This window comes from Solea solea, chromosome 12 (genome assembly GCF_958295425.1).
Source record: "Solea solea chromosome 12, fSolSol10.1, whole genome shotgun sequence".
Lineage (NCBI taxonomy): Eukaryota > Metazoa > Chordata > Actinopteri > Pleuronectiformes > Soleidae > Solea > Solea solea.
The window spans coordinates 24313360-24374476 of record NC_081145.1 but is presented as its reverse complement, the minus strand read 5'-3'; the positions used below and the strand labels follow the sequence as shown (position 1 = coordinate 24374476).

Here is a 61117-nt window from a genome sequence, read left to right as displayed (position 1 = left end):
AAGTGCAACAACAATAAATGCAAAAGAAATAAAGAAATAACACTACAATGAAAGTCAAATGACTTGAAACAGCACCGCCTTCAGTCACAAATAAGTGCAAAATGCACAAAAGAATGCTCTAGGTTGCCCCCTGGTGGTTAGTTTACTTATGCCTTGGGCTGGCTCCGCACACAAGCTCACAAAACACACATTTCTCCCACTTCTCCTGCTCGGTTCAGGACAAGGTTCTATATGCACATGCTTCTCATAAAAATGTACATACAAAGATGTGTAAACAGAGGGGGCAGCTAAGGTAGTGGCGCCCCCTGGTGCCCCCTCGTGGTGGCGGTCCTGTTTACTTTTTGCAGCCACAAGGAAATTGACTCCCCATACCTTGCTGTGTCCACACACACACACACACTTACATGTACTTTTCTATTAGCATTAGTTGCAAACTTACCATCAGCATTAAACACGTTGGTCGTTTCTTTAGCAGCAGTGACGCCTTTCGGGCTCATTTTGCCCTGGAGCAACGAGAGGGGGGGGTGAATGACAACTACAAAGTACTGCCCCATTCACCACTACATTTCCCACACACACACGAACCGCGAATCAGCTCTCGCGAGACCTTTGCGTGAGGAACAGCTGACTGTACAGTGGGTGGTGCAACGGACTGACTGCTCTCTGTTTGGAACAGCCACCTTGCCTGCTAGCAAAACAATCTCATCGCCGTTAAAGGCACCGATAACCATTCGCACCACAACATGGCCGAGACGGATCCCAAGTCGGTGCAGGACCTCACCAACGTGGTGAGTCACGATCGCGGTGTTAGCAAGCCCGCGTTAGCCACAGTAGCTTCAGGGCATCAGATTAGCTATCGTGAGCTAGTTAGCGAGCTAAGTGTTAGCCAAGAGTGTAACGAGCGGTGTAAGTAAAGATATTCCCTTACTCGCTGCATTAAAATGAATTAAACTAAGCGACAGCGCAGCGACTTTTGCTTAGTTTGACTGTGTTACGTAAGTGACGGTCAGCCGGTTCAGAATGACATCACCAACCAATTCACAACTGAGTTAGCAGCGTAGTATTACGTAAAACAGGCTAAGCTGATGTTTGTTTATAATAGATACCACTGCACTAAATGTCACCTCACTATTCTTGGTTTCATTTTTTCTGACTAATGTGCAGTTTTACACATAAATCTCTTAACTTTACATGGACCCGTTGATGTCTTACTGATACTGTTTCTAAGTGTTGTCATGGTGATGGGTTCTAGAGGCATTGATTTCCCTATCTATTTTTATCTACCTATATATCTATCTTTCTACAGTATACATTTTACCATATACATCAGCTGTTTCAGAGCAGTTATCGTTTGTATTTTTTTATATGAGAACTCACTTTGTAAACATCAGAAATCATTGCAGCCCTTATAATAAAATGAATGTAAAGCACAAACTTGTACAGATTAAAGGTTTCTGACTTTTTCTTTCATGACGGTACCACCTCATATTGTACACTTCCAAAATATATTTGATAAAATAATCACAACTTTTTGAATGTGTGCACCTCATATTAAGGAAATTGCTTTAAAAAATGCATTTGCATTAGAGGAATACGTTTGATAACTCTATGTCTACAACTTACATGGACCATTCTGATAAAGCTGCATTACGTAACGGGAAGACATGCAAACATGCTTCTCACTATGAATTAAATATTTATCTGGCATGGTTGCTGAGCTTTGGCATAGTTGTCAAGGAAACAGGAGACTTATGTTATCTTGTACCCGTTTTTCTTTTTAAAAAGAATTCATTATCATTCACAGGCAAAGAGTCAGTATTATTAATACCGTGCAGTGCTACAATGGTCTCACACTTAACCACAACTTTGTCTAAAAAAGTCTTTAACAATAAATATTGGACCCAATAAGTCCCTAAAGGTTTCTACTGCACCCTCACTGTTATTTTTCTTGTATTTGTTTGTGTGAAATTAATAAAATAAATATTTGCTGTTTGTGTTTCAGGTCCAGACGCTGCTGCAGCAGATGCAGGACAAGTTCCAGACCATGTCAGACCAGATCATTGGAAGAAATATCCTGCCATTTAAAATGCCAGCACTCACTTTTACATAAATGCAATGTTTACCGTTTTCTTTTTTCGCTCATTCCATAATCAAGGGTGTTTAATTTTCGTTCACCCAGCATCAGCTTCCTGTGACATTTCTTTCCAGATTACTGACTGACAGATAATTGTAGCTCGTTTAAAAGTGCCTTGTGAGTTTGTCCCTTTTTAATTATGTACCTTAACCTTCCCTGCACTCGACGAAATGAGCACACGCATTGATGATTTGGAGAAGAACATTGCTGACCTGATGACCCAGGCTGGTGTTGAAGAGCTTGAGGCAACACCAGAAAAGCCTAAAGAGGGTCAAGGCTCATAATGAAGGTGAGGGGAAAAAAAAAGTCTCCATCTCTCCTCTCACGCTTTAACGTGAGTTTAGTTTTGTGTGGTTTCCTGTAAATGTGACAAAAATGAATGTTGTTAAATTCCTCTTTGGCGCCTGCTTACCACAGAGTGAATAATTAGTTTCATCTGTCCCGCAGGTAACGAGGTGTGAAGTCGGTCCTAAAATCAGGAGCAGCAGACATTTTTTCGTTCTGAAAATGACTTCTATTGATTTGGCGTGTCGTTCTGTGAAATGCTTTTTTTATATATTGAATATTGTGATAAATGGTAATAGTTGTTTAATGACTTGGAAAGCTGAACAGTGTTTGTGAGCTAGAGTAGTGTGATGCGCCTTCCAGAAGATGCTCGTGTGCTGGAATGCAACTTCATGGATTTACTGTAACACCGGAGGTTTTTTTTGGGGGGGGGGGGGGGGGGGCTGTCATCATAAAGCATAGTTAATTCAGTCCTGTGTGGTGACAGCTTTTACCCAAGCTTGTGCTGAGAAGTACAACCTGCAGCAGGTTAACAAGCCAGTAAGAACCTCCATCCTTACCAACATAAAGGGCACCATGAAGGTTTAACAGTGCGTTTAACAAATAGCACCGTTAACTTGTGACCAATGTGGATGCATACCACCTTTGATTTTCATCTATTAAACTGTTTAATACTATGCTGTCTGTCTTATGTTGCATATTTGGCCAGGTGCTAAGTCAACCTTCTGAAATATAGAATTCATTCTGAGGTGCTTTTTATTTTTCTTTCCATTTATTTTTTCAAGTTATATTTGTATTTTATGATGCAAAGTATCTAGAACATGTTGCATGGTTTCCTTTGTCTACAGTGTTCAGAATGTATTGAAATTACACTTGTAGTGTTACACTTTAAGGTAAGATACTGTAACCTAAGCTGAGTAATAGGGAATTTGTCCTGTAAATTGGTCAAAGCATTCTTAACTCACATTTCATTTACATGAAATTACAACTCTCTCCGCCCAAGTGTTAAATTTAGACCCAATCACACCCACTGCATAATTGGAATCTTTATTCGCAGTAATGAAAACACAAGTGCACAAAGAAAACCCACTCACAATCAGTGATCATCAGAGGGAAGTGTGAACACTAACAAAGAGAAATAAACAGTAAACAAAACATGTCTCAAAGATAAGACATGATGTCACTCTCAGAATACATCAGCAAGTGTAAAAAAAAAAAAAGGAAAACAGTTAAGTGCTAAATGTAATGTAAAGTTAATGAGACATGTTTTGAAGAAGATTGGACAGTTAGAACTCAAAGTCTGCGTCTGTCATGTCGATGGCCCAGGCAAACTTGTCCCTTTGGCTTTTATTGTATATTTTTTCTACAGGTACCTCCGTGTTCTTACACCTACAACAAATGGAAAAAACAAAACAAAGACTGTCAAGTTTACAATATGCACTGTAAAATAAAAAATTAAACAACACATCAGTAACACTTCTTGTGTTTCACGAAATCTTGTCTTCTAACAACATACACAAAGAACTCAAAGAATTTGAATGACAAAAGTCAGGAATTTGTGTCTAATGAGCTGGAAACACATCAGTTTGTTTCTGATTATACTTTAAATTCAATATGGATATCTATTTTGGGTCCTCAGAACGAATGAAACAGTTTTTCTCATATGTAATGAACTAGCACAGGAAAATTCCCCATTTACCCGACAGATTAAGTCATGGTGCTTAACAATACAGGCCACAGGTTATATAGACTGAGTAGCTATAATTGTGACCAAGAGAATGGAGCCTCTTTCATCTCCACTCAACCTGAACCTGTGTCCTTGCACTATCCAAGTTTGGTAAGCCACTATACAGTTGTGGCACGGCTCGATGAGTCGTTTTTCTTTTGCTTTTCCATTCGTGATAATAGCTGCTACTTTCTTAGTACCTGTTCTGGCATTTGTGCCAAGCAAGCGGAGCTGACACTAATAGCGTATTTCCGCCAGCTTGACTCGCCTCGCCTCCCCACAACACGGTTTAGGTTGCATCTCCACTACATAAAAAGTACCTACCCAACTTGGGCGGAGTCATCACTGCACGGCTGCGTGAAGCGGTGACTTCATTTATACGCGACACACACAAACGAGTGACTAGTGACTTGTGAAGCAATTGTTTTCAGTGTAACTGAATCAAATAACTAGAAACAGTTTGTTCAGTACTTCCTCCATGACAGGAGCACAGACTCTGACATAGTCACTGGACTGAAACACAGCGGCAGTTTGATGCCGGTCGCGGGCCAGGCTCCTCTGTTAAATATTGAGATTTTAGACATTTTCCCGGTTATTTGTCGGGGAATAACCCACGTTTTTAGGATTGTTAAGTAGTTTTAACTGATCTACAGTTTGGCGCTGTTCGGCTCGATTTCTATGTCGGACATCTCCGGAGTACAGACTCCTACTCTACAGACTACAGCAGCAGGGTCTGTGATGCTGCTGGCGATTGGCGGTGCTGTCCCTAAATACACCAGACTCCTCTGTTAAATATAGAGATTTCCCTGTTAATTGTTGGAGATTAACCCACGTTTTTAGGATTGTTAAGTAGTTTTAACTGATCCACAGTTCGGCTTGATTGCTTTGTGGGACGGCACTCTGGCCAGTCAGTGGCCGGCAGTCTGACCAATCATCGCATAGTACCTACTCAGCACGTGCTTTGGAAGGAAAGACTCACAAAATGCACTTTTTCTAATACCGTACCTTTAAAAAAATGTGGTTAAAACTTGGCGAGGTGTTTGAATGAAACCCTGCTGTCACTCACCAGGCCACGCTGATGCGTGGGTCTAGGTAGTTGAGCTTTGAGGTACCCAGTGCGATCTGTTTGTTCTCTTCTCTGTCAGTCGCCTGCACCTCCATCTTCAGCAGCTGCTCCTCACAACGCGTCACTGCCGCCTTCTTCCGCATCACCAGCCTGTCAGTAAACATTCACAAAGGCAGGAGTCACACACACACACTCCAGAGTCTTTTCACAATCTGGGTGAGCTAAAAAGAAGCTTCATTCAGATGAAGATGTTTGTAGAGCTGCAATTACTGCTTATTTTTTATTATTAATGAATCGGTCATTGATTTTCTTGATTGGTAGTTTGTCTGAAACAGATTCAAAGCTTAGACATTGTATTAAAAGCATTTCTTGAGAGTTAACACTAACTTAAAACTTCTTCATCAGGACTGCAATTTACGCAAAGACATGGAACATTAAAAACCTGAGACCGAGAGTTAACACAGTAGATTGTGTATTTCCCATAACTAAACTACAACTTATTACCCCCTGACACACTAAAGTTTTTATTAAGATGTCTTTCTCTTAAGGGTATATGTAAATTAAGATTTTATTCTACAAAGAAGTGCTTTTATTTTTAAGACTGTTGTAAATCACTTCAAAAGGGTTTTAATGTTTGTTTGTTTTTGTCTGTGCAACACTCACGCCTGCAGCTTCGGGTCTGGGTTGCCTTTGGTCTTGGCCTCCGTCTTGGCCTGTTTCAGCTCCGTCTTAGCGAGGGCCAGCTTTTCCTTCCTGGCATCGATCTGTGTGGAGCAAAACAGAGTACAGCCATATTTCTAATAGACGAGTTGCTGCCAGCTTTACGGTTTCACGAAATCATTCTATCTACATTTTGCCCGGATCTTTCTTTTGTCACAGTGACACATAACAATTGAAAAATAATTGAATAAAAAAACAAAAAAAAAACAAATGTTACCAACCACTGTGTCCAATAGAATAAGTCAGAGTGGTCTTACCTTGACCTGCAGATTGGCCATTGACTGATCAAAGGTCTTTGGTGGCGCCCGCTGGTGGTTACACAGAATAGCAACTGCTCTGTTCGCCCTGTTGTAGGACAACAGCTTCTCTGCCTCATTGTCGGACTCTTTAGCAAGAGACAGCACAGAAAACTGTGTTTAAGCAGGATGATTCCACAGAGAACATACATCTGAGCAGAATTATGGAAAACCAGACTTTAGATAGGCTAACATTAACCTAACCATGACCACCCCCACTGACCCTAACGCTCAGGTTTTGTCCACACTTTTTTTTTTTTTTAAAGATTTCAATGATTTTTGAGTGACTATTATTGTTACACCTCGAGTTAGGACAGGGCAGTAATTCAATTACAATATATACGATTAAATGTACATCTAAATTAAAAGATGTATATTCTATGTAAAAACATAATTGATATAAATATTTGTTTTTCATAAGGAATTCTAAAATTTTAATTGAAACTGACATTTTCACATGATTATCAATATCAATTATCAATATCGACACATAAATATTTATGTGTCGAGTGCGATTCTCTTACAAGTCTCTACCGCCCCCTAACTTATACTTTTACTTTATACTTTTTTACCTGATTTTCATGTTATTTTTCTTGTATTAATGTATAGATGGATACTTTATTCATCCCCAAGGGAAATAAATATATCATTTCCTGACACACACACAATTACAGGTTACTACTGTCATTTCATCTATGCAGATCTCCTACACAAAGACACACACATGTGCGTGCGTGCACACTCACACACACACACACACACGCACACGCCAAGTCAGTCTGCAGATAGGCTCTCAGTGGCAATCCAGAAATGACAAGTGAGTGTGACACTTCAATCTCTGAATGAGGAACTGTGGCAGAGGAAGACTATTGGAGCCTGATAAGACTGAAGCAGAGACACACCACACTGGCTACAGTGATAACAAACTCCTGCCACGGCTGGAAAAAGCTGACTGACGTCAGGGTATCTTCAATCACAGAAGATTTTTTTTTTTTTTTTTTTTTTTTTTTATTAGAAAAAGTCAAAAAATATGGCAGTGTAATTTATCAGGGAGGACTTACTGTGAAACAAAGATAAATAAAGGGCTACAGCAATTAGCTGGGAATTCCTGTTCAGCAGCTAAATATGAACCGGTGATTGATAAGCCTCAGTGTGTCACTGATTCATTCACTGTATGTAAATTTAAACTGCTTTACAGTAAAGTGAAAGTGAAAATTACTGTTGGTGAGCTTGGTGAGCTGCTCCTGCAGCGTGATGGAGGCGTTGTAGGTCCTGAAGACCTTTGCCGACAGACCCGGCATCAGAGAACTCAGATGCTTGTTCAGAATAGACGTCTGCAATGAAACAGAAACAAGAAGAGAAAACACACGTTCACTGGCGTTCACAGCACAAGCACACTGCTGCCATCACAGAACCGATCAAGGCAGCAAATTCAACACATGTTGTCCACCACTGGGTGGCACTGTGGCCTTGGACAATGGTGGCAGTTAAAGCATCCGCTGCACTGCATGCCCTTAAAACTAAAAAGACATGATATACCATCACAGCCTTCATTATCATCATCCATTAGAGTGGGAAGATTAAAAAAGATCACAGACCTATTTGACCCCTGACATTTCTATGTTTTATAACAAGTCAGAGCTGCCATACCAGATAGTTTTGGCAGTTATTAGCTTCTGTCAAATGTGTGCGGCTTAAGCCGAACACCAAAGAAATGACAGAGGAGTTGAAAGTGGTAAGGGCGCACACACACACACACGGTGGTGAGAAAATACTGCTCACATCCAGAAACACGTGTGGATCCAAGAAGAAGATTTCGGCATACACACGTCATGCAGAAGAAGAAATAATTTGAATGGTGATTACAATAATGATGTGGCTGGTTTTTAATCAGTGCGAGGTCACGATGCGTTCGTCTGGGGCCACAGATTGTTTGAATCGGCGAGTCGTGTGAAGTCGTGTGAGGGTGGACTGCAGGAAGCCATTAGAAACAGGACGGGGGCGGGTTTTCATGTACGTACGTTGGTGTGCACACGTGTTGGCGAGCGCGTAAGTGCGCGCACACCTCATCTTTCGTGTTGTGTCCTTGCTAATGAGCAAACCAACTTTGAAATCCTAATGAGGACGTGAATTCAAGTCAGAGGGGCAGGTGCGATACCTCTCACACACCAACTCCCTGAGCGTGTGTGTGTGTGCACAAATGTTTGTGTATGTTATGTCACCTACTAAGGCTTTATTTCAGTGTCTCATTATTGCACACAACTACAAACTGTACCATTAACAAACCGACCAGCTACCAGTCATTTCATGAAGACGGCAACCGCCGCCACGAGGGGAAAACGTGCCAAAGTAAAGCAGCTCATGCTGGAGTTAGTGATTTAATTATTTGACTAAGACGTGTTTATTTAAATCCCTCTGAGGTTTCTCATAAACCTGTCAGTGTAGAGTGTGTAAACTGTCTGAGGATCTAAGGACTTGGAGTCAGGAGATGAGGTTTCCAGACTGCCTAACGCGATGTGCATTTTCAGCTCAGAACAGACAGCCTCTGTGTGTTCGCGAGCGTAATCACCGCTGCTGAACGTTTTGCATGATTATGCTGTGATTTATTTATGCCTGCAGTGCAAAACTTGTTTGTCGTTTGGTCTTTGTGAACACAAAACGACACAACATGATTTGTTTGCTGCCACCACCTGAAAATGGGCTCTGTCAAGCAAAACTATCAGACCTCAGGGAGTCGGGGAGCATTTGTTGTTATACACCTACAGCACCAGAAGGGGTGTTTCTCTATTTATTCACAACATAGAGAACAAAGTGCATAAAGTCTTGGCTAAATGGTGACTTTCTCCACTATTATCCCGCTGTAAATTCCCTCTTCTTTGTATCGATTATCGTATCGCACGAGGAAAGGCAACGATATATCACCACATCGATATTTTGACCCACCCCTAATTCTGAGAAACAAAGTACGAAACTTACTCATATTTTTTGTGTTTAATGGACATTTGCTCATATTTAAAAGATACGTACTCCTCCATTAATTCCTCGTCATCTAAAACTGAGAGAAGGAGCACACCAACATCAACTGTGTCTTTCACTACAATCTGCATCATCCCTGTTTAATTTGGCCAAAACCACTGTTGAGCAAAATCCAAGTAAATCTTGAATTGATTACATTTCCTTCTTGTCACCAAACCCCATATTCAATAGCAATTAGAGAGCCATCACGTTTTTTTTACTTGTGATTAAAGGTGTCAGTATGCTTAATTTAAGTGCTCGTCGTTTAAGCAATTTGCATCCACTGTCATCTCACACCCCTCTGATGTCAGCGCTGGATCTGAAAATGTGATAATTTGATAACTCATGTGGTTGATGAGACCAGCGACACAGCCCATCCACTTCACCCAGTGATTGGGATGGTGTGTGTGTGTGTGTGTGTTTTCACACAGCAAAGTGAGACACTATGAGGGGTTTGAGGGGCAAGAGCCTTGAGTGCTACCACGTTTTGTATATCATGAAATGTAGCAGTAGCTCTAAAACTAAGATTCTGATATGATACTGTGTTTAATAATGGTAATAATCATGAGCCATGATCTGAAATGCGATTTTTCTTTTGCAGACTAAATGCATCACCTCTTTTCAAAATCAAATAATTGGTTCGAGTGTTTGGGGGACATTGTCATTTGGAAATGACCAATTAATCCACAAATGAATCCATAATGAAATTAAACATTAAATGGGATGTTTGAAATGCACTGTGGAGAAAGACTCAAACCAAGCCGTCGACTCAGACCATTTAAAATGCAACACTGCATTAAAAGACAATGGCAGATCATATTAATTTCAAAAACGAGCATCAGTGTTAAATCCCACACTGTGCTCAGCTCTAAACAGCACCAAATACACTGTTACCACCTCGGTTATCTCTTCATCTTTACTGCTTTCCTCTGTGGTCTGTATTTTTTATGCCACTGATCTAATGGTGTCAATCAACAGCTGTTTATATTTAATGAGACATGTGAGAAACAGTTCATTTAATAGGCTTAGGAGTCACTTCCCTTCCTTCTCTCATGTTTTCTTTTACCTTTTCTTTTTTTCTCCCTTCTACGCCCTTCAGTCTCGCTCTGAAATGCCAGACCCCACCACTCATTCTCCATTATTCTCCATATTTCCACATCTTTCGACTCTATCGCAGAACTCGTCTGGTTGTCACTCCTGGCCATTTGCAGTCTCCCTCCCACCCTCGGTCTTTCCACCACCCACCATTTCCCCATGATTGTCCACCTTCTCCCTCCTAGCGTCCCCTCACCTGGACCAGCTGTCATTTTCATACCACTACGTCTACTCTTCCACACACACACACACCCCTCCGCTCACTCTCTGTGGCCTGGCCTTTCCGGATGTCAATCAGGCCTGCCCACAGCAGCCATTACCATTCCACCTCCAACAACACCCTGACATTTCCTGACACACTGGAGGGCAGAGAGCAGAGGCATCGCTCCACTCCCTCCTTCAATTGCGCCTTCTCTTCATCTCACCCTCTCACTTCTGTCCTGTCGCTACTCTTCACTTTCCTCCATGTCAGTATTTATAAACTGTCTCTCAGGCCCTTCCTTCCTCCGTCACTTGTTTCCATCAATACGTCTTTTCTCCCTCCATTTCTTTGAACCCCTCTGTTCAGACGTGACCATTAATCTGCTGCATATGTCCCCACCTTCGACCCACTCTCTGTATGGAGTGCTTCGCGAGACAATAACAAAAAATAAAATTGGAGGTCACAAGCTCCTGTAGCCTGGTTTCCACAAAAACAAACCTGCACAGTAATCCGGCACATCATTTATTTATTTACTTATTTATTTATTTAAAGAGACAAAAAAAGTGCGGTGGCTGTAGTTTTATAATGAAAAACAGTCTAAGCGGGAGCCCCAAGTCTCCTGCACACAATATTCTGCATTCTGTGCGGCCCTGTTGCCTTCAGCTACAGGAAGAGGTTGAAAGAACTGCAGATTTCCTTTGTGTGTGGAAACTCATCTGCACTGCATGTTCGCTCTCAATTTTCACTCGAGCTGTTTCATTTTTATCTGCCAGAGTCCATCCCTCCTCTCTTTTGAAACTCCTTTACTGCTTTCAGTCTCCTTGCCGGCAATACTCTTCTTCTACTACTCATTTCCCCTTCCCTTACTTTATGCCTTTCATCTCTCCACACCAATGGTTCATCCTCATGCAATCTATACCTATAATTTAGCACCTGCTCATCCATACCATAGCCTTCTGTCCACAGAAAACACATATTTTGCTTTTAGTCGTCACCTTGACATATGACACAGTTCACGTTCTTGCACTTTTTACACAAACCCAAACAAAATAAAAAATAAATAATAAATAAAAAAACTCTTCTGCTTACCTTTTTAACAGTCATCATGAGTTTTGTTTTATCACCCCCTCGTTTTAATCCAAAATATTCAGCATCAGGTGGAAAAGTCTTGGTTCAACACATGCCGTGTCTAGAGATCATGTTATATACTTAAAAAGGCAGTTACTCACATTGAGGCGGTCGAAGAGCTCGTCCCCAGGATCTTTGTTTTGCATAAACATTTTAAGATTCTTAAAAACCTGAAAACATACAGACAGATGTAATCAAATGACTTTTTCAGTTAACCATAAAAAAAAACTTTAATTTGTCTCAAGTCAACCTGAGGGTACAGACGTCATTAAAAAAATTGGAAACCAAGTTCTAACAAAGTTACAGGTGAACTTATCAATACATTTAACAGTAAAGGCAGAATGTAGCAGCAACACTTGACTAACTTACAATTCAAATATAAAATATAATTAACGGTAACATTACCATGTGCAGACACATAATTCAAATTACACATAATTAATGAAGTGTGAATGTGTGTTTTGGGAGCGCGGAGCAAAACTGGCACAATTACATCTGGCATTTCCAGCAACTCCTGTCCACAGATCCACCGCTCACCAGATAAACTAGTCAAATATTCAAGACACCAATTAATAGCAACAGATGTGTCACTTATAAATACAAGACGTATTTCACAGACTGGTTTGTGTGGTACTTTGCTCCCCGCTTGGCAAATAAACTTATGAAAAGATAAAGTGCAAGTGCTTTGGATAAAAATAATCAACATGTGTCACAAACGCCACAGGAGATACCACAAGTGATCCTGCCCCATTGGTTGGAGTGTGCTTGTTGTTTGTTGCGAGTAGAAATAATTCAGGGTATAAAAACATAAACGTAAATTCAGCAGCACAATATGTCTCTGCAGCTGCAGGTGTCCACACTCAGGGACCATTTGATGAAGTTGTGTAGTTTCAAGTAATAACAGATTCACTGAAATTATGAGAAATGTAGAGAAAGGAACATATGGATGTACGGCTTATTATTACATGCCAAATGCCGTACATAAACCCAAGTATGGGATTTTTCTCTTTCCATCTTTGTTCACGTATGCCAACCAAATGACATTTAGCAGCAATCTTCACTGATTCCCTGGGAATTTATGATGCTAAAATATGCAAGTGGCTAATTAATACTAACTAATGTGTTGCTTTCGAAAAGCATGCATTTGAATAATTGTGTGTTCTGCCAAGAAACAAAACACCTCAGGTGTCAGGTGCTAACGTGTCTTTGCAACCAAAGATAGCATGAGCTGACACGCCAGAAGAGGGGCTGGAAATTTATATTGGCGCACACGTGTGCTCACACAAACGCACTCCTGTAGGTCACTTTGGAGGACATTACATACGTACTTCCACGTGACCAAGTCTGAACATAACTGCCGCAACTTAAAAAAAATATTCCTCATTTGCACAACAATGCCCACACATACGACGGAAAATTATTTTGATCATGGTGTATGTAATGACAGAGAAATCTCCTATAGTGCCAGTAAATGTCAGCCAGCTTAAAGGGTAAAAAAAAAATCCTCTAGTATTAGAAAGAACTGATGGTGAAGTAGAAGCTTGACCAGTTTATTTTTTATCCTGCAATAACCAGCTCCAGGTTATCTCACTAAGAAATCAGGATGTACTGAGCAGCTTTGAGTATCTGAATCTGATAACACAGCTTATAATGTGCTTTATTTATTTATTTATTTTTTCAATAAAACCACCTTCACAAAAGGCAGCTCACTCACATGACACCCACCTGAAACCAGTCTCACACAAGCAGCGTGGCTGCTGTCATCAGTTCTGTGTGGATCTGCTTGTTGTGGGGCTACAGGGGCAGAGAGAGAGGGAGCGGGGCTGCGGAGGTGTCGCCAGGTGCTAAACCAGCAAAAGTACCACTTCTCTGCATGTCTGTTGAACAGGTGGTTTGATACTGGCGTTTACACACTTATATTCAGCCACAAGTGTGTATGGATGTGTGTGTTTACTTGTATTTGTGACTGCTTTAGGACCATTTGCTGGCATAAACCCTGACCTTGATTATCAGGACCAACAGTCCTTAAGGAGACCAAAAGCTGGCTTAGATTTGAATAGTGGCTAAGTTTAGGTTCAGCATTAACTGATTGTCAACGCAATGTCCTAAGAAGAAGAGGAAGAATAGCTGTGCAAACCTGTGTGAGTGTGCTTGGCGCAGCACAGAAAGGACAGGGACAAATATCACAACGAGGCATCATATTAAAATATGACCAGATATATCAAAAGGCAGGTAATATGAAATAAATATCACTGGGATAAAAGATCGGGATGACCATTGTTGATCTTCAATCAGTTTAAAATGTCAAGAATGGCTCTGATCAGATACTTGACCTGGGGATTACGGACATTCCTACTTCGGCTGGAAACTTCCCTCAATGACAGTGTTTCGAATAGAAGCCGTTAAGCAGGTCTAGCACAAATTAAAACACCACAATAATTCAATCTACAATTTAGGCCCAAGGACACTTCTCAGTTCTTTGTTCAGACTCTAAATGTCAGTTTGCACACAAGTGACCTTCTCTTCAGAGACTTGTGCCAAAACCCAAAGGGCAACATCTAGATTATTATAATAAAATATGTTGGTTTTTGCGATGGTGTATTTCACTGACGTCGTCTCCGGTGGAGAATTGATTTAGCTTGTATGAACAAAATAAAGTTTTCACATCCAACCACACATCTTTAGTCCTTTACCTGCTTAATGACGGGGACCTTGTTGTAGTAGCGAATTGAGTCTTTACCCAGGAAGTCGAACTCCACCACATTATCCTTTCCATCCAGTTGCTCATGCAGGGTGATGTGCTCAACGCGTAGCGAGCAACAGCCCACTGTGTCTGCCGATTCTCCCTCCTCCTTCTCATTACCAGCTCTCAGCGCCAGCTTAGTTGGATGAGAAGAAGCAAAAGAAGATAAATACGCAACAAATCCACACATAGACATGGAGCACTTTCACCATCTTCATCATCATCATCCCTCGCAGTCACGGAACAAACACGTGCCAATCAGACGACTGTTAAATCTATAAACAAACACCCACATTAAGTAGAATTAAAAGGACCGCACAAGAAGGTTAGAGCTAAATCAGAATTGAGATGGTCATTGACGTGAGCCAAAAGCAATTACACACTCAATCTATCAATTCTCTCAATGTAGAGTGAGATTAGCTTTCAGTCACAGGAAGAAAACTGCTACATATAATCAATTCCCTTCTCGTAACAGATCTTCCATCTAGCCATGAGAGAAAACAAAATAGGCAATTGAGAGATGCATATTGATTTTTCCAGAATGTGTCAGAGGGCTGCGACTGAAAAAAATATTTTCATACTCGATTTATCTGTTGATAAAATATCAGAAAATGTTGATAGGTGTTTCCCACACATTTAAAAACGATGTCTACTTTTGTCTACTAACTAAAATGAATCAGTTTTAATGATTTATTTGGCTGACTCCTCATTGTTCATCTTTACTTCACGATCAGAATCAGACCTTGTCGATGAAATAGAGCGCCACGGCTCTCTGGCGTGTTTTCATCAGCTTAGACTTAAGGTCCTGAAGGTACTGGTAGCGGATGTTGTCCACAAGTGTCTTCAGTTTCCGAGCGACCTCGTATTTCTCCCAGTCCTTTTCTCCCTGCATTGACAGGTTGAGAGGAGGAGGAGGAGGAGTGGATGCGGAGAAAGCAAGAGTGAGCAGGAAAAGAGAAGTGAGAGAGATGAGATATAAACCTGAGACAAAGACCTGAAGAGACAAAACAACAGCATGCAAGTCCTTCTCCTTGAAAAGTGTCAAATCAAATCGTTTTTTTCAATACTGTAATCATGACGTGAGCGCTGCCTGTTCTGCATCACACAAAGGAAAATGGAAAATAAAAGCAAGAGAGCTGAAATGAGAAAATTCTCTTGCTGCTTTTTTTACAGATTGATACAGACACAATTGAATTCACAATCAGCAAACACATATTGTCTGGTGCATATTGTCATGCAGACTAAGTGGAATAACTTAACCTTTACAAGTGAAAGATGGAAAAACCGAAGAGGAGGGGAGAGAAAAGGGAATGCAAGAAAAGACAAAGAAGAAGGTGGTGGCATACAAGACTAATTTAGCACTTTTAGCTCGCAGAGGTGGCCATTTTCTCTCAAACAACACCATTATGGAATTGTACATTGAAAGTTGGTATATACAAGGACTACTAGTACTACAGCACCATTTGACTGGTGGTGCATTCAGGTGCTCGGGGATTTATCAACTAAACCATCTGAATTTAAAAAAACTTTCAAATAAGTGACTAATGTGCCTGCATCCACTTGAGTGTAGGACCATTTCTCCTGTGTGGAGCAGACTAATCGGCTACCTTGAGTTTGGAGTTGGCACTGAGCATGATGTATTTAATGGCACCCTGGATGTTCTCAGTCCAGCTGGCCAGCCACGTCACGCTGTTATCGTGTCGAACCTCTTTCCACCGGTGACCAGCAGGTGGCACTGGGATACAGGACTCTCTGTCAGGGTGAGGAAAAAAAAAGAAAAAAAGAAAACCAGCTGTGGCAAACAACTTTAACTAGAAATGGATTTTACAAGTGTAATTTCCATCTGTGTGAAGGAATAAAAAAAAAAGCCAGATACATTCACTCAGCACACCAGGATGGCAATTTACTTTTTTAGAAGATAGAAGTGATTTCTGTGTAAATTCAATTTTTAAACACTTGAACACTTTGCCTTTTTACCCTCAAAGTCAGTCAATTTTTTCCCCCACACACACACTCCCACTCTCACCTGCTGCAGTTGATGATGACGTCCTCTGGCTGAATCCTTTTCTTCAGCATGCCCTGTTTAGGGTGCTCACCTCGACCCCTGAACAGCCCCGGAGGCTCAATCTTAAAATTGCCAATGCGCTCCTTGTGACGGTCCAGCATACAGTAGCCATACTCGTCCGTTATCTTCTGATTGGCTTCTTTTATAACCTTCAGATATTAAGCAGAGAAACAGGAAAATCAGTTCTTCCAAACTTGAATAATCTCCTTAATTAACTGTTTAATTTGAAAGAGTCCTACCAGCTTTTCCTCCTTGGTCATGTTTTTCCTGGCCTCCACCTTGGCTTTGTGCATGGCATGCATCTCGCTGAAGTCACATTTGTCAAGATCCTGGATCAGTAACCTCTCCTCGTTCGTCATTTCCTAAATGAGTGCAAAATGAAGTGCGGTTTCATCCAGTACCAGACTATTCTCTCGACTAATCAATACACTGTTTGGTCCATTATATTTCGGACAATGTTAAAAAAGGTTGATCTGTATTTCCCATATCGGCAAGTGATGACATTCTCAAATGTCTGGTTTTGTCCATAAACCAAAATTAGTCAAATTCAATGATTTACATGTAGCAAAGAAAAAAAACTAGAGAGCAGCCCTAATTGAAATCATCATAAATTCCTTCAGAAAGTATTGATAGTGATTGCCATTTTTTCATTAGCACTCATAGTTGGATCCATTTAACTGGTGAAAACCGAAAGTATGCACAATAATGACGAGCCAGGTCACGTCAGGAAGAAAGGTCACCACATGACGGTAAACTATTAAATTTACCGAGAGCCATTAACACAGTGTGCAGAACCTTTGTCTGTACAAATAACTCTTCATAACAATAATGCATCATAAAAGCAAAATAAGACAAGGACGATTAGAAGAGATCGGTGACCTTTCATTTAACTGCTCGTCTTTATGGAGGCAGAGCAGACCAAAAAAAGGGGGGGGCGGTGATGTTGTTCTGAAAGGCTAGAGAAAAGACCATTTCCTGCGGAGAAAGCCACGACCAAGGGAGCTACACAAAGTGTTGATGTTGCAGTAACAACAAAGACGCCAGCAATAGAGGTAAAAAAAAGAAAAAAAGTTACTGCACAGTAGGTCAAACCCATGAAGAGGTCACAAACAGGGCAGCAATACAAAGCGACACAGTGGTGACTTTGTGATTCAAGGCAGAATTTTCCTGACTACATGTGAGCCTTTAATGTCTTCATGCTGCTGACACACACACACACACACACAAAAACAGGCACTGTGACAGGAACTCGGGACCAACTTGGTCAAATAAATGCCATTTGGGTGCATATTTTCTAAAGTCACACTGGCCTTGTGAATGAAAAGAGAGAAAGAAAAAGCTTTTATTGAGCGGGGGCAACTCGATCAAGGGGACAGCCCTAATTAGGGCTGCAACAATTATTCGATTATTAATCAACAATCATTTATTCAGTTTGAGTGGTTTTTTTTCAACTATTAAAACAAGCTTTCTGATTTTTCAGCTTCTTAAATGTTAATGTTTTCTGGTTTCTAACAAAGAAATCTTTAAAAATGAATCACTTCAGGTTTGTGGACCAAACAAGACGTTTGAGGACAACTTTATTCATAATGTTCTGACATTTATGAGCCAAACAAATAATTGACAGATTAATAGTTTATGAAAATAATCCTTAGTTACAGCCCTAATAACTTTAACAGACATTAAAAACAAAGAAGACGTCAACGGGGAAGCTACTTGACAAACAAAACAGCACTGAACCTGAACATATCCATTAAAGATTTACCAGAAATTAATCTCATCTATAAAGATTTTCAGAGAAGCACTCATCAAGTCAACAGACACAAATGCACACACACAGACACAGACACACCTCTGCAGAAACACTCTGACAGCGTGGACACGCAGTCAGTCTCCGTGTCTAAGCATGACTGACACCCGACAGTGGGCGGGCACTGCGGGGCAGTGGAGCGAGGAGAGTTTTTTTCCGCCTATAATAAAACACTTTAATTGGATTTGTTCATATGCAGGGAGAGCTACTTGTATGGATTAGCATATCAATGCCTTCACACAAATCGTATTTTCAAGTGCATTGAGCACTAAGCAGCGCAAAATTAATTCTGCATGATATGCCTTGGGGCTTGGCACTTGTGTTTTCTCTATGCAGAGGACACACCGACACCCTGTCTCTCACACAAACACACACACACACACACGCACACAAACACATATATTACGACACAAAGCTGTAACTACAGACAACTAATACTATAATTGGATGTTATCAGGGAAATGTTTCTGCAGCTGACAAGTACTGACAATGTTGAGGACTTATTAGAGAAAGAGGAAAGTAAACAGTAAATGCAGTATTGTGTCCCGTGTATTCTCTAAACTATATTGTTATTTGTCCAACCACAGTTTTATGATGAACTGCAATTAGAGGTCGAATGATTCAAAATACAAAACAAATAAAAACATTTTGTCTGTACTGCCCTGCCCTGCCCTGCAGTATAAAATATATAGTATTTTCCATAAAAATAATGCATAAACTAGGGCTGCAAGTTAACCAACTAATCATTTTCATAAATCAATGAATCTGTCGATTAGTCTCTCAATTAAACGAGTAATTGTTTGGTCCATAACATTTAAAAAAAGTTTGAAAAATATTGATCAGTTGTTTTTCAAACCTGGAAATGATGATGTTCTCAAATGTTTTCAAGATGTATTTGTTATATGGAGCAAAGAAACCAGAAAACTCACATTCAAGAAACAGGAAAATCAGAAAACTTAAAACCGAATAATCAATTATCAAAATAACTGACGATTAATTGAGTAATAGTTTCAGCCCTAGTATAAACTAAACTTGTTAAAGTTTTAGTGACTTAGGTCACTGTTTCTGGGAACAAAAAATGCATAATTTGTAATAATTGGCCAATTAATAAATCATAATCTGCAAAGGCCAATCACTAAAAATGGCAAATATCGACCCAATTAATCAGTCTAGCACTAACAAAAATTTTGTTTAAACTTCCCATAACAACCTAAGTGTTATTCCCTGCTGCTGCAATTTGCCTTATGCTGGCTTGTGCAAAATTACAAGCGTCCACATTTAGAAACAAAATCTGAAAAATGTTATGTTTATGTAAAAGCTTTACCTTCCTCCAGTCGATAAAGAAGTTCTCCCGGAAGACCTTTTTGGTGGTGTACTCATGGTCCAACATCTGGGCAAAGAACAGGGCCACCTCCTCAGTTGCCAGGCTCAGCTTCACCTTCTTACCTATATTAACAAAAACAGACGTACATCACAGCAAGTATTTTTAATTTAAGGATTATAAATTATGACAAATGAGAGGGAGAAAGAAAATGGCACCAGTCTCAAAAGTTTACTTAGGCTCAGGAGTTTGATGAGACTCGAGCATGCGATAACACACACTTCAGCTCTGCGAGAGCCATGTCAGCCTAATCTATATATTTATAGACGCAGGTTTTCGAGACAAGGACAAAGATCTACATTCCGCCCTGCTGCCGAGAGTGAGCTACAAAAAAAGCACAAGCACGCACAGGAATTAGCAGATCAAACCAACTTCCCATAGGACACTGTTGTGACTAGACTGCTAAACATAGCCAAAACAATTACAGTCATCAATCAGTGTTTGACCCAGTACACCTTTGGTGTCCTAAAGATCCTGCTGTGCGTGTCTTGTGTGTGAACAACTAAGTTTGGGCTGAGTAATATTTACTTTAAAGAATTTATGTTTTTGCCTGATATGCATCTTTGTCTTCTGTCCATCCTTGTTTTCTGTAGAACTTGTGCTTAGAGAATTTTCTTTTTTTTATTATTATTTGTCAGGAGGATTCAGCAAGTTTATTTTTCTTCTTTAATTTTCCATCACATCCCTAATGTCCATTTCTTGTGCTTTATTATGATTTGCGGGTTTCACTTAATTTACATGTCCCGATAGTTGTAAGCAAAGCAGCCAAGTGGAGAATAACCTGGCAAACTATGGGAAGAGATCACAAGTAGCAGAGTGGAAACACTTTAAGTCACTATATAAAACATCTAAAGAGCCAACACGAAAATTGCCACTAAATATTAAGTATTATTCATTCAAGTGCATCTGTTCCTGTATGTTTGCTCACCTAAAAATGTGGTGTTCCATTACAAACTAGGCTACTCTTCTAAGTTGTTTAAAACTATTTTGCTGTAAAGGAATTATCATACTAGTACTCAGTTGAAAGAAATGTAATGCATATTAAAATAAATAAAACGCACCTAAAAATAGCATGCAACATGTAAAAATCACATTAAAGATTTTTTATATTTGAGATGACCCCTTGTAGCATTCCCATTAAAGCATCTTAAAGAGCGTGTTATGTCGTTCCAAAAGTACTCGTCAGGTCATGCGTGTGTGTGTGTGTGATCGGCTGACTAAAGGGAAAGACATGTACAGCTAGAGATGTCCCGACACAACGTTTTCACTTCCGATGCGATACCGATATTACAGTTTTAAGTGTTGGCCGATAACGATCCGATATCAGCACGGATCATACGTACTTTAATTACTTATTTTGTAGTGTGGAATGTTAGAATAGGCTTGATCAAGTGATATTACTTAAACAGAGAACAATAGTCAGCAACAGTAGGTATGAGAAAAACTGACCTATATATTATTAACCAATGGGTAACATACATTTTAACTTACAACATAAGAATATTCGATTTTTTGCCATGTTAATTTCATACAGTCTATGGTTAATTTCATCAGGAGGAAAGTACCAAGTACTAATGGGGGTGTTTTCAAAGCACCCGTGTTTCACAGATAACGGCATGTCTTTAGAGAACACCCCCCTTGTTTTCACTATTTTGGATTAGCCCAACCCACACAGGGTGAGTGACTCACCCAGTTTACCTGCGGGAGGAGGTTGGGGTTTGAAAACAGTGACATCATTTAAGGAAATCGGGTACTTTTTTCACAGCTCCCCTACAGACCTTATTTTCACAAATAACACAAGATAAACCACAAATCAACCTCTCTCTCTTTTACATACACTCAAAAATCCATGTTCAACTGACCGTTGTAGTAAAAGTTTACGTTGTCGGGTAGGGCCTGGTACTCAGGTGGAAAGTAGGGCCCTTTGTGTTCCAGGAACTTCCATTTCACCCCATCGTCATACTTTTCTTCCTCCCACCTGACAGAAAACAGCAGGATTGAAAAAAATTTGAATTTGAATCAATCCTAAAAGTGAAACAAGCTACTTTAGAGGAAGTGAAGAGATTACGGCCTGTCCTCACATCTGGACTCTCGGTCCATTGGCTGAAATGGAATTAAGGCGAAGGAATGCATGTCAATGAGTGTCCACACAAATAAGAAAACATTGCTTTCCAATACCATCTCCAGCGACTCTGCTCCTCCTCTTCCTTCTTTTTGATCTTCAGCAGTTTTGCCTCCTCCTTCGTCTTCCTCGGTTTTTTTGAGACCGGGTTATCTCCTTCCTCCTCCTTCACCACCTGTGCCAAGAAGAATGTTAGGTACTGATGTTACCACCATGAGATTGAGACAAATTACCCCTGATTCACCTTCTCCGTTTTCGTCTTTGGCTTCTTTTTCGAAGCGTCTCCCTCACGTTTGTCTTTCTGCTCAAGTTGCTTAGGTTTCTTCTTAGGGCTGAAGGTGCACGGAGACAGAAAGAATACTAATATCTCACCCAATATGGGAAACAGGAATATATTCAACATAAATATAGTTTACATGTATTAGGATGGCAAAACAACTTTGTTATACATACGTGGTTGTAGCAATGGAAAGTGACACATCATCCGTGGGCTCGTCTTTAATTCTTTTCCTTTTCAACCCTTTCTTTTTCACAGTGAAGTCCTCATCATCTGACTCCAGTTTCACCAGATTGCTAAGCACAAAAACAACATGCAAGTGTCCACAATATGACGTTTAATCAATGATATGAAGTTTAATCAATGATCCCATTGTAGCAGTGGCAGCTAATGGTCTGATTTGTTGTCTCACTCAGTGAACTCACGCTGGATGAAGCATTAGTTCAATTAACTGTGCCCCTTAAATCTAGTGTAAAAAGGAAGGTTTAGTTTGTGTTTTTTAAATCAATTCCATTTTTTATACCTTTGTTATTTCACCCCACTCCTAACAAGCTAATGACAAGAAAGAACCTTTTACTGTGGCCGACCTCAGAACTGGCTCCAGAGTTGTGACAAAATTAACCCGTCAAACAAGTGAAAAAAAAAATCCATAATCGCATGATGACTCCTGACCACAAGAAATCACACATAATGATGGTAATTACAGAAACAGTAATGATAATGCCATAATTAAAGCAATTAGAAAAGAAAAATAAATTACACAACTGTGAGCTTGAATTTCCCTGCTGAGTGAGGAATCGGTGGGGAGGGAAACGGCCAGTGTCACCGCTGCTAATAAATAAAAATGTTCCTCTCCTTCTCAATTATATTACGTTTAGTAAAAGGAAACTGAGGGAAATGTAAAGTACTGTCAGACTTAATTGTAAAATTGGTTCGCCGGATCCCACAGTGTGAGAAACAGATGTCTCTCAACTTGTGGTTGACCGGCATTAAGGTTTCAGGGTCATGATATTGTAGCACGCTGGCTCACTGTCACACCTGAAAAGAACAGGGTCATTACCTATTTTCATGATTAAAACATAATTTCCAATTGTATAAGCTTCTTAAATGTGAGTGTTTTCTTCATTTCTTTGCTCTGGATAACCAAGAAATCATTAAAAAGTTATTCATTTTGGTTTGTGGACAAAACAAGACATTTGAGAACATCATAATTTCCAGGTTTGACAAACACCGATCAACATTTTTTAAGGTTTTCTGATATTTTATGGACCAAATGATTAATCGATTAATCAAGAAAATAATTGACAGATTAAGCGATTATGAAAATAATCAATAGTTGCAGCTCTAATGAGGATCAAGCGGTGGAAAACAGATGGATGATATAAAGACAAAAGGTTATAAAGTGTTTATTTTGACATACATCATGACTGAAATAGATGCAATTTTTGAAAGGAGACAAATGATTATTGTTGGTACGCTATGAGACATCACAAGGATTCATCTATTTAAGTATTTAAGCTTTCTATGAATTGGTTATTTCACTATAAATATAAAATATACACTGAAATATTTGAAGTGCCTTATTTCTTTTAGTTAAAGCTAACAGAGACCCTGAACAGCTCACAAGTACATGATTGTTGTACCCTGCACAAAAGTCCTTTTCATAAGTGTTAAATGGACTACACTCAACCACAAAATTTCTTAAAACTTGACAATATAAAAGCTTAGCGTTTTATTAAAGTGCCCATTACTTTACTTAAAACTGAATTTCCTGAAGCATAGGGCCTGTAGAAGATTAAAAAAAAAGTGCCTGCATACTGTATACCGGCAGGTCCAAGAAGTTACCTTTGTTGAAATTTCCATTTGTTAGCTCCCATCACAGATGAATGGACTTTAAATGTGAACTCAACAGCCTGCCTGCAGGTGTCACAGTGATTCACAATCGCATTAATTCCTACGGTAATTACCTACATGCCAATGTTCTTTAACCTTTGCTGTAGGCAAACTACTTGATTTTTGAATGCATACAATAAAATGAATGCAGAGAAGCCACTGTCCAACATCCATGTTTACCTTTTTTTTTAAAAAGTATGTGCCTTGAGTGCAAAGACTGTTCAGTTCAAGAGAAAAGGAGAAAAATACATGTGTAGAAATGGTCGTGATTTTTGGTACAGGCCGACTGCACCACTGAGCAAAATCCATAAAAAGCTATACAGAGGAGTGTGGGTCACTGCGTCCATTGACATTTACAGTCTGTGGTTCTAATAGCCTATGTTTCTTCCTTAACTTTCCTCCCTCTCTATGAAACCCACTCAACTAGCACACTTACCACCGGAGCCTTTGTGAAAAAAAACCATGAAGGCAATTTGGCAAAGCAGTTTTTCGACACGATCTCTTGTATGAAATGTCACTCGTCATTTCGGGCTGAGCTAAATCTGCATGAGCTGCAATGATACATTAACAACTCCACTTTGTGAGACACATTTCTGCACAGCACAAACACCCTGTTGAGCATCCAACGACTCAAACGGTGCATTCTCATTTATAACTTTCCTGAAAGGCCACACGTAATTTGTCTTCAGGGCAGAGTAAAATTAATTTTCTGTGAAAAAGGCTGAAAATGAGGTATGAAATGGTAACGGCTGGTGTCCAGAGCACATGAAATTCAAAAACACAAGGATTTATTTCATCACCCCAGGAGGGAAGAGGAAATAAGTCTGATAATTTGATAGTAGCTTGTCTGCTTATTATTTTGGTGGTCTTTTATAAGATACACTGTATTAGCATGAAGACTTGATCCCTACCTGGCACTGTCGGTAGAATCCGGGGTCTCTGGCTTAGATTTTTTGACCTGTGGGAAGGACATGCAATACAATTGAATACACCATAAATGCACTGCAAACACGTTCACACAGCTGGTCTATAACACTTTGCAACACAAATAAATGCATGCAGGGAGTCAATACAACAATACTGTGACAATCATTATATTGCAAGACAATCATACAGCGAAACATCACGATATCTGTCTCACTGAAGAAAACAAAACGTCAGTGAAAAGTTAAAAGTGCAGGATTTCTCTATTTATTCACAACATAGAGAACAGAACAAAGTGGATAAAGTCTATGCATTGAAAGTGGATGGAGCATCACTTAACGTAGCTTTGACTATTGTATTGCATGAGGAAGGACAAACGATATCCATCATCAAATCTATATTATGACCCACCCCTTTTTTACTGTTTTATACCACTCCATTATCTTCCCCAAGTGCTGGTCACACAAATCAGGCAATGTTACGGTACCACCATGGAAATGTTTCACTATTTTCTGAAATTTTATAGACAAACGCATTGAAGTTCATTAACTTAAACAAAAGAAAAAAAAAAATAATCAAATCGCTGGTAGATTAGTTCTTAATTTGAAAAGCATTATCTGCAGCCCTAAACAAAGCACCACGATGTGAAGAGGGAGGAGGCGGTACAAGGTTTATTAAACAAACTCATCTTATCAGACAAATTGTGTAACCACTTCAACCGTGTAATCAAAACACAGCCCTAAAATAATGACTTACAACCTGGATATTGGCATGCATGTAAATATTTTCAGCCAGTGTTGTGGAAATCAAAAAGCATGTGGGTAACCTCGTGGGACAGAAGCTGTATGAGCTGGGGTCAGTGGGTAAAAGGGGAGGCATTCTTAGCCTTCCAGAGAGGGCAAGTTACAGATACTCTCACCTACGTCAGAAACCCTCCCTTTGGCAAAGACGACACTGAATTTCCATTGAGTTAAATATAACCTCATGTCAAAGCTGTAGCCACATCTAACTTTTTAAATACATAAAGAGAAATAAATGCAGTTTACCTTCTTAGACTTTCCATTGTCAGTTTTCTCAGTAGATTTTGTGGGCTTTGTGCTGCTCATCAGGACATCAAGATGGAACAGGGATAAAAGTGAAAGAGGGGAGTCGTTTTTAGTGATGCAGTATTTAACACAAGAGGAGTTAGGGAAATTGGCATAACTGAAAGAAACCAATTTTCCCCATTACAGTGACTTGAATGAAAGGGCCCCTAGGAGACAGACTGAGCTGTACTCTTCAAGTGCAGATTTTAACTGTGAGCGGGTTCTCTGCCTGGTTAGTATATTCTAGTCAGATAAGGTTGTAAAATGCCACCAATCAGGAAAGCAGCATCCCTGAGGATCTCCCAACAGCTTTGAACATGTTTCTTTTCAATATGACCTTTGTAGCCTTCAGGACGGGTGGCATCATTAAATCAAGACTTGCAATCATCCCCAACTTCTTCCCCCCCCCTCCTGTTTCAGAAATCAACATTTCAAACATCTGACTATAGCAATATGACAGACAAGGTATGAGGCACTTTCATGCTAAGGAAAATTAATTGAAAATGAGTGTGGCCGCCAAGGATGATGAGTTGATCCTTAATCAGTAATTCAGTCGGCGTGCCAAGAAATAACAGGGCTAGTTGTCACAGAAAGCAGCCTGCTCTGCTGCCAGTCGCGCTTACAGGTGTCTATTCATCTCTGTGCTCTCATCAATTACACAAGCCAATGACAGATCACTCTGCATTCATTTGTCTCCTCACATATGCATGGCAATAAAGGCATCAGATATCAAGGTAAATTAATTTATTCATATGAAGATGGAGTACCCACTGTACTCAGTGTAATGAAAGCACTTGATGCCACGGGGCTGCGAGACAGCTCTCACCTAGCTCAGTATTCTCTCAGTAACCCTTTCCTGCAACTGACCTTTAACTAGCACACAGATGCCAATAAGTCGAGCCAATTGTTGGCATTTTTATATGATCGAAAATTGGCATTTTTGTATTTATTGAATTGGCCAAGTATTACTTAAGAAATACTTCATTTCTATGGAGGACAAAACCTGACTTATGTATAAATAAATAAATAAATAAATAAATGAATAAATGAATGAATGAATGAAAAAATAAAAAATACAGGAATAAATAAATGCATGAATAAATAAATAAATAAATGAATGAATGAATGAATGAATGTGTATATTATTAGAGCTGCTCAAACTGGTAACTGGCTAAATGCTGTTGATAGAATAATGATTGATAGCTGCCCTAATTGTGCCTGTCACAACAAATGGATGGATGGATATCACTAATTTGAACACTTCATCCCTAACCTTAAACCTAACCAGTTAAACGTAATGAGGTTCTACCACATTATGAGAAGGCTTTGGCTGCCATAAGGACTACTGGTCCCGACACGTGCGGTATTTATACTAGAGAAAAGGTCCCCGCGAGTACACACACCTGCTCTTGGCTGTATCTCCACCGGCACCGGCGCTTTCAGGGCCACTTAGCTTCTTCAGTTTCGTTGGTTTATGCTTAGCCTTCCTGTCGCCTTTAGAGTCATTCTCTCGTCCCATCTCTCAGATGGACCTTCACAGAACACAGTGTATTTCAAACGGTCAGTAACAAACACGTTTAAAGTGACAATAAAACGGTCCACAAATGCTAAAAGCGTTAGCGTGATTACAAACGTTAGCTAGTTAGTTTGCTAAAAGTGTCACATTCCGCTTTGATGTATCTAAAAAAGGAAATACGCACTTCTAAGATTATCAATCGAATAGCTCACCACGCTATATGTCAGCAAATGAGTAAAAAAACCAACAACCCTTTAGGCGGTTGGTGATGGACGAGGCGGGTTCTTGTGCGGTTTCTTTTGCTAGCGTTGACCTGAACCGGCGTCGTTTCAACGCGAACTGTGATTGGCTGAGGAAGTTCAGGTTGTCAGGTTGGGCGCTCGATTCTGTGACCTGTCTTGGTTTGTGTTGTGTTCGAGTGTCGCGGGAATTCTTAGTTGTGGTGCACTGTTCATCTTCTTACATCTAGGACAACTTGAAAGGAACCCTCTTGAGTCATAAGCCAGGGTTTGGATGATATAAAAATGTGTGGGTCGCCAGGTGCTTCTTGCATCAGGAAGAAAATAAGGAAATCACATTGTCAATACAATAGAGTTCCAATTCTAATTTTAGTGACACCATAAAAAACAACAGTTAATTGGGATATCAATAACATACCTAAGCCTTTCCTGCATATCCTCAAAGACACAGCATTTTAAAAGGTGACAAACATTGCTACAAAACTTTTTTTATAGACATTTGTAGTGCCTTTTTTTTCTCCCTTTCTTACATTTTTACAAAGAAATCTAGTGTATTTGAATCTCATCAGCCCACATTTTACGGAGGATAGACTTGGGTGCATCAGCCCTACCTTCATGGCCAAGAAGATAAATAGCCCCATAATAAAAAGCAATTGCTCAAAGTTTTTGCCAACATCAATTACAAAAAGCAAAGAAAGAAATGTGTTTTCAAAATATAATTGTATCTAGTACAGTTGTGTAAAGATATGGAGGTTTCCAGGTATTGATTAATTTGTCAGTCTAGCAGAACAAATCTTTCTTGATGGTTTTACTGTGGATGGAGAATTCCAGTGAAGCTTTGACTTGCTGGAAAGGTGTTTTATGCAGAAGCATTAAAGCATATTTGGGATTCCTCGCCAGAGCCTGCTGTATCCCCAAAGGTAGGAATAAGACATAAAGGCCAATAAAATTCCATGTAGTTCCAGTGAACATTTCCCAATAGCTTTGGACGATAAGGCGAAAACATTGAGCTAACGTACATCCACATAACTTGAAGCTCCCCCAGTAGGGTGTCAGGTGCAGTTCAGCTTATATAAACATGGAGTAGCCAAAAAACACATCACTTGTCCCTTGTCTTTATCTACAAAAGAGAAAGGGATATTTAGCGTAGGCATAATAAGCAAGAGGGAGTGCGTTACAGACTAGACGCCTTTCACTATGTTTCTAAAATATGATGATCATCTTTGTTTAGTCCATAACCACTCCAGAAATTATGAAAAAGTATCTTTGAACTGAACTTTTAAAATGAAATTCAGTAGAATTGCTGGAGGATGCAGGTAGTGATTTTGCAGACCTCTCGCACTCTACCATTTAAAGTAATCTCAATAAAATAAAGTTGAATAAAAAAAATATGTCCTGATGTTTTGAGTGCATAATAACACGGATGAAAATATATTATGTTACCGTGACATTAAAAAGACAATTCCAACTCCAGCATGTTTTTCCAATCTTTCTTCACTTCACATTTGAATAATTCTTCAAAATATTCTTATAAAACACATGAATAACTAAATAAAAAAAATAAAAACAAAGATATTACAAAGTATACTAGGTGTTCACAAATTTGTCCACAAAAGCAGCTATAATAACAGGTTTTTTTTATGAATGGATAAACAATACAATGGGGGTGCAATCAATTTATTGATCATTAATTAATTGCCAAATTCTTCACATTTGATTAAAATGTTGACAATTCATTCACAGATTTGAGAGTGTAAAACAGCTCTCCTTTGATTTTAATGTGTTTAGTTTTCTTTTCTCAGCTGTGACAGCTGAATGTTTTTGGTTTGTGGAGTAAAAAACATTTGAGGATGTTTGGGAGACTCATTCTCTGCATATTTTACATGAAACTACTTGATAAATCAGAAAACAATACAATGAATGAATGGATTATGATAATTATGATTAGATAGCCCTACTGCACAGTGTCTACTACGTGCGGCACTAGAAAACTGCAATTCTGATTCTATTTAAAAGCTTATAATGATATATATGGGCTGAGAAGACACAACTTAAGATCCACTACCTTTAATAGCCTACAAGACATATTTAAATATATGTTACTGTCTCTTTAAGACACCCGAAGAGTGTTCCTTCCTGTATGTTCACTGGTAGCAGGTTCCAAACAGACAGCTGACCTCCCCCAGCGATGATATCCCTTCCTGTAATGTGGGCCTTCCGCAGTAGTGTGAGGTGCTGGCGACACCGGTCTGTCCTCAAAGCGGTTCCGGGGGCCTCGGACAATAGTGTTTGGCGCTGGTTCTCTTCCCCAAATCGCAGCGGTGTCACAGGCATGGAGGAGATACTGACGAGGGTCGTCGCACCGTTACCTACATACGAAACTAGAGAGAAATACCCGCCTCCCCCCGAATCAAACAGCGTAGACTTTATGCGCTTCTACACAAGTCTCGACAAAGAAGACAAACACAGTTTCCTGTCAAAGCTCTCCAAGGACTTCGGAGTTGACCACAAAAGCGCCACGGAGCTCGCCGTGAAGCTGCTGGACACTCAGCTGCGGGACCTGGCGACCATTTTGCAAGTTGAAGACAGGCTTCGCTACAGCTTGACTCCCCGTTATAAACAGCTGCTCAATCACATAAGCAAGGTCGAGGGTGGAGTGAAGTTTCTGGTAGACCTCCGCGCCGATGTGCTTGAGATAATCTCTTCTAAAGGCAGCGAGAGCCCACACATCAAGGTAATGCGTTTGTTTACATTCTCTACGGGTGCTCGCTTGAGTCAAAACAGTGCGCGTTTTTAGCGTTTGGGGGCTGTACAGGTGGCATTTGTGAGTGAGGCAGTGGTATGTGACCATTAACTCGATTGAAACAGTACTCCGTCGTTTAAATAACAATCTCTGATAACTTGAACCCAAATTAAAACTGTAATGTGTAACCTTTAAGCACTTAAAGTTGCTAAATTAGTTCACACAGCATTGATAAAGCCCATTGTCTCCACACAACTCTCTCTGTGTTTGTCAGTATAGCAGTCAGGGTTCTGGAAATCCTTGAAAGTTTGTGAATTTGAAAAAAAAAGTTTTTGAAAATAGACATGGGTCATTGAAAGTGCTTGAATTTTGTGCAAGAAAGAAGTTGATATTTACGTCTCCCTTATTCATTATGACGCCACCTACTGTTTCATGCACTCTGTTAATGTCAACCAAGGTGTTGGAACCTTGAGCAGGGTTGAGATCTCATGTCGTCATTCCCACATTAAAGTTTTATGGGAAGGCAGCAGTTCCAGAAGTGAATTTTACTCCTCTAAAAGCCCGGTTATAAGCACTTTGACGGGATAAATGGACTCTTGCCACACCTGCCCTTCCCTGCATACACCTGCATACTCTGTATACACACAAATGCTCCCTCAGTGAGGTATACAAACAGTATACAAATAATGTTCACATCAAAAGTCCAAACTCAAGCAGAATGCTCATTAGTAATTCATGTAAACATAATAATATGAACTCAGAATAGGATTAGTAGTCGGGAGTATTGTTGCACATGTAATCATCTTGTTGTGTGCGGTATTTCTGACCAGCACCAATTAACGTTAGGCATACGGCAGCCACCTACACAGCTCCAGAGCCATGAACTTCACCCTTATTATGCCCCCCCTCACATGGTTCACATTTCACCACAGCTTGTGTGCCAGTGACCTTTGCTCCAGTTTATGTTCTGAACTGAACTGAGTCTTGATATGTGGGTTTTTTCCCATTCCTCATAATAGTGGTTTAGAAAACAAACGGAACAGACGGAAATGGCTGGAAGATTTTCCAATATATCCTGCATTTTTTGCTGCACATCTTTGCCAAACTGATCAACTTACTGTACTGTGCTGCTGCCTTCCACTGTGGCTTGAGTTTAAATAGACCCTTTGACGACGTCTCAGTCTGTATATGAAGAATCAAGAGCCTCTCTGCTGCTGCAGCAGCAACAATTATTAGAGAATGAAGGTTGAAAGAGTACAAATCAGGCACGTTATGAATATTTTTGAATGACTCCTATGAAGACAAAGTGAAAATGACTTGAAAAGGAGAAAGAGAAGGGAAAAAATGACATTCTCATTCCACACATGTGGCTCTCATGCTCTTTATCCCAATTTAGGTCGGGTTTTTTTTCGGCCACCTATTTTTCAGAAAAGCCACCTCTTCAGTCTCACTTACCTCATTGTTCAGTTATTCATGTTCAGTCAGGTGTAATTACAGTGATCAGTTCAGTTCAACTCTGAAATGTAGCAATTCCCATGCAGCCTTTGACATTGAATTGGAGTTTTTTATTTTTTTATTTTTTTGCTGTCATGTGTCGTGCATGTTTAAGAATTCAAATGAAAACCCACTCCCGTCACAACGATGGCCTGTTTTTCTTTTCTCAGAAGCATTATTCATATTAAAACATGCTCACCTATTTACTGCAACACACAATTTGACAATTTTGACAACTAAACTAAAGGATTGTATCAATGCTCTGTATCTGTATGAGTGTAATCATTTCTTTCTGCCGTAGTTGAGTGACAAAAGAACAATCCAAATAATGTGATCGCTTATGCTTGTGATTAATTTTGTGTTAATATGATGTTACTGGGTTACATTTGCAGGAATGAAAAAGGGTCCAAGTTTAATAAATGTAATTATTACTGCTCCTTTTAAGTCATAACCTGTTGTTATGGTTCTGTTAGTGGAATAATTATGGTAGCCCTGGTCTAATTGGTGTGATTGAGCAAAATATAAGCGCACATTCTTATCAGTGAAGTATCGTTATTCAAACTCCATTACTTAGTTATCCATATAACACTTAATACTTCATGATGGTATGGCTTTGAATGATGGCTGTAAACTTCTGGTGGACTCCCGCTGGCCATGAAACGGCAACGGTTAGAAATCGACCACTGGTTTTTATAAAAAGGTTTTGTGCTGGTGTATTTCTCTCTATGCCAAAGGCCACCGGCAGCTCTTACAGCACCTATAATAATAGACGTTATAGAAATTCAGAGTCAACAAAGTTTCTATTTTTGTATTGAAAGAAAAAAAACACTGTGCTGCTTCATGGTGGCTTTCTCTAAAACACCAGTGTCCACTTCTCACAGACACTAAATAAAATGTACACTGCTGGTTTATGAACCTATAGTGAGATACTTAAATTAACATTAAACCATTTTACCCTGAGAAGCTATAACTGCCCTCACAAAAAAGTTTTTCGTGTCATTTATGTTATTCGATTGTATCTCTATTAATTCAATTTCTTAATTGTGCAACAGTTGGCTTGACTTTTGCTGTGTTTGGACAAGAAATGCAAGAGATATATCACTAAACGCGGCACCTCTGAAATGAGACTGACATAGCCCTCGCCCTCCTTTTGATCTGTATGCATGTTACCATGGCAACCACAATAGTTAATCAGACACTTGAATGTTCTCTGTCAACAAAAAAACACACCAGTGCAGAAATGCAAGAAATATCTGTCTGTTAATCACACATCTGTCACACTTGGTAGGCGACTCAGTCAGGGCAGCAGTATGAGCCGTGCTGACTTTGACATTGTTTTAGGGTTGCAGTATTTCCTGGTTTCTTTGTTCTATGTAACAAAGAAGTCATTGAAATCAAAACTGAACAATTCTGGCTCGTGGGACAAAACAAGACATTTTAGAACATCATGATTTCCACTTTTGGAAAACGTAATTGCAACCCTACATTGTTTAGATAAAAAATGCAATGGAACGGATGCAGGTGCTGTTTTACAGTTGAAAGCCTTTGTGCCCTTGATGTCACGTCATCAGTTGTTAAGGGCTATTGCCTTATATATTTTAAATGCATTTACTGCACTTTTCTAACAGGATCGCTCCACTCCTGCTCGAAATCTATTAGATTTCCTGCTGAGACGTGTTCTAAATGTATATAATAGCAAAAAACAGAGACCCACTGTCAGCTTTTGATGCTTAAAAAGGTCTAAGGCTACCTTCAGACTCTTGTACTCTTTGACTGCCTTGGTTCCAGTTGTGCACACAGCGTGCTCTGGCTGTTGTTAATGCTCGAATTGATTGAGAGCAAAATGTCACGTATGAGGCTATTATTACGTGGGTGTGCCGATTTTATGTGTATAAAAAAAAAAAACTTATTGGACTGTGGATTTTGCAAGCAACACTTCAAATTCTACTCTAGATTAGTCTCTCTTGGCCGGGTAATTGATTTGGAACGTTTGTCCTCGCGCTGTATACCTACAGGCCCTTCATTCATTCTTCATCTGTCCACACACCAAGTAGGTGAAAGATCTACAAACAAATGAGAGATGTCATTGGAGTTGGGCTTTTTGTTTCCACACAACGAATCAGCGAGGCTATTTTCACCCTCCACAGACACCGACTGTCAGGTTGTCTGACAAGTGGCAGGCAGCCAACTAGTGTAAAGGTTCTGGCGCCGTCTGAGCCTGACCTGCACACATTTTGGCAGGGGGTTGAACATTTGGCTGTGGACACTCACACTCTTCCATTCTAGCAATGCAGTGTCTTATCACTTTGTAGAATCACATTATAACCACAGCCCAAGGCAGAGAGGGTCCTTGTAGCGGAGGCTGCGTCGGTGCATTGACACAGCTCACACAGTCAAAAGCTTTATTTTCCTCCCTAATAGAGTGCAGGATTTTCCACCTTCTCTCGCCTTACCCGAGGTTTCAAATACTCATACAGCCCTCCGTTTCCAAAGACTTCCATCTTCTGCCAGGTCAATGGAGTACACATCTCTGTGTGGCCGCCTTTTTGTGCGGATCAGAATTGGCTGCCCAAGGCGAGAGGCTGCACTCGCGCAGGAGGTTGAAGTGCTGCATTTTCTGCAGAAATGCCAGGCTGGAATTATCCACCATCAGAGATTATTTAACCTTTGGTGGCCTGTGAAGTTTGAGGAACACAAACACAAACACAAATACAAACTTGTGTGATGATAAATATACATACATATACACATACATTTTCATATATATACATATACATATACATACAGTATATACACATATATATACACATATATATACATACATATATGCATACATGTATATGTATATATACACACATATATATATATATACGTATATACACATATATACGTATATATGTATATATATACACACGTGTATATATATATATATATATATATATATATGTATGTATATGTATATATGTATGTATGTATGTATGTGTATATATATATGTATGTATGTATGTATGTGTATATATATATATGTATGTATGTATATATATATATATACGTGTGTATATATATACATATATACGTATATATGTGTATATACGTATATATACATATATGTGTGTATATATACATATACATGTATGCATATATGTATGTATATATGTGTATATATATGTATGTATATGTATATATATGAAAATGTATGTGTATATGTATGTATATTTATCATCACACAAGTTTCTTTACATACTCTTGATTTGCTTCTCACTCCACAGGAAACTGTGGAGTCGTGAGACCTCTCAGCTGACTAATATAAGGTCTGATGGAGAGTTTCTCACAGACGACCTTTCCTAGTGGGCTTTCATACCATATCTGTTTTTGAGCTTGTTTGTATAAGGTATTATTATAACTGATAAATGGGCATTAAAGCCAGCTTGAAGTGAAATCATCCTATAGAACAGCCAATATAAGCAGTATTTATGCGTTCAAGTATGTGTGTGTGCGCGCGTACACGTGCCGCCGTGCACTTGTTTGTGTGTTTGTGAGAGATTTGCTTCAAATGAAGTCTGACCTTTGCGGGAGGACAGACCTGCTTTGAGATGGCAAGTTATTTATTGAAGTGCCTTCCCTACACCCATTGCGAGCTCTAACAAATCACCACTCGTAATGTGAAAACATTCTGACTCCCAGGCGACCGGAGACCCAGCAAAATGTGTAAAATATGGACCATGGAATTTTTAATAACCCATTTAGGCAAACTTAGGCTACTTCCTGTCAGGTAATAAGATAAAGCTTGTGAGGTCTCTCAATTAAAGAGGCTGTGTGAGGACTGTGTGTTTACACAGTGCTTTAGAGAATACTTTTATGGTGTTTTATGTCTTTTGGATATAAAAGAACGAGAAAATGGTCTTCATTTTGCTACTTTTTCGATTCCCCAGAGGGCTGGAAACCTATTATAACTGATAATCCTTTTCATGTCTATCATGTGCATATGAGATAAACCTGCATACCAGTATAATGTACACTATAGCTGCCACTGTATAAAAGAAAAGGCAATAAATCCCCAGTCTGTAAATCATGACAGACGTATATAATGCGGTCACTGTTTTGATTGTCATTTGGAAATGGATGGAAACTCTAAACTCTTATCTCTCTCCTCTCTAAGGACCTGAACGGCACACTGAAGAGCTTGCTCTCCGAGTGGTTCTCTGTCGGTCTGCTGCGCCTGGAGAGAATCACCTGGCAGTCTCCGTGTGAGATCCTGCAGAAGATCAGCCAGTAAGTGCGTCCGTGCAGTCGGAGTTTCTCTCCTTGTTTCACTCCCTCTTTCATTTAATTGTAATGTTTGCTTACAGACAAATTACACGGCGTGAGAAATGACAGTGGATGCTTGTGCAGTGCACGATGACAGTGTTGCTCTATTTTTCCACTCGGCTTCAAACTTGCTGCTATGTTTAATAAAATATGTATTTTTTAATGAATAATAATACATTTGTGTATTCAGTATCGAGCTGTTTCACACAAAAAAAGCTCTGCTGAATGGAACCTGGGAGCTGGTACTGAAAGTGCTTTTACATCTATACGGGTTGAGAAGGTTGTTGTGTTTTCTGATGTATGCGACAGATACAGACACTGAAGCTGTGGTGAAAGATCACCGTTTCGCTTGTTGTTGTTTCATTTGGTTGCATGACATGCACAGATGGCGAGAGCTGTACTCTCAAGAGGAGCAGTGTGGCTGCTCCAATTTGATAATGTGCCCAAAATGAAAAGCAAGATTTTCCATGATGCAAATGCACTATTCATATATCCAGTGTGACCCAGGCCTCAGTATTATCTTACTCATGTGACCACATAATACTCACCATCACCTTGCCTTTCTAAAACACAGAATGAATGGACACAGCATCAGCTTACCAACATCAGTTACCATACAGTACTAGGAAATAGGAATTAAAGGATTAAGCTCACACATTAAATTGACCCTGGATGCTACTATTTTAGAGTGTAAGAAAACCTTCACGTTGTCCTAATGTTCAGAGCATTTAAAATGTCAGAAACACCGGAGCCTGTTGTCTGAGTCTGTCAGTTACTCTGATTTGTCAGTGACATTAATACATTACTGCTGCCTTCAGGAAACTAAGCTCAATAGAGCCTGTGTTTACTTTGTTCATGTCAATTTACACTAATTAAACCCTTAAACACACCTAGACACATTTTTGTGTTTTTGTCTTTTAATTTCTTGAATATTTTATCCTTTTTTCATGCATATTGTTAAAGATTTATACCAGGTTTATGGCTTTTATGAGTGTTCACCATTTTTATTTTTATGTATTTGCCTTTTTTAGTCTATAGTAAACAACGTTAACTAAAAATACTGTTTTTTCATGCAACGTGACAAGTACTTGGCAATTTAAGGGTTAAAAACTTATTTTACCTACTTGAAAACTTAAAACATTAATGTTTGGTATGTATGATGATGACTGATAATATATAATATAGGATAATAATTATTTATACAATGTTTTTATCACTTTTATCGTCTTTAGCACATTTTGGCATATTTTATGATACATTGATAAAAATAATAATGCATATAAACAAATGTTTCTGCTAATCTTTCACATATGCCAGGCTGCAATAATCAAACCAAAATTATTACGCATGACGTTTATTGAAAATAAATCATTTATTGAGTTTTTTTTATACCATAAAATGAAGGTGCATCATGACAAAAATGTGGTTAAAAATTAAAATTAATATTTAATATGTATGTAAAGGACTTATGTTGGTTTAAAACAATACAACTAACAATAATAATAATAATAATAATAATAATAATATTAATAATGATAATAATAAAGGATTATACCATTTTTTATGAATACTTTTTGGTGCTCTAGGCATGTTAATGTAACTTTTTGAAGGCGCATCTAAGGGTTAAATCATAATTATGAACAGATCCCTCAAAGTGGAGGCTCAGTGAACTGTCAACTGAAAGAGTAACCGTGAGCTCTCCGTTAGGTACGAGGCGGTGCACCCTGTGAGGAACTGGGCTGACCTGAAGCGCAGAGTGGGGCCGTACCGCCGCTGTTATGCCTTCACCCACGCCGCCATGCCGGGAGAGCCTCTGGTTGTTCTGCACGTGGCCCTCACCGAGGACATTTCGGATAACATACAGGTGAGAAACTACTGTCGAAATTGGTCAGTGCAGTCACACACATTTGGGATTGACTTCTTTGTTCTTTGTTGCAGTATTTGAAGGATTCCCTGCAAGGTCACTGAGAATGTTAGAATAATGCAGAATAATTACGAATAATTGCTTTTTTTCTATTATTAGAGTATCGTCCGCGAGTTCTCAACTCTGGACTCGGAGGAGGACGTTAATAAGATAAATGCGGCCATCTTCTACTCCATCTCCTCCACCCAGGCTGGTCTACAGGGTGTCGAGCTGGGCAACTACCTCATCAAAAGGGTCGTGCGAGAGCTTCAGGTGGGTGTGGGAGAAGTCAGAATGTGCTTGTCATGCAATAATAAAACAATAAAACTCCAAATATTTGTTTACCAGCAGTGGATGGAAATACAAAATATCCACAACTCAAAACGGATCTAATAAAACTCTGTCCTGTAATACACTAAATCTCTCAGTCCTCTTCAAATGAAATTGCCAGTTAATGCTTGTAACAACCAAACAATGAAATCACACAATCAATGCTTTTTGTCAAGCTTTTCTGAGAACGAACCACTTGTTTTTATCTTCTTCTCACTGGTCTTTAAGGAAACTACCATTTTGTTTATGGAAAAAACCCCAACAACGATTGCTCGTTTAACTGCATCCAAATAAAATCTAAGACCTCTCAAGAGGAAGAAGAGGCTATGTAAACATCTGTTATCTTAACACAATAACCGTAAAGTATCCAGTTTTATCAGTGAAGCTTTTAAACCGCCCTGTCCCATTATGGCTAGATAATAGTGTCTTATCGTGACACATGTACTGATACAGCTGGAAGCTCCTGCAGAGCACTGCTAACCTCCTTCCTCGTGGTGTCGTATCAGACGGTGCTGTTTTGCACAGTGCCTGCATTCCAGGAATAAAATGCTTCACTCCAGAACTGGAGTCCTGACTTTCAGGAGTCGTGGTTCGACTTGACTCGGACTTTGACTACATTTGGACTTGGAATTTGACGATGAGGACTTTAACTTTAACTTTTTTTGTTAATAGACGGTGTTAATTTGGCACATTTTGAAATTCAGACAACACTAACGGCGCTTTTTCCGTCATACAGTTCCAGCACTACTCTAAATTTAGCCATTACTTCATCGTACTTGCTCAGCGTGGGCATGCGTCGCCATAGCACGGCTGTGTGGCGCTGCTGTGACGTCGCTTTTATACACGACGCAAACACACAAACCGGTGACGGGCAAAGCAGTTGTTTTCAGTTTATTGAAACGTTAGAATCAACAGTGAATTAAAAAGATGACTTCAGTACTTCCTACGTGTACGGAGCGCAGACTCCATCTGACACTGTGGGAACGGGTTGTGATTCGGCTCACGATCGCCAGATTTCATCAGTGCTGTCGTTAATAGACTCCTCTGTTAAATATTGAAATTTTGGATATTTTCTTGCTAAAATGTTGACGATGAACGCACCCTGCAATTTATCATTGTCTTTGTTGTCATTTATTTAAACTTTAATTTACTGAAATATAAACCTCCTACTCGTTTCACCGCTCACTTATACCCACACGTGAATGTATGCGCGCACAAAAAGAGGCAATAATGAAATGTCATCCATCCCTGTCAACGAGAGCAGGAGCCCTTCATGTCAGACCACTTCAGCTACCACTTGTTAAACAATTGGATCAGTGAATGAGAAAAAATCAAAAGCCACTCTACCCAACAGATGGGGACCCGCTCTTCATACTGTATCGTACAAAAAGGGGGGAGAAAAAATCACATATCAAAGCTTTAAGATGCTTTATTCATACAATGGCACTTCAGTGCCGTGCAAACACTTTATCCGTGTTTGCATGGCAACACGCGGATCAATGAGTGTGCTTTCTGCTTCATTTTGAGGCTGTGAAAGCAGGTTATCGCACTGTGCTGCTGACAGTCCAGTAAGAAAATAGGTGTTTTATTGTTTTGCTTTTCTTACACAGCCCTACAAAAGCGCAGAAGTACAAATCAGTGACACTGAGACGAGTTTTCAGGCAGGCATTAGATATGTAACCGTGTCATAATCGCAGTGTTTACTATTCAATATGTGATTTATTCACTTGATTATGATCATTTGGCATGACCATATGGTGATACGTCACAATATCTGTGAAATGAAGTCAACAAAGTCCTCCTTTGAAAGGTTACATTCTTTTCACCGCTGTGCACCACTGTCCTCCTGTCAACTTTGTCTTCAGAGAGTTAACGTCCGTCCACATTAGTCATGAAGTAATGACACTGATGAGTCAAAGTGCCAAAGAAATCTGTTAAATAGGGATAAAAAAAAAAAAAAAGAATACATATTGTAGATCTGTGGTGTCAAATTGCCGGCCCGCGTGCCATATGCGGCCCTCAATGCCCCCACCTAATATAATGTGTTTAAACACAATATGATACTAAATAAGTTTGCTAGCAGTATTTTTTGTACATATATATGTATGTATGTATATATATATATATATATGTATGTGTATGTATATATATATATATATATATACATATATATTTATATATACTGTATGTATGATTGACTGTTTTAGATTTATTTCTCTGTTTTTGATATTCATAGATTTCTTTTGTCATTATGCTGAAAGACACATCGTTTCATGTCAGAACAAGCACTTTCACATTGAAATTCTGTGCAATATCATCATGAATATCTTTATGATGGAATATTGTGATGATTGATTGAGAAGTTTTAGCTCATATTGCCCACCTGCTCCAGAACAGTTGTGTTTTCCCACTTTGATTCTCTAGACCGGCCCCCTCTTGACCAGATTAGTCGTTCATTGGCCCTCAGGTCATTTGAGTTTGAAACCCTGCTGTAGATATTTGGTCCCAATTTATCGACAAATCCGGACAAAGATTTCTTGTCATTGTGATGTTTTGCGCTACTCCAAGTTGTAAGGTCTTTAGTTTGTGTGTGTGTGTATGATGGTTGGCATGGTAACCAAATATATCTCAATTGAAGTTCATGGTGTCCACAAAAATAATAAAAGAACATTCCGCGTTGTCGCTGCAGTGTCACGGGTCGTGGTCGCGTCACTTATCCACCACCACTTATTCCCTCACTTTGAAGGGAAGAGCTGTTCTCAAGAAAAATGAAAGGGTAGCCTGTGTGTGTGTGTGCGTGTGTGTGTGCGTGTGTGTATTTCATCCAGAGCTCCCTGCAATTTTATGATCCTAGTGGGAATCTAACCCCTAACCCCGGCAGTGTAAGTGCAAGTCTCTGCCCTAGAGGCTACACAAAAACCACAACCAGACTTGTTTCCTGCAGAGGCCCTGTCTTCCTGACATTAAGGTGAGGAGAGGAGCTGCGCAGCCACAGAGGGCCCACTATGATGATGGATAGATGATGGAGTGGAAAAGAAAAGGTCATAGTTGTGATTTAAGGTGAGGGGAGGAGGTCTCGCTTGTCTTTGTCGATTAGACCCGGGAGCATAGTTTTGGCACCACTCCCCCTTTTTTCCCGCTTGTTCTCATTCTTGTCTTTCTCATCTGTCCTTGTTTTTCGCCGCCTTTTCTCTGTGAATTCCGTCCACTGCCAACATGCAAACAATAGCAGTTAAAAGCAGAGGTTGAAGTGATGATGACAAGATGAGAGGGAAACGCAAAGCGAGAGCAGGACATGCGGCGTAAGACACGCCCTGGGGTTTTTTCTTTTTTTGAAGTGAAGGAAGGGTGAAATGAAGAAGGAAGGAAAGGAAAAACAACGTCGCAGAGGGAGGCAGATAGACGGCAACATGTCCCTCCAGGGGATATCTGACACTTTCACTTTCATCTGCAGCCTTTCATTCTTCTGCCCAGCACATCACTCCATCACTTATCAACCAGACACAGGAGCACAAACACAGACAGGCAGAGAGTGTGCGTGTGTGTGTGTGTGTGTGTGTGAGAGAGAGAAAGAGGGAGTGTCTTGTGTTTTATGGGTGGCCTAGACAAAACCGACACGAGGAGAGGATGAGGGAAGAGGAAGGACAGAATAAGAGGGAAGGAGAGACTGTATCGTCCATCTCCATCACCGGGACAGGATCATGAGACAGTGGAGGTGATTTGTAGTGCTGTCTGAGGGAGTAAAGGGTCAAGCAACAGCCTGAGCACAAAAAAAGAAAAAGAAAGTAGTGGTTAAATGTTTAAATGGTGAGCTTTGTGCCTCTCATCTCCTTTTAATTCTGCTGTTGCAAAAAGAGATTCCCTCTGAATTCTAATGGGCATCAAATCTCTGCTGCCTCATGTCTCGTTTTCTCCGTCTAACATTTTGTTTTTTTATTCTTGTCTCAAAGCGGCTTAACTCAAAGTCTTTTTTTTTCTAATCTTATAACACCTTTTAATTAAAGGAGAGTGAAACCGTTTTGGACTGACCTCACGTTGAGCATCCAAAAAGATACATATAATAAAATTTTCACAGTATTGTAATCCCTTAGAAAACACATGTTTCTTATAATTTCATAGATTCACCCCTCGAACACCTTTTTGAAAGAGTCCATTGTGGATGAACATTGTGCTCCGTCACACATGAGCTGCTTTAATGACAGTCACTGGCAATTAAAAAGAAAAAAGAAAAAAAAAAGGGTTCATCATAGTTATTGTCTGGTGGCAATGGCGGCGTGATTGCATGCACGACGCGACGCTGGTGTGCAATTTTGTTGTGGAGTTTATGACCTCAGAGTTTCATACTCATTCTGGTTCACATTTTGCATAAAAATACTCTTCAGTTGCTTTAAACACACTAACACATAGTGCATAGCAAATATTGTACACATTAGATTCAGACCTTTGTCAAATCAGTTTACACAATATGCATTAAGCCTATTGTACTCGCTTCTGTAGCACACACAAAAACAGTGGTGTCATTCACACGCTGCACACAGTTTTATGTCAAGAACAAGAGTTTGGAGTTTGAATAAAAACACAAAGATTTGCTCTGAAAAAGTTTCAGAAGTGAATTCTAATGCTAAAAAATAAACACTTGTTGCCCCTGTGCTGCCGCTGTATAGACCCTTTCATTGTATACAAACATTCCAAGCCTAGCGAGTATGTATGTCCACGGTCCTCCACCAAATAATTCTGAATATGTTCTTTTGTTGCCGATTTAAGGACCGCAAACAATACCTAAATAAATAGTCTGATAGATTGGGATTGGGTAGATGATATTAGCAAGTGTCCAGCTATTCACTCTTACCTTAAAGCTAAACCTAGCCCGTACACGCGAGAAAGTCTATGTGCATACAAGTCTTACAAGGAACTGTTAGCACTGTTAGCACACTATGTTTACTCGTCAACGTGCTAGCCGGCCGGCAGCTAACTACAAGCTAGTTACAGCCTTTTAGATTACGATGAAAGAGCTAGCTACGGCTTTTTCATCGTAATCTAACAGAAAGAGCTGATAAATGATAACTTACATGAAATGAAGTGAGCACTACAAACGCCAGCCTCTTTGACTGCAGTAGCATCACCACAGTCTTCTCTTTTTAATGCTCGGAGCCACAGACGATGTCTATTTTTGTTTTTGAAAGGGATGAGATCCTGTAGGGATTCTGAAGAACTTGACGAGTTCTTCAGAGTGTGTTTTCTGACCCCAAACTGCGCACGCACATTTCTGTGACGTAGCTCTCGAAAGGGTCTATACATCGTGTCATACTCTCCTCTCCTCTCATGTCTTCCAGAGCGAGTTCCCTCACATGGCCCAGTTCTCCAGTCTGTCACCCATCCCAGGCTTTTCCTCCTGGCTCCTGGGTCTCCTCAGCCAGTACAGAAAGGAAAGCCGGGGCTCTGACCTCCTCTCCGAGCAGGAGTGGAAGGAGGTGGAGCAGGTCACCGTCTCGTCCTCGGGAACCCCGTCCGCGGACGCCCTCCGCAAGCTGATCGGCACCAGCGAGTGGCTGCGCTCAGAGAGGCTGACCCGTGTCCTGGAGCCCATCCTGATGCGCCTCTGTGCCTGGTACCTCTACGGGGAGAAAAGACGGGGCTACGCTCTCAACCCGGTGGCCAACTTCCACCTGCAGAACGGCGCCACCATGTGGCGGCTGAACTGGCTCGCCGACACCAGCCCGCGGGGTGTGGCGAACTCGTGTGGCCTCATGGTGAACTATCGCTACTTCCTGAACGAGACGTCTAAAAACAGCTCCCTGTACCTGCAAAATAAGGTTGTGGTGGCGTCGGAGCAGATCGTCGGACTTGTGTCGCAGTTTCAGAAGAACAGCAAACTGTGAGGGAGAACAAAGACGAGGAGACGCCCAACAGATGTCACAACATGTGCACTGACTGAACTTTATTGTCATTTTGTTCATCTTTAATTGAAACGGACATTGGCTCATCTTGTGTTTGAACTGAACTCGCGCTCGTCCCTTCTTCTCTACACTGAGAGTATCGGCTTCATCTTTGTGGCCCCCGATGCATTTTTCCTTGCAGAAGGTGTTTGATGTTGTGTAAGTGTTTTCCAGGCTGAGAGGGACTGTAGCTAATGGAGCGCGAGACATCCATCAGCGCCTTTCTATGTTCGTGGATAACGGTGTGTAATCGTGTAAAAAGTGAGTGCAAGCTACTGGAAAAAAATGATGTTTAGATGCGTTGTGTCTCACTGCGAACACGTTGTAGAATTTTGATTATTTTCTTTTTCTCTTTGGGTTTACACGCACTCGCTGGCGTGACGTCTCCGGAAATATTTATTTCTTCTAAAAGAACTAAACGAAAGCTGCCTTGTCTTTCCACCGAGTGTCATTTATCACTGCTCATACTTCACAGTTGACTGTGCTAACGCTGATCCACTGAGTTGGAGCCTCCTGGTGCCTCCAATCAGGTGGTAGTTTTCAGATAATTTTGACTGCACACACACACACACACACACACACTACTAACCTCTCCAGAGAGCCATCACTGATGTTCTAACTACTCTGTACAGGTGCCAAGCAGGGCTCATACCAGCCCACACCCCATTGTTGTGAAATAATATATCACAGCAAGTTGACTGTGAAATTACATTTTATCTCTCCAGGGAGCCAACCTTTCTTTTCATTTTTTTTCATACTCTCTAACCCCCCCCCCCCCCCCTTTTCCTCTGCCAGTGCTGCTCTGTGTCCTAGAAACTAATGGAGTGAGAAATAAAGTTAAAGTACAAGGCTAGATTGATGGTGTTCAGTTGTGAAGAGGGGGGGCTGGGGTAGGAGGGAGGGAGAATAAAGAAGCATAAAAAGGACAGTTGTTTAAAGGATGCCCTTGAGAGACAGCGTCGAGTGTCTCTGGAGATATTGGAAACAATAAGGGGCCCAATACATCTCTGTGCACTGATGCACTGTGTGTGTGTGTGTGTGGACCTGGCGAAGAGCGACTCTGTCAGCTGTGTCTCACAATGGAGAAGGATGAGCACTGTGGTGTGGGTTGCCATGGAAACGGCAATGACATATTCACACACTTGTTTTGATTCACCTTTGCCCAGACATGACTGAAGGTAGTGACCACAGAGCGAGAGAGAGGCTAAAGTCCAGTAGTTTTTAATTATAAAAATCCTAATTTATTATGTCACACAGCGACACTTTTCTCCAAAGCAAGTCAGTTTGGTATTTCCACCGGGACCGAGAAGACAAATTGCTCACATGGCAAACGGTTAACGGCACTGAAATTTGATTTATAGACGTCTGCCACTGCTAAATGAAATGATACAAACCTCCACTGGGGAGACTTTTCAGCGCATGAGTCAATTACTACAAATAACTGATTGGAAGGCTTTTAATTATTTATTTTTTTTCAAAGGTGCTGATGATAAGAGTGCTAATCATGTCCACGTTCCCCGTGTTAAATAGAGGTAATTTGAAAACTGCAGCTCAAACGACCGGTGTCTGAACATTCAATTACATCCTGAGCAGCAAAAACACGATGAAGCTTTAAAACATCTGGGATGAAAAAATGCAGTGAATTTGAAATGCAATATTTGAGCTTATGTGGCTGCACTGACAGTTTCCACAGTGGAGTTTTGTGTTTTGTACATTTTTAGGACCTAGAACACTGACCTTGTGAGGACCAGTAGTCCTCGTGGAGACCAGAACCTGGTTTCTGAGGAAGTTTAGAGCTAAGATTTGAACTGAAGTTAGGTTAATTAATTGGTTATGATTAAGATAATACTTTTTTTTTTAAACTGTCCAAATGAATGGCAGTCAATGTAGACTCCTTAGAAGAATAGCTATACCAAACCTTTTTGTTTGTTCTTTGTGAGGAACCAAAAAAACTTTCAAATAATAGGGAGTGAGTTAGAATTGTGTTTAGGTTAAGGTCTAAAACATCTGTAAAACTGCTCTGGTTCACTTTTTTAGCATCCACTTTATACATTTACTCATCAGATATTACTCTCCTAATTCTTAGATTAAATGGGCTTCTAGCATACGATTCAAAGATGATTTTCACCCTAATTGATTTGTTTTTTTTCTGTAATAATCTCACATGTCTAAGCTTTCTTTTCAGACCAAGATTTTACATACAGAGCCTGTAATTGTGAAGACATACTCCATTTATTTTGACAGAAAAAATAGGCCTTGTATGGAAGAGGTTAAGATGAGGGGTCCTGGGGGCCAATAGGCGTCTAGTCTGGTCAAGAGGGGGCCGGTCTCGAGAAAAAAAGTGGATAGGAATAACATTTCAGTAGCAGGTGAGTCAATATGAGCTTCAAATTATGGCACAGATGATGTTTACTTCACAATAAAATCAATTAGGACGCAAAATAAATCAATAGCAATATTAAGAACTAAAATTAAGTAAATTATAACGTGGACAACTGTAATTAAAAGACCAGATTTTCATTGTTAAATAAAATGGGCCACATGTGGCCCGCGGGCCACCAGTTAGACACCTGTGGGTGAGTGTAAGGGGCTAGTGGGAATGGATTATGTCTATGTGTGTCTTCACTATGAATACCTGTGTGTGTGTGTGTGTGTGTGTGTGTGTGCCAGGCTTCATTTTTATCTAATCAGATCGCAGTTTTGTCACATTTCCAACACAGCAAATGTTGATAATGGATTCACAGCCAAGTTCAATATTGTACAGCTCTGTTTTCTGACACGTCTTGGAGCCAATATTAAACAAAAAAAGGCAGCAGAAGACCTAATTACAATTGATTAGAAACTGTCTGCTGTGGAAATTCATGTCTCATCTAAAAATAAGTCGGTAATTCAGACAGCCATAGATGAAGTGTACCTGTGTGTGTGTGTGTGTGTGTGTGTGTGTGTGGGGCGTTGGTGCGAATCATTTCTTGTCCCATGATCAGAGGAAATTGCCTTACAAATGAAGCTAATCAATTTTTTACACATTAAAGTAGCCAGAGGGAAAAATCTGAGAGTGGTGGCCATGACATTTTTATGTTCTTGTTCAAAGAGTGGTCCAATTATATTGGACAAAAGGATGTTGAAGATGGAGCTGAAGAGGAAGTCCACACACACACACACACACACACACACAGAAGGTTCAGAGATGTTGTGAAGGAGGACATGAGGACAAGATGGAGGCAGATGATCCGCTGTGGCCGAGAGAAGATTCAGAGATCATCTGGTGGTACGTGGAGTGGAGGGACTGTATTTACCAGGTAAAATATACAACAACAACTAATCACCTTATCTCTACACCAGTGTGTGAAATATATGTGAGGAAGAGGAGGATGATGAGAGCAAATTATCTTATTGGGAATAAATCTGCCTCCTGTGTTTTAACGTTTAACGTGATAACTTACTTACCTCAAGAAGTCAATATTTTCTCAGGTGGTTACATAAAAAGTTTGAGAACCACTCATCTTGTCCTTTCAATGGCCTGCTCCGATTTGACCGATGCCAAGACAGTTCAGAAATAGAAAACTTGCACTGTGTAAGATGCATGCAACACAATGGTGTGTGTCATCCCAGGTAAAAGAAAAGATGTAGAGTGTTGCACTTTCCCAGAGATATTGATCAACAATTATATTTTTTTTTGTAAAAGCCGAAAACAAGCCAATGTCGAGTTGGTGTGTGAAAATGTGCTTGTGGTGATGAAAAAGGCCAATTTTGTGAATCAATACAGCTGAAAAGATGCTGCTACACTGGGTGAGTTGTGCTTTGAGATGCTCTCAGATAAAGTTAACTCTGGCGTTTGTTCACCTCCCCCCCGATAAACAGCTCCTTTTTTTTTTTTTTTTACAAGACACAATGTTAAGCGGAGATGCTTTGCTGTGAGCTCGCCCATAGCGACAAAGCTCAAGTGTCATTCATGAGGAGGAATTTGTGAAGAATACAGTAAAAAAAAAAAAAAAAAAAAACATTTTAATTCAACATGAGGCAGGAGTGTGCAAACTGTGCACGTTGATAAGGAGCAACACGATGCTTTTCCTCCCACTTTGCAGGAACAAAAGCCCGCATCTGACACCTGAATATTCTGGTGATCTTGCAAGACCTCCTTTGGGCATTTGGAGACGAGCACCTGAATACGGAAAAGTAAACATGTTTGTTAATCCACACAGAACCAGCTGATGCTCCTGACAACATGACAACACTGAGCTGCAGAGCAATGACTCACTCACAAACCTTGACGCAGCTCATGCTCTGTCAGCTGTACATACTCTCTCTTCTCTGCGGGGTATTCCCATCCTGAGACTGAGTGCTGCATACTGAGGTTTGCATCTGCTGTTTGGGACAACCGGCTGCTGTGAATACCTCTTTTTTTTTGCCCCACACTAGAGGATAATTGGCCCCAATCTGGCCCTTTCTGACAATCGAGGGTGCCTTCCGATTTTTAGGCTGATTTGAGCAGATTATCCTGGACTATGAGGGGTTAACAGACGCCATCAGACGTGTCATTCGTTGAAAGTTGATTCTGTCTTCTCAACCATGACTTAATCCAGTTTTTTTTTTTCAGCACAAAACATCATTATTAACTGACGAGGCAGACAGTCCACCTCCATGTCTGTTTTTATGAGATCCCAAATCCCTGGAATCATTGTTTGACTGGATCATCTAGTCCAGGGCCACCAGAGGGTCCAATCCGTCCCGCAGGATGAATTTGTGAAAATGTACTATACTAAAAATACTATATTTTTCAATTCCAGATACCTGTGACTAAATGTTGTGTCCCTTATAAATCCGCTGCGATCTTATAAATTGTAATGCACAGGTGTAAGTGGTACATTAAGCCTAATATTGTTATTTTTCACAGGAAAATTCAGGTTGTTCATAATGAGTTCTGAACAACAAAGAGAAAAAAATAGTAGTTCTTGTTGTTTAAAGGTTATTATGCTGTTATTTTACTGGTCCGGCCCACGTGAGATCAAACGTGTCCCCTGAACTAAGGTCTAGTCTGTGATTTCTCAGGATTAAAACATTGACACAAAGTTTGTTGTGTCTGTGCTCTCCCACGTTTTTAAAAATCCATGTCGGATTTGAAAATCCTCTGGTGTGGGGCAGACACAAGATAAATCGAACTCAAACTCTTAAAATCATCTACGATCTGAGAACAGATGCGTCGCCACAGCCAGGAAAACAAAACAAGACTGTACTGAGAAACACGGCGAGTCACGGGGCTCTGATAAGCTTAATCAGCATCCAGTGAACATGCGACAATGGTTTGAATATGAAAACAGATCATTTATATCTAAAACCTTTATGTCCACCTTTGATCTCACTATTTGCCGTTAAGGACACATGTACTTTTCACCAGAGCAGGTGATTCTTCAGCACTGCATGAAAAACATAGTAGATTCCAGGTAAACACACTTCTCTTCATTGTTTTTGATACAGAAAAACACATTTCTCCAAATTGAGCACGGCTTATGAGGGATCAATATAAATGTGAATGGTGTCATTTTTTAAAAAAAAAAAGACACTGTGCAACCTTTTTTTTACATCTTAAGGACAAGTTTAAGGAAAAAAAGAAAAAAAAGAAGCCTATTTCGGCTTCTGTTTTGTGCCCTTAAAAAAAAATTCTTTGAATTGGCTTCTACACAACCTACTTTTTTCCATTCAGTGGCACAATTGCTGCGGTGTTAGAAGTACGGAGTCATTTATTTTCCCCGAAAGCGTCTGTGAAAAGCATGTGGGTTTATTTAGGGCACCAGCTCAGGCTGAAGAATGTGTCCTGTGGAATTTTATAGGGTGAGGCATTTTATTATAACGTCCAACTTACTAGTGACATTTGAGGAGAATCAATATGCACCCCACTTTTTTTTCTTCTTTTTCATCTTGAGACGGTTTTTTTTTATGATGAGGACTTTTTCACACATGCTATAAATGTCAATGTGTGGTCCATTCAATTCAGTATTTGCAGGCGAGCGAGGGATATAGTTCCTTCTCCATATTTTATTATGGTATACAATATTACCAACTTAAAAATTACATCATAGGGCTCAGAGGGACTGGCAAAATAAATAAAATTGACTTGAATAGTAATACCGTCTACCGGTTTATACCCAATTGCCCTAAAAAATACTTTTTTTTTGTATATTTTTACAACCTAAAGACACCTCCTGCTCGCTCATAATGATGTGGAGAGTGTTGTGAGTCAGACAGGATGAATAGACAAAACAACTGGGCGAAATTGAAAGGTTGAATATCACAGAACATCAGTCGATAGTAGAGTAGGAGCAAAAGCACAAAATCGTGAAGCAAAATCAGAGTCAAGAAAAGGGCAAAGGGATCGTTCAGTCGAAAATTTGTAAAGGGAAAATGCTGCTATACGATACACTGTAAAACCTGATGCGTTAGTTCAACTCCAATAGATTGAAGAAACCGATTCCCTTACATCAATTAAGTTTAAGAAAGTAAATTATGAACATAAAAGTGACTAAAATGTTTATTATTCAGGTAACTTAAGTAAATTAGTTTTCATTTAGTTAATTGAACTTAAAACTATTAAGTATTTTACACTTGGTTAGCATTTCAACTTTAATTGTGTTAAATAGGAGTATTTAAATTTAGTAAAGACAAATTAAATATGGAACTGGATCGGACTATCCTTATCATAGCGGAGCATCATCTCCCGCCTTTCTCTTACCCCCTTTCCTCTGTCCCTCATTTTTCCTTTCACCCCAACCGGTCTGTTGAAAGGGAGTTTTTTTTCTCTCCACTGTTGCCTCGAGTGTTTGCGCATTGTGTGAACTGTTGGTTTTTTTCTTATCCCTAATAATATTATTATAAATGTGCACTACCTTGTGATTTGGCACTAATTGAATTACTGATAGAGATGTTTATCACAGCGAAGTCAGACAAAGTCAAACATTCCCCAACACTCAGTTCAGGACACTCTTGATAACTTTTATTTGAAATATTGATCTTTTCGAGTAAACATTAATGTAAAGAACAGAGTGAGAGTCGTCGGCTTTAACAACATATTTCAGTGTTTGTTTGTCATTGTTGTCTGTGTCATTCATGTTGTAAACGTCTCCTTCTTTTGTCTCCGTCCTCTTTCTGTCTTCCCAAACCCCTTCCCCTTTTCCGATTGATGGCAGACCGATCACAGTGTAGAGACAAAACTGAGACAAAGAGGAGAGGAGGAAAGGATGCTGGAGCAGGGGACAATAAAGTAAAGTTGTTCAAGTTCAATTTCTCTTTTCAACCAGCAGCAAAACACATGGACTGGATTTCGCTGACTGACTGGATTGGATTTGGTTTTCCTGTGTGAGTAGTTTTTTGTTCTTTCCTTTGACTTGTTGATGGTTCTGGCTCTTCTTCTTCTTTCATCCCCTCTTTCTGCCCTTTATCACTTTCCTTTTTCATTTCTTTCCAGCCCCGTCTTTCTGTCCCTTCTCTCTCCTCCCTTTTTTCAGTCCCTTCTTTCTATTGCTTTAATTCTTAAGTGCACATCTTGCTTTCTTTCTGCCATTGTATCTTCCTTTCCTTTCTTTTTTCTTTCTTTCCTCCAGCCCATCCTTCTTTCCTTCTCTTCTGTTCTTCTGTCCTTAATTGCTTTCCTTTTTATTGTCCATTTTTATAAACTGTATATCAAAAAGTGAGCATATATTTATTTTATTTTATTTTATTTTATTTTATTTTATTTTATTTTATATTATATTATATTATATTATATTATATTATATTATATTATATTATTTTATTTTATTTATTTTATTTATTTTACTTTATTTTACTTTATTTTATTTTATTTTATTTTATTTTATATTATAGTATGTTATATTATATTATTTTATTTATTTTACTTTATTTTACTTTATTTTACTTTATTTTATTTTATTTTATTTTATTTATTTCTGGGACCAGCTCTGAAACATAGATCACATATACAGTAGATAGTGGACAACATCATCCGTCCACAGGCATCACAAAAAATAACAAGTTATTTAATAGCCACCAGGAGGCGATACAGCTGGTTGAAAAAAAAGAAGAAAGAATGAAAATGACTGGATGGTAAAAGGAGCCTACTTTCTTGATATACAATGTCGGTGAAAATTTCCCTGAGGAGTTAATGGTCTTAATCGCTATGGTTACAAGTCTTCTTCAGGATCACACCATGTCAGTTTTGTAAGTCATGTTCAAAACAGATAATAAAACACGTCACATATGAGTGGAGATACTGTATGGGTGATTGACAGCCATCTGTGAAGTTCTGGTTTTAAAAATCTCCAGGATTTAAAACTTGTTTTACAGCCGACAGACTGCATCCATTTTTATGTACAGTCTATGCTCTCAAACATAGCAGCGAGGTCACTGGAGCTGTAACTCACGAGTGGTAAGCACAAAAGGTCCGGGTGGAATAAAACAGCCGACTTTATCTCTCTGCTCTGCAGCAAGAGATAATAAGGTCAATTAATATTATACAGTATAGGGGTGAGAATCACAGGGTACCTCATGATATGATACTATACGAGATACATGGTTCACGATCCCAATAATATCACGATACAACAATTCTGTGATAATCAAAATATTGCAAGACAATCCCATAGATATAAATCACGATGTCTGTCTAACTGAAGATAACAAAACGTTAAAGTGAAAAGTTCAAAGAGCAGGATTTCTCTTTTTATTCACAACATAGAGAACAAAGTGCTATTGACTGTGGATGGAGCATCTCTTAACGTAGCTTTCTCCGCCATTATCGCTCCATAAACTCCCTCTTCTTCAGCCAGGTAACTTCCGCCCAAGTTTCCCTCATTCATTTGAGCAGCGCCACCGTGAGGAGACATGAAGTAGTGACGCCCAGCGAGTGAAACTGGCAGGGACTGTACTTTAGAGCGCCTTCAGCTCTGGCATATCCATTATCGTATCGCACAAGGAAGGACGGCGATATATACAGGCTTCCCACACCTTGGTTGACATCAAATTCAAGGACTTTTTTAAGGACTTTCCCAGGACCAATTCCCTCAAATTCAAGGATGTGCCGACACAGCGTAAGATGGGAGGGCAACTTGTAAGCACTGCTTTGCCCATGGCGTCCACTTTTATTACCTAAATATCAACTTAGCTTCTGTCTTGCACAAAATTCAAGCACTTTCAATTTTTTTTTTTCAAATTCACAAACCTCCAAGGCTTTCAAGGACCCGTGGGGACCCTGCTTATATGAGGACCCCAACATATCCACACCGCAGAGAAGATTGTTTTCTTACCATTATAATGAAAGTGATAGTGTGGTTATTTTTAGCCACTGCAGTATACTGTACATCATCATATGATCACCCAAACCTAGTGAGGAAAGGGGGATACTGAGATCTGACTTTCATATGCATATGTACAGCATGTATCCATTCATTCCTTCCTTGATGTTTGTCTCCTTCTCATCAGCATCCTCCTCCTCCTTCTTTTCCGTCCCTCTGGTAAACCAACACGGCACCCGGAGCCTAACCAACTTATCCATCTGTCTTCAAAGGGCTTCATGCTTACACACACACACACACACACACACGCAGTCCGGCACACCCGAGCATATCCACACAATGCACACTTGGGTCTAACCATATTTTACAAGCTGTAACCTTTAGAGGGCAGCAGAGTTTCACTCACTGACAGTTCAGTGTTTCCTCTGTGTCTAATAATCTTTCCATAACTTTTCCAAATTACCATAATGCCCCTTTCTTCTTTCATACCTTCTCCTCACATCGCCTCCTCCTTCCTTTCTTTCCTCTCCCGTCAGGTCCGTGCTCCACTTCCTTTCATTCCCTCCTACCCCCCCCATACACCCACCATGCAGGCTGCAGAGATTGACAGATCTGCTGTATCTGGTTATGGCAGTAATTAAATCTCATTTGGCTCGCTGATGGCATTTATCGCCACCTCCGTCATTCAGTGCAATTAGTCAGTATTAGTTGACCTGACATCTTGTATCAGACTTGGTTATTGAATGAAAAAGGAGTAAACAGACAGAGCAGAGGTAGCGTCACCCCCCCCGGGTGACAGCTACTCTATGCCCTGATACAGATGCAAGACAGATTGGAAATGGGAATGTGAAAACTCTCTCTCCCTCTCTCTCTGTCTCTCTCGCTGTCTCACAAGTCTTTCTATAGCTGTGAGGACACTCATGGTTAAATTTAGAAATTAGATTCTGATTCATTGGGACCAGGTTTTGGTCTCCATGAGGACAACTTGTCTTGACAAGGTCCGCCTTTATGACAGAAAAGGTCCAAATTCAAGTACACACACGCAGTGGGTGATTTTGGTGATTTCAGTGAGCAGGTAAACTGGTCCAAAGAGAAACTTTGTCTTAACTCAACTAATATTTTGCCCTCAGAATCTTAGCCATCTGGCAAATAAAAAAGAAAAAAACTATGGCAACTATTTTTTGCCTCTGTGTGAGGGGCAGTGTGCGTGCGTGTTATTATAAATTACCCCCAACTGTGTGTGACGCAAATTTCCCAAATGCTTGACACTTGTGAAACCGACCAGATGTCGGGAAGTTTAACAACACAGATGTTCTGACACACACTGTTTATGCATGATCTCTTGCATTCTTTAGGTTGTGCATAATCATTGTTGCATGGTAACTTTTTTTTTTTCTCCACTTAAAAATAGCAGCTTCAGAAAATAGCTGACGTGTCACGGACTTAAAATCGGAGAACGGGGCATCTCAACGCTCTGCACCTCAACGTCCGTCCTTGCCCTACAGTCAGTGACCCAAACTGCCAGAGTCAGGCACAGTAATACTGAACTGAGGCTCAGTTAGAAAGTGACATGTTTGCTCCTGCCACAGCAAAATACTACACTCCATAAAATGTGTAATGACAGTGTAATTCAGTTGCCACACCTCTTGTTCATTGACACATTGTCCACTCTGCATTACAGAGGCCCACATCATAACTGTTGCACCAGCTGCTCGTTCAAATGCAGAAACTATTACAAGAATCAACTTGATCCAGATTAAAGAGGTACTTTTTTTGCCTACAGCTCCCCCTACAGTTTCGGAGTACATATTTTTATGACACTGCCGTAAACGTCCATCCAACCATCGTCTACCTCTTTATCTTCACTGTTGTAAAAACTCACACCCCTGACCCCTCCCCCTTCCTTCTCCTCTCATGTGCATTTGTTTCCAACAAAGCCGGTGAACATGCTTCTGTGGTTTTTGAATTCTTGCCATTTAATAAAAAATAAATAAAAATAAAAAACCTGTCAGAGGTTCACTCATATGTGGCCCCTCCCTCAGTCAGACAGACAGCCATTTCCTCTTCCTTGCTTCCTCCAACAACACTTTTCTGTGCTTCTTCTTTACTGACTCTGAAATCTGTGTTTCTCGCAAGGCCTCGTGGTTCTGAGGACTCAAGGTTGGCGGCAGCCCTGATCTGGCAAAGCTGGTTTTCCACTAACAGACAGAAGGGGGAGTGGAGACAGCTGCCAATCTCCCCCAGGACAAGACATTTAATCATCACAATGACTCTAAAGCTGTTAAATTAGGGTAAACATCCTGCACAGTTCTGCTTTCAAGGGTTAGAGAAACACAAAAACAACAAAAAAAACCTGGACATTTGATGTCATTGAGACCTTAGTTTGCTGGAACACTCCTGATACCTCAGAGTTTGGTTTATCTGTGTGGGGTTCGCATGGTTCAACTCACATTCCACAGAATTAAGGATTGGCAGTGAAGTTTATTGGAGACTGTGAATACAACACACTACAAGTTAATTTGTCCCCAGTGGTACATCCATATCCACACAACGTTCTTTATGAATGTTAAACAAAGACAGATGGTATAGATACTATGAAAAGAAACCACAACAGGGATCATCACATCGCTGAGTAAGCAAATTTCTGTGGGAATGAAATACTTGGAGTTGCCGTTTGTGCTACACGCAGGTGATGCACATCAACGCCAGGATTGAAGCGGAGCAAATTCACCTGCCAGAATTTGCTCAGACGAGCTTACAATGCTCATTGACTTTCTAATCATCTGTTGCTCACAGAAAGAGCTCCGATCGCTTTGCTTTACCCCAGCGTTTTTTTAAAACAGACCGTTTCTATCGCTCGGCGTAAGACTAAAATAACAGCAGATAAAAGAGAAGGTTAAAGGATCCTCGATGAAATATTGATACAAAACAACAAAGAATGATGGGGCTGTGAGTGTGAGTGGTTGTTAGTCTCTGTGATTGGCTGGCGACCAGCCCAGGCCATAAACTGCCTCTCACCCTCGCACCCAATGTCGACTGGGATGGCTTCCAGCTCCCCCTTTGACCCTCAAAGGATAATGATGGATGAAAACAAAAAAAAACCTAAGATTCAACACATTGCAGCAAGCAGATCATGTAGCTACATGGTTAATGCTTTCAAAACTGTACGCCTCAATTTGTGATGCAGCTAATAGATTTACCACCGTGTGACTTTCCAAAGCCTTGGTGCAAAAAAATAAAAGAGCGGGCGATGAAAGAAGCTTTTTTGAAGGCTATAAATGGAGAAAAATCTTTATTTTCCTTGTTCGTAGTTACAAAGGAATACATCAGGATCATGTATGGAGCCGTTCTGCTTATTAATATTTGATTAAAAGCTCACAGATGTGTTATTTATCCTCAATCTAAAGCTCCTAATAGCACAAGAGCGACACGAATCTTAGCATGTCTCTAACGTGTGATGAAACACATGCGGCAACTGTAAGCGACCTCCTTTTATTCCATTCACAGTCAAACTGAATAATGAAGCAAATCGCTTTTCCTGTCAAGTTCTTGGTCTTTTACAGTCACTGTGTGCATCTCACTGATCCATTAATACGATAGACCTCCTCCACACTCACTTCCACTCCCTCTCACACACATCCTCGGAGTTGACTCCAAAATCAGTTCATTCTCTTTCTTTCCCCCTCGGATCAGTTCGCACAGCACTATCCCTCCATCGCTCTCTCTCTGTGCCTTGTCTATGCGTCTCCTCTCATCCAGACTTGCACGCGGGCTGCAGAGCTGCATATTGAACGCATTCGTGGTCCCACTTCACGAGGCTGTGGGTCTCATTTAAATAAACGCAGCAGCTGGGCTGACACGCCAGCCTCACCTCGCGGATCCGCGCTCCTCATAGGGGAGAGCGGAAGCCGACGACGTCTGTGACAAATTGCGTTTTGTTATTTTTCATTCCTCTGATTTATTCCTTCCCTCTAATGCACTGCCACCCAGCTACGCCCAATTCCCGCCGCCACCACCACCACCCTCGCCCCTCTCCCCCCCCATCCTGTTTCCCATCTCCTTCTCTCCGATAGAGCGGAAGGCCTATTGCAGCGGTAATGAGGAAGGTTAATTGGGCTTGCTGTGTCTTTAGGAGGTTGGATGGAGATGGTGACAGTGGTAGCTTTTGGGGGCAGATAAAAGCAGCGGGCAGATAAAAATAAAGACTCTCCGCATGGAAACCTCCGCGCAGAAACTGACACCTTTCACACTATACAATTACTCCGGGGTCACACTCTGACACCGCATGCCATCAGAAAGATTAGTCGATTTGCATTTCCATGGAATGATGAAATAAAGTGGGGGAAATAATAAAGCCGATGAAAAGTTCTTCTGTGATGGATCACCTGTCTCCAGCTATACTTTCAAGTCACTGCAAGCTGATTTGCATGGTGAGAGAAATGAAAACCCTGGAGTCCTGGAGTACGTTTCAATTCACACTATCATACTTGGTTTGGACCGTTCTGTATTTTCATTATAATGTGTACATTAAAGTACCAGGGTGTGACATTTTGTTGGGTTTATTGGGAGAAATTCAATGCTCTATAAAATAGGGATCACGATACCATACAAGACATACGGTCCACGATACCAATAATATTACGATGTGTTTCTGTGACAATCATATAGCGATACATCACGATATCTGTCTAACTAAGGATGGAGCATCTATTAACGTAGCTTTCATTATCCCGCCGTAAACTCCCTCTTCTTCGGCCAGGTAACTTCCACCCAAGGTTCTCTCAATCATTTGAGCAACGCCGCCGTGTGGAGACATGAAGTATTGACGCTCTGTGAATGAAAGTGGCAGGGACTGTCTTAATTTATTCATCAAAATAAATTTGTTTTTTGTAGTCTTAGAAATAAGTCTTTTCAGATGGATGGATGGATGGTTGAGTACAGCAGCATATTCATGTGCTCTACTCAACGCTGCTGCATTTTCTCCATCAAGCATCTGTTAATTTTTCTTCTTGACTTTTCACCACTGCCTCTCTCTCTGCCTCTCTGGATGATTTTGTACCGCATGTGCTCTTTGTGAATCATTTAAATAACACATTTTGGTTCATGGTGAGGACCTTGCATCTTAATAGATCGGCAGTCTTATCAGATTTATTCGTAGCGTAGCTCGCCGTTGCTCACTTTTCAAGACTTTCAAGACTTTGAAGAAGTTGTAGTGAGGGAGAAATGGCAACGTCTACACCTGATGCTGTAGATTGCTGCTCACATTTATCTTTCCCTTTGGATCATTCTGTGTTTTGATTTTGTGTCCAGTGTGTAACAGTTCGGGGGGTTTACTCGTAGGAATGTGATGCTGTACTGCCCATAATGTATGTTTTTATGAGTGCATAATCACTGTAAAATAAGAATGTTTTGAGTTTTAAGGCCCTACAAAAATGCTTGTTTTCCCCATCTTGTGCTGCCATGTTTCTAAACCATCCAGAGGATTTGTTTCACATTCTGATGCTGAAGCTTACGATGCAAACAAAGAGTAACTAGAAATTCTGCGGCGAAATTTCGAGCGTGCCTGCTTCTTGCTGCCGATTTTGGGTGGATTAAACCATTAAAACATGAAGATTTTTTTTTTTTGAGGGCCAGATTTGATAATGTGAAGATGTTCAGGGGCCAGTGGTCACTTCACACCTTTTAACAGAAACTTTTACATGCAAATACACTGTTTAATTAAAGTTAGTTATCTCACAATGACATTTTTGTCAGATTTTGGACGACATACTAAACTATGACATTTTGGTGACTTTATGGACAACATACTGAACTATAACATTTTTGTACATAGTTAGTCAAGACCTACTAACCACTACACCACCATGCCACTCTGTCTTACAGTAAAATATCATGGTTTAGAATGTCGTCCAAAATCACTCAAAAAAGTCATAGTATAGTATGTCGTCCAAATTGTGACAAAATGTCATAGTATAGTATGTCGTCCAAATTGTGACAAAAATGTCATAGTATAGTATGTCGTCCAAAATCACTCAAAAAAGTCATAGTATAGTATGTCGTCCAAAATCACTCAAAAAAGTCATAGTATAGTATGTCGTCCAAAATCACTCAAAAAAGTCATAGTATAGTATGTCGTCCAAAATCACTCAAAAAAGTCATAGTATAGTATGTCGTCCAAATTCACTCAAAAAAGTCATAGTATGGCGTCCAAAATTTTACAAAAATGTCATAATTTAGTATGTCGTCCAAATTGTGACAAAAATGTCATAGTATAGTATGTCGTCCAAATTTACTTAAAACAGGCATAGTATAGTATGTCGTCCAAAATCACTCAAAAAAGTCATAGTATAGTATGTCGTCCAAAATCAGTCAAAAAAGTCATACTGATTTTGTCATAGTATAGTATGTCGTCCAAAATCACTCAAAAAAGTCATAGTATAGTATGTCGTCCAAAATCACTCAAAAAAGTCATAGTATAGTATGTCGTCTAAATTCACTCAAAAAAGTCATAGTATATTGTGTCGTCCAAAATCAGTCAAAAAAGTCATAGTATAGTATGTCGTCCAAAATCACTCAAAAAAGTCATAGTATAGTATGTCGTCCAAAATCACTCAAAAAAGTCATAGTATAGTATGTCGTCCAAAATCACTCAAAAAAGTCATAGTATAGTAGAGACCACAGGCAGTTCGGGTCGGCAGCAATGATGACTGCACTCCATCATTCAGCTCCAACCTCTTCATTAAGTTTGCGGACGACACAACTGTGGTGGGTCCCATCAACAACAGTGATGAGACTATCTACAGGAGTGAGGTAAACAGGCTGGCCACGTGGTGCAAAGAAAATGAATGTGGAGAAGACCAAGGAGATTATTGTGGAATTCAGGAGAGTGCACACCCAGCATACTCCACTAACCATCAATGGTGCTGCAGTGGAAAGGGTGAGCAGCACCAAGTTCCTGGGTGTGCACATCTCTGAAGATCTGTCCTGGAGCCAGAATATTGCATCACTGGCCAAAAAAGCCCAACAGCGCCTGTACTTCCTCCGCAAACTGAGGAGAGCAGGAGCCCCGCCCCCCATAATGCACACGTTCTACAGAGGCATCATCGAGAGCATCCTGACAAGCTGCATCACTGTGTGGTACGGCGCCTGCACCGTGTCCTGCCGCAAGACCCTGCAGCGCATCGTGAGAGCAGCTGAGAGGATCATTGGTGTCTCTCTCCCCCCCCTCCTAGACATTTACAACACCCGCATCATCAGCAAGGCAATCAGGATTACTGGTGACCCCTCCTATCCGTCTCACAACCTCTTCAGCCTGCTGCCATCGGGGAGGAGACTGCGCAGTCTCCGGGCCAGAACGAGCAGGCTAAAGAACAGTTTCTTCCACCAGGCTGTCAGGAGAT

General features: G+C 40.1%; 3 protein-coding genes across 3 annotated transcripts; 2 read left to right on the top strand and 1 right to left on the bottom strand.

Annotated features, from left to right (window-relative positions):
* The first annotated feature begins 631 nt into the window (after positions 1-631).
* On the top strand, positions 632-3096 carry hsbp1b (heat shock factor binding protein 1b). The gene is made up of 4 exons (XM_058645470.1): positions 632-788; positions 2003-2069; positions 2297-2423; positions 2582-3096. Exons 1-3 carry the CDS (start codon positions 744-746, stop codon positions 2416-2418), a joined length of 234 nt encoding a protein of 77 aa, XP_058501453.1. The 5' UTR covers positions 632-743; the 3' UTR covers positions 2419-2423; positions 2582-3096.
* Positions 3097-3450: 354 nt separating this feature from the next.
* zgc:173742 (DNA topoisomerase I, mitochondrial) lies at positions 3451-27824 on the bottom strand. Its single transcript, XM_058645467.1, has 20 exons — positions 27693-27824; positions 27368-27496; positions 25926-25977; positions 24867-24913; positions 22239-22358; positions 22030-22117; positions 21842-21960; positions 21526-21641; positions 19607-19728; positions 16715-16837; positions 16437-16624; positions 16018-16162; positions 15153-15296; positions 14361-14546; positions 11769-11837; positions 7447-7561; positions 6189-6316; positions 5875-5975; positions 5212-5361; positions 3451-3808 (listed from the first exon to the last, which is right to left on the bottom strand). The coding sequence occupies exons 2-20, from the start codon at positions 27481-27483 to the stop codon at positions 3706-3708; spliced, it is 2232 nt and encodes a 743-aa protein (XP_058501450.1). The 5' UTR covers positions 27484-27496; positions 27693-27824; the 3' UTR covers positions 3451-3705.
* Positions 27825-29867: 2043 nt separating this feature from the next.
* mlycd (malonyl-CoA decarboxylase) lies at positions 29868-46046 on the top strand. Its single transcript, XM_058645468.1, has 5 exons — positions 29868-30453; positions 36116-36228; positions 37972-38128; positions 38288-38440; positions 43831-46046. The coding sequence occupies exons 1-5, from the start codon at positions 29908-29910 to the stop codon at positions 44374-44376; spliced, it is 1515 nt and encodes a 504-aa protein (XP_058501451.1). The 5' UTR covers positions 29868-29907; the 3' UTR covers positions 44377-46046.
* The last annotated feature ends 15071 nt before the right edge of the window (positions 46047-61117 follow it).

Coding starts and splice junctions, on each gene's coding strand:
- hsbp1b (XM_058645470.1), top strand. CDS start 744: ATGGCCGAGACGGATCCCAAGTCGGTGCAGGACCTCACCAACGTG. Junction 789..2,002: donor TGCAGGACCTCACCAACGTG/GTGAGTCACGAT, acceptor TTTGTGTTTCAG/GTCCAGACGCTGCTGCAGCA. Junction 2,070..2,296: donor AGACCAGATCATTGGAAGAA/ATATCCTGCCAT, acceptor CCTTCCCTGCAC/TCGACGAAATGAGCACACGC.
- zgc:173742 (XM_058645467.1), bottom strand. CDS start 27,483: ATGGGACGAGAGAATGACTCTAAAGGCGACAGGAAGGCTAAGCATAAA. Junction 15,297..16,017: donor GTGCCAACTCCAAACTCAAG/GTAGCCGATTAG, acceptor CTGTCAATGCAG/GGAGAAAAGGACTGGGAGAA. Junction 14,547..15,152: donor CGCTCTATTTCATCGACAAG/GTCTGATTCTGA, acceptor CATCCAACTAAG/CTGGCGCTGAGAGCTGGTAA.
- mlycd (XM_058645468.1), top strand. CDS start 29,908: ATGATATCCCTTCCTGTAATGTGGGCCTTCCGCAGTAGTGTGAGGTGC. Junction 30,454..36,115: donor GCGAGAGCCCACACATCAAG/GTAATGCGTTTG, acceptor CTCCTCTCTAAG/GACCTGAACGGCACACTGAA. Junction 38,441..43,830: donor GGGTCGTGCGAGAGCTTCAG/GTGGGTGTGGGA, acceptor CATGTCTTCCAG/AGCGAGTTCCCTCACATGGC.